At 37.2% G+C, this 72,089-nt stretch overlaps 4 protein-coding genes across 4 annotated transcripts; 1 reads left to right on the top strand and 3 right to left on the bottom strand.

Annotated features, from left to right (window-relative positions):
* Positions 1-19,663: 19,663 nt before the first annotated feature.
* LOC149019180 (polygalacturonase-like) lies at positions 19,664-21,366 on the bottom strand. The gene is made up of 4 exons (XM_089154493.1): positions 20,848-21,366; positions 20,443-20,732; positions 20,096-20,324; positions 19,664-19,995 (listed from the first exon to the last, which is right to left on the bottom strand). Exons 1-4 carry the CDS (start codon positions 21,301-21,303, stop codon positions 19,774-19,776), a joined length of 1,197 nt encoding a protein of 398 aa, XP_089010619.1. The 5' UTR covers positions 21,304-21,366; the 3' UTR covers positions 19,664-19,773.
* A 12,303-nt stretch (positions 21,367-33,669) lies between these two features.
* Positions 33,670-35,457, bottom strand: LOC149019179 (polygalacturonase-like). Its single transcript, XM_089154492.1, has 4 exons — positions 34,945-35,457; positions 34,536-34,825; positions 34,197-34,425; positions 33,670-34,099 (listed from the first exon to the last, which is right to left on the bottom strand). Exons 1-4 carry the CDS (start codon positions 35,398-35,400, stop codon positions 33,878-33,880), a joined length of 1,197 nt encoding a protein of 398 aa, XP_089010618.1. The 5' UTR covers positions 35,401-35,457; the 3' UTR covers positions 33,670-33,877.
* Positions 35,458-38,959: 3,502 nt separating this feature from the next.
* Positions 38,960-57,774, bottom strand: LOC149019178 (squamosa promoter-binding-like protein 7). Its single transcript, XM_089153233.1, has 10 exons — positions 56,938-57,774; positions 55,986-56,143; positions 55,468-55,691; positions 55,271-55,345; positions 55,056-55,163; positions 52,569-52,686; positions 45,515-45,650; positions 41,947-42,100; positions 40,621-41,193; positions 38,960-39,995 (listed from the first exon to the last, which is right to left on the bottom strand). The coding sequence occupies exons 1-10, from the start codon at positions 57,495-57,497 to the stop codon at positions 39,681-39,683; spliced, it is 2,421 nt and encodes an 806-aa protein (XP_089009359.1). The 5' UTR covers positions 57,498-57,774; the 3' UTR covers positions 38,960-39,680.
* A 10,147-nt stretch (positions 57,775-67,921) lies between these two features.
* On the top strand, positions 67,922-69,072 carry LOC149019177 (histone H2AX). The gene is made up of 2 exons (XM_089154491.1): positions 67,922-68,193; positions 68,311-69,072. Exons 1-2 carry the CDS (start codon positions 67,996-67,998, stop codon positions 68,530-68,532), a joined length of 420 nt encoding a protein of 139 aa, XP_089010617.1. The 5' UTR covers positions 67,922-67,995; the 3' UTR covers positions 68,533-69,072.
* Positions 69,073-72,089: the final 3,017 nt, after the last annotated feature.

Here is a 72,089-nt window from a genome sequence, read left to right as displayed (position 1 = left end):
TCCCATCTGGTATTTTTCTGATGGTGGTTTCTCTTTATTCTTACAGGTTGTCAGGTGTTTATTGATTGAGCCATTTCCAGAATCAGCTTTGAATGCACAGGCTAGCAAGATGTTACTTGAAAATTATGAAGAGTATGCTAGGATTGCCAGGTGAGTGGTTCCAACTTCTTTTGTTTGATGACATGTGATGATGTGTTTGGATTTATTATCTTTCGAATATGAGTTGATACAATATCCTTAATTCTGTGCCCTTGTAGATTATAAGTTGTTATATGTTTGAGGTTTCAATGACTATTTGTTGCCTCTTCAATTTTCAAAGAGAAATTTATGATTTATTTGCTTTCGGGGTGACCTTGACAAATTAGAGATTCTTGGATTAACTCTCACCAATCAGTGAAGAGGCTAGACAGTGGGATATCAGCAGAGCTGAAGATTAGACACTGACCAAAGGCATATCTGTCTTCGAGGTCTAGAGCTTTAGGAACAATAAGAACCTGTGCTAACCAGAATAGTTTGACAATAAACCACTTGCATTTTGTTTGTTACTTACTTAACAATCTTCACTTACCGCTCCTCGCCCAAGCACCTAGAACAAGACATTCTCGTTGTGTCGGTGGTGTATTTACATCAGTGATAATCATGCAACATGCACAAATGCATTTTGGATGCATTTCGGTTTTTTTCTGTCTTTACACATTAATGTTTGTAGTTATTGCTGTAAATGACTTCTTTTTATAGAATGCATGTTTTATTTATCCATCGGGTGCATCTGATGGATCACCATATAATAGGTTTTTTTTTCTAATATGGATGGATTTTAGGTGTTTCTGGTTTAGGTATACGGGGGTGGTTGTTCACGAGACTTCATTTCATTAAATCAGTACTTTTGACAAATACTGATGCTTGACTGATGTTTTCCTTTGCATCAGAGTCTTAAGAACCTTCTTTTTCCTTTAATTTGACATTTATTTCTTGAAACCATATATGGATAATCCCCCTATCAATCGTCATCTCAACTGATCCATCTTTTGTACTTCTGTGTTTATAAAATAGAGATTGGAAGACACAAATAAATGTAAGATTAGAACCTAAATAGGTCTAATCCCATTCAGCATGAAATAAACATCTCCCGGAACAAGACAGCGGTTGGTGTGATCTGAAAAATGGTAACCTTTGAAATTCTATTGGTATGGTATTTATATATATATATATATATATATATATATAAAGAACACTCATGGTTTTATGTGTTATAATCTGCATCGTATTCTTCTTTATAATTGTAAACTATCAATTAATATTCATTAAGGAATCATTTAGGATTCCTTTTAAGTTTATTAATGTATTTAAATTTTAGTCTGTGCATGAATATCGACTATATTTCACATGAATTTTGCAGACATTACCCAGAAAGGAGGGAAAGTGGAATTCTGACGTGATGAAGTCTCTTGTGAGACATAATCAATTGAAGCAAACGTTCCAACAATTGGGTCAGTGAAGTCATCGACAAACTCAAACCAAAGTCCATAATCTTCAAAGGCGAATTGTGGATTTCATTCAGGAACAGGCATTTGTCAGGCTTCAAGTCACGGTGAATAATATTGTCTTTGGTGTAGTGAACATTAAGGTATCAGCAATTTGCTGAACCACAACTTCTATATATGATGCTCTGGACATCCAATTCTTTTTATTTGTCATATCAACCTTTCATATGACATTACGATCCGATGAAACAAATAATTGAAACATGACATTCATATTGAAACATTGTTTATTCCCTTGAAATTTGTATAAAACAATGATAGACCATACACGTTATTGTAATTCTTCGTTTGGAAATTTCAGTGTGCATAACAGTGATTGGTTGGTCAATTATGGGATGTTTTTTAGTTTTTATTTGGGGTTTCCAATACAAAAAGTCTTCACGTAAAGAGTTGGTATGTACAGTTGTTATTCTAATTTACCAAAAAATTATGAAGATATGAAGGTTTTGTATGTATGATTGCGATTACGTTTAGGCAAACTTGGTAAAATTGAATGGTTCCGTTTCGAACCTATTTTAAAGGGAATGATTCCGTTTCATCAGACTGATCAGATAGTGGAATCGCCCATCACCGTTATGAAGGTACTATCAAGTATATTGCTACTTCTATTGTCTGTTTCTCAAGTCTGGTGTGTCATACCAGGAGTTGGTGGATTTCAGGTTGCCACATTACATTCAATACTTTACCAAATCGTTTTACAGCTAATGTAGTAGAGAACTTTGTCTCAGTAAACAAATGTTGGTATGATTTAATTATTCTTTTAGAAGCACGTATTTGCTTTTGAAATTATTTATTTTGAGTAGGTTGGATGTTGTTTCTTATATTTTTGGAAGTTTGAATTAGGTTGACGGGCTGGAGGTCTGAGACAGATCAATGCTGCTTGATCTGTGTATAATGGGAATAACCGGGATGACCATATTTTTGTGATAGCATGAGCGCACAAGCAAGCTGATCAGGTTGAACTTGTATGAGAGTCTGGTCAGTAGGTTTGAAACTTTCCTTCATATGACTGTAGAATATTCTATATTTTGTACCGTTTGTGAAAAATTCCCATTCCTCGGTACTTTAGGTCATCAGTATAGTTCAATTCATATCAACTTCGGAAATATTAATCAATAGAAGTTGGATTTAATTCAATCATAACCGTTCCGTTCATTCTGTACTTTTGACTCTTTTGGTTCAGTTCAACTGCAAAATTAATTGCTGCAAAATTGCTAATCTTCGTCATCAAGTTTTTTATCAATCCTTTAACCTTTCGTATTATTTCCAGAAATCATTAATTTTTGAAACAAGTATTGGAATTCGGATTGTCAGGTTGTCATCAATTTAACCAATTAACGCCGATCTTGCACATAATGCCTCTTGTGGTCAGCCGCCCCAAATGTTTTGTAATCATCCAAATTCTGAGGTCAGCCGTCCCAAATCAAATCACCTCATTAATGCACCTGTCCAGCCTTCGTTGACGTTATCTTCTTCTCCATCGTTTGATCAATAAATATTATTTGCTTCCCATCGCACGATTGTAATGATCTCCTTAATCGTTTTTATTTTATCCACGTGTCTGGTCGCAATGTTTCCAAATCCACCGATAAACCCCAAGCGTCGATTACGAACAGTTATAGCCGTCGATCTGAAGCATCGCATATTTCCCTCCAGTTTTCAAGAGTCTTTTCAGTATGTCACCTCATCTTCATATTGTATTTATTTACTCCCTGTCATCCGCTTCGGCACATAACCCTGCAGTTTTGGTCTTCATACTCAAACTGCAAACTGCATTCCTCTGCAACTCCATTATCATAATTCCTGAACCTTCGTTGCTGCATTTCTTGTTCTTCTTCATGGATCCCTCTATGAATTCATCAGGCCCCAGCACCTCCGAACAAGTGAATGCGCCTTCACATGTTAATGTTGATAGTCCTGCTCCGTATGCTGTGGACGAAGAAATAACTCCATATGTTCCGTTGGACACCACCAAAGCAAAGATGGACCCGGACTTTGCTGGACCAGAATGGTATCCAACTACGGTCAAAGAATCTCACCTTTCGTCTTACCGTCAAGATTTCCATTTTCCTTCTAATGCCAAGTTATGGGTTCCTGAACATTCTGTGCGTCCATATAATGCTTGCCCCGGCGTTATTGCCGTTTACCTCCATCACCTTGATTCTGGATTTAGAGTTCCTGTGATTCCGATTGTCCAGTCTTTACTTGACTACTACCGCGTCTGCCCTTCTCAACTTACTCCCAACAGTTGGAAGTTGGTTTACTGTTTCTTTGCCTTCATCCGTCAAATGGCCCGCACCCCATCTATCGAACTTTTTAGAAATTTTCACAGACTCAAAGTTTCCCGTGAGCGTGGTTATCTCCATTTTGCTCGAAGAAATAGTATTGCTGCTGAGTTGGGTGACACAACCAAAATCTTCACAGAGCACTCTATTCCTCATGACAACAAGAAATGGAGAGAAAGGTATTTTTTTTGTTCCATCCCCATTCCCAATTACCGCTCTCGATGGTGTTTCCATACAAAGGAATCCCTTCGTCCTTTGAACCAGCGTCCTACGCTCGGTGCATATGATCGGGAAACATGGAGCCTCATCCCGTCTGGAATACCCATTGATGCAACAGAACGAAGACCGATGCTTTGGATTGGCAACTCACAACCTCTTACCAAGTACATAAGATAGGGTTTTTCGTGTTCTTCTTCTAAATTTTTTTTAATACTATAAATTTTGCTGCAGTTGTTCACAACTTGTTTCTTTTCTGAGGACTGATGTTTATCAAATTCCTAACATTTATGAACTCCGAAAGGTTGCTTGAGAAGAAGAAAAGCGTGATTCCAAACCGGGACCCGTGAGCGTCAACCTGTGAAGTCGGGTAAGAAAAGAAAACATTCTCATTGTTCGTCAACCCACCAAGAGAAAGGTTGGTAAGAAGAGTGCTGACAGAAAATGTCCATCTGGTCAGCAAAAGGTAGAATAGGTACAAGAAGAAATTGTACAAGAAAATGCTGATGAAGAAATGCCCGATATTGAGATTGTGAAAGTGATGTCAAGTAAAAACCCTCCTGTTCGAACAAGAACCTCAAGAACCTCCAGAAGCCTCAGATGTAAAGTGAACTCACCAGGTCCCTCTTCAGGCCACAAGGTATCAGCTTCAAAGAAAAGAAAGGAAGAAAAGTCAACCCCTCCTGCTGGAAGACCTGACAGTGTAGGTGAAGAGACTCCTCCTCCCATGTCACCCATCCTACCTGATGATGTTTCTGTTCTCCCAAATGTCCTGGTTGAGAATGAATATCAAGGTAAGGAAGTACCTGATTATTCCATTCAAAATTTGAAGAATATGGCAGAAGAAATTCTTGCTAATGCTGCAGGTGATGTTATTGAAGAAATGGCTGATCTGGTGTTTGATGATAACACTTCTGTTCCCGCTCCTCCCCCTGAATTTGTTTATGAAGAGAATATCCGTAAGGATATTCCTGAAAATGAAAATGTTGTTGCTGATGATGACCATGTTTTAGTTACTGGTCGCCCTATACATGATCCTGCCCCTGTTTTGGCTCCCCCTATACATGATGATGATTTGCCTGCCCCTGTTTTTGCTCCCCCTATACATGATCCTGATTTGCCTGCCCCTGTTTTTGCTCCGCCTATAAATGATCCTGCTTTGCCTGCCCCTGTTTTGGCTCCCCCTATACATGATCCTGCTTTGCCTGCCCCTCATTTGGCTCCCCCTATACATGATCCTGCTTTGGCTGCCCCTGTTTTTGACAATATTGGTGAAGAGAATGCACAGATTGCTCTGCCAAATGAAGATTTTGTTCATCCTGCTCCCCCTGAATTTGATATGCCAGTTGATCCTCTTAATGGACCTGATGATGAAGATAACATTGCGGCTGAAGTTGTTGACATGCAAGTAGATTCGAATGACGCCGCTGAAGATGTTAATCCTGATTATGTGGTTGAAGATGTGAACCCACACCCAATTGGCCCTGGCCAATTAGAAGAAGATGCCCAAAGTGTTGCTGACTCTGGTGACCATTTTCAGCCTGTTTGGGATTTGAAAGAAAATCATAGTGCCAATTGGAAATGGGAAGTTGCCCGTGAATGGGGGACCAAGGGTAGAATACCCCGTGACAAAAGAGAGACTGCTGCCATGTCTGCTGATGGGCTTTACACACATGCATGGGGGTAAAAAGTTAACTATTATCGTTATTGTTAAGATAAATTTACTTTCATTATCCATTGTTTGCTAAGTCTTTATCACTTTTGCTGCAGATGCTTTGGTGCTGCTTTCAATGCTTTTGCTGAGGTCTTGGAAAGACAGAAATCTATGTCTTTGGAAAATGACAATTTGATAAAACGTAATTTTGAATTGAATGATCAGGTACGAGAGCTCAAGAATTGTTTCAAATCGTCATAAAGGAAATTTGAGTCTGCTCAGTTGAGAGAGAAAGGATTTATGTTCTGAGATATATATTTTGGAAGATGATTTTAAAATTTCTTCTGATACAACCACTGTTTTTTGCAGGAAGAAGTTTCAGGTTTAAAGGATTCGTTAATGAAATATAAGGAAGACTTCTTGCAGATTGAGATGCTGAAGAATAATGCATTGGAGAGGGCCAGACTTGCCACTTATGAAAGAGATGAAATTCAGGCTAAGTTGGCAAGGGCAATTGCTTGGTCCCAAGGTTTTGAAAGAGAAATAGCAGAATGGAAAATCAAATTAGAAGAAGTGGAGAAATTGAATTTGAACTTTGAAAGAAGAAATGAATTGTTGCAACAAGCATTTGATTCTCTTTCGAAGGAGAAAGAAGATCTGGAAATCCAGAAAGACAATTTGACTTTGGGTCTGAGTCAGATGTCCTTGGAGAAGGACAATATGAGTACTTCTTACAATGAAGTGTGTATGGAATTAAAAAAATTATCTGTTGCCTGGAAAGAAAGTGTAAAAGAGAGGACTTCCATGGTTGCGAAGTTTGAGGAAGAGAAAAAAGAAGCAGAAGTGCAATTTGAACTTGAGAAGAAAAAAATGAAGGATGATCATGAACTTCTCCTAAGTTCTGTTACCTCTGCAGTTGAAGAAGCAGGAGACAACCCAACTTTCCTGAGGTTCTGCAAGACTGTAGTGAAAGTCTGTTCTGATAATATTTTTTCGCAGATACTCAGGATCTGTCCAAACATTGATTTTAAATCGCTTCCTCCAGAGTTTGTTCCATCTCGTAAGTTCTTTCATCTCAATAATTTGAAGCATCCTGACTCTGAGGATTCTGCAGATGATAATGGAGAAAGTGAAGAACACAATGAAGATAATGATTCTGAAGAGGAAGAAACCGAATGTTCAAGTAAGGATGGTGATTGTAGCGATCAATCAGCATCCAAGAAAGATGATATCCACACTCCTGCGGACCCAAAACTTTGATGTTTAACTTTGAATAGAAACATTGAAAGTCCTTTGTTAAATTTTTTGTTTTAGAAAAAAGTCAGTTTCACTATTTTTCTGATATATTAATATATCTTGCCCCTTAGTTCCTTTTTCTATATCAATTTATCTATTGTCATTTGTAATATAACATCCTTTTTGTGTTTTAATGGTTGGTTGAGTAGCATCCACCATTATTATGACCTTCTTAGCTGTTGGCCGACCCAAAGACTGCTTTATATAATGGAATTAAACCGATAATCTTAGATTTAGACCGGAGTGAATCACGTTGAACCGAGGTTGGGGTATTTTATTGACAAAGTTGGCCCCATGCTGATCAGGTTCAACTTATCTGAGAGTATGGTCAGGAGGTTTTTTCCTCGGAACTAATAGGTCATTCCAGAATGTTGTGCACGTCATCGTCTTTTAAATTTCGTTTTTGTTAAGAAAATATTTTCCCCACATATCAGACTTTTTAATATATCCTCCACCTCGCAGGGTTTTACTTGATGAACGCCCTGTAATTTCCATAATTAATTATATTTTAAATACTGAAACCTCAGACTTAATCGTTTTAATTAAGTCAATTTCCCAAAAAAAAAAAAATTAAAAAAAAATCCTTATAATTAAGTCGAAAAATTGGTGATGGGGTGACCCATCACTTATTTGCATTTATGAATTTAAACAGTAAATTTATCGGGAGTCGATCCGTGCATCGTAACCCTAACCATAGATTACTGTGCTCAGCCCACAAATCTCTGTAAGATCAGCCAAATCTTAGTATGTCAGACATTTTGGTTCTCTCTCTTCAATTTTACTTTTCGTCTTCTTTGACGTTTTCCTCCTTTGCGCGATCCATTTGATCATAAATTAAAATTTTTGCCAACATGCGGTTATCATATCTCTCTTCTTTCGTTTGATATCATCCACGTGTCCGGAGGTAATGCTTTTAAATCAACTGATTGACTCCATGCGTTGAGTACGAATACATATATCCATTGATCTGAAACGCCTTTATACTTCCCTCCAAATTTTCAAGAACCCACCTCCTCTTTCGCCTTACGTCGTCCTTCTATTTATTCATCCGCTGTGATCTGCTCTCGCTCATTTGAAAACATATTGTAATCATCCGCCATTTTCATTGCTCTTACTGCTTACAGTCTTCGAATCTTTACTCCTCTCTTTTATCGAAAGACATGGATTCTGCAAGTAATCCTTCAGCACCCAGTACTTCAAACCGACCCGATACTCCTTCTACCGCCGATCAAACGGAGGAAACCCTAAATATTTTGTCGTCCGATCTAGTCCCCTTAGACGGAAACCCGCTCTTTATGCTCATTATGAAGATATAGTTCCTTACACACCTGTAGACATGTCTGTAGAGAAGAAAGATCCAAGATATGCTGGTCCGGAGTGGTATCCAAGTAAGCTTAAAAAATCGCACCTGTCTTCGTACTTGGAAGATTATCTCTTTCCCTCCGATGCTAAGGTATGGGTTCCTGAACCCTCTGAACGTCCATATGATGCAGAGCCCGGAGTTATTGCTGTTTACCCGGACCATCTTGAGTCCGGTTTTAGAGTTCCTTTGCTTCCCATAGTTCGATCCACGCTTGACTACTACCATGTCTGTCCTTGTCAACTGACTCCAAACAGTTGGAGATTGGTTTACACTTTTTTTGCTTTTATTCGTAGAATGGGGCGTCTCCCTTCTATAGAACTGTTCAGAAACTATCATACTCTGAAAGTTTCCCGTGAGAGAGGTTACATACACTTTAGCGAGAAGAACTTGTATTGCGAGTGAGTTGGGTCCGAAACCCGTATTTTTACTGATTCCTCCATCCCTCGTGACAACAAACAATGGAGAGAAAAGTATTTTTTTTCGTGCCATTCCCACTCCTAACTATCGTTCCCGTTGGTGTTTGCACTCTCCGAGTTCTCTTCTTCCCTTGAATAAGCGTCCCGAACTAAATGAGTATGACCAAGAGACTTGGGGTTTAATTCCCTGTGGAGAACCAGTTGATGCGGGGAGATCTAAGAACCGATGCAGTGTCCGGCCAGCCATGGGCTTCTTCCAGGTATACAATTAAATTGTTTGATAAATTGTGGGTTTTTTTTAATATAAATTAATATTTGTTTTGCACTTTTACATTTGGTTTTTCATTAGGAACTGATGTATACGAAGTTCCCAATGTTTCGAACTCCGAAAGGCTGTTTCTAAGAAAACAAATCTGAAAAGAAACCTCAATCCAAGTCAAGGAAGTCGGGGAAGAAAAGAAAGCAGGATGTTAAGAAAACTTCAAAGAAGAAAAGCAAATTGCCCAAAAAAGATGTTGCTAAAGAGGAAATTCCATCCGATCGGCGGGAGCAGGATCGGTAGAAAGAAATGAAGATGGCGATAATTCTGATATTGTGTTTGTCAAAGTTGTCCCTACTGAAACTCCGATTCAAATAGCGAGGACCTTGAGAAGTCGACTTCGCTCCATGGGTCCTTCATTTGCTGAAGAGTTACATACTGCCAAAAAAGGCAAGAGAAAAATATCCTCTGTTTGTCCCCCAATTGAAGTATCCCCCGAGACAAGTACCCATTGAGAAAGAAAGTTCAATGGAAAAAGTTGTTGAAGAAGCCATTGATCCTGAAAATTCTTCTCGCGGATGAGGCGTTTACTCGCCCCCATGTCACCTCATCTTCCCCATGATATTACTGTTGCCCCTCGTGAAAATACAGTTGAAGCCGAAAAACCAGGTGAGGACTTTTCTACTTACTTTATTGATCACATGAAGAGAATGGCTCACGAAATTGGTACACATGCTGCAGGTAATATCATTGATCAAATGTCTGATCAATTGTTTGGTGACAATAGTTCTGTTCCCCATCATGAAGATGAAAATGAACAAAATATCCCGATGGATGTTCCCGACAATGATACGGAACTTGGTGATCATCCGGGTGTTCCAAATTTAATTTTTACTGTCCTCGTTATTGAAAATGTTATTCCGAGATATCAATGTTGTGCCCGATGTTGTTGAAGAGATTGTCCCAAATGTCCCCGGTAAAGATTCTGAAGATGCTGCTCCCCCTTTTTTAGTTATGCCAGTTGATCCTCCCAATGGTCAACAGGAGCAGGTAAATATTGCGGCTGAAGTTGTTGACTTACAAGTTCCTTCTAGTGATGCCGTTGTTGATGTTAACCCCCATGAAGTAATTGAACCCGCCAATCCTCTTCCGATTGGTACGGGCGGTTAGATGATGCCCACACCGATGGTGATTCGGGGGATGACTTTAACCCGCTTTGGAAATTGAAGGAAAATCACACCGCTAACTCGGAACTGGGAAGTAGCACGTGAATGGGGAACAAAAGGCGAATTCCTCGAGATAAAAGAGAGACATCCAAAGATGACTGATCCCCGTTCGTACTCACATGCCCGGGGTAAGGAATGAATTTCCATTTCTCTTATTCAAAGTTCATTGATTCAAGAGAAAGGGTTTTTTTTTCATCTTTTATTATCTAGTTTTTGTTAACTGCTCATCACTTTGGATGCGAGATGTTTTGGTGCTGCCTTTAATGCCTTTTCTCAAGTGTTGGAAAGAGAGAAGGTTCTTTCTTTTGAAAATGACAGTCTCATAAAGCGGCGGTTTGAATTGATTGATGAGGTAGAAGAACCGAGAAAAAGGTTGAAATCATCGAAAGAAATTTAGAGGCTGCTCATTTCAGAAATGGAACTATGTTCCGATATAGATGGTTTACATAGTGATTATGAAATGTGTTCTGATCTATGCACCGATCTGCAGGAAGAAGTGTCAAACAATCCCGCAACATCATTTGCCTCCAGATACACCCAACCTTACAGGTTCCATCTCACATCAACATATAAAAGAAGTCAAAATCTGAAGCGAGAACGACCAGAAGCCTCTAGATCAAGTTCACTTTCTATTGCTAGCCCGGGTGTAGTAACATCTGAAGAACCCCATCTTGCAGCCCAATTTGCCAAAGCACTCACAGCTTGATTGATTTTCCTATAACAATGGGAAATTTTCCAAGGACGACTAGTAATAAAAAGATCAACACCTCTCCACATAAGAAACACCAGGGAATCTTCCTTTGTTAAATCAAGACCACAACAACCACTGAATCACATTCAATCCATACGTCATGGTATATCTTACTTTACTGCCAACTCTATACCCTGCATTAATGCCTCCATTTTAGCTTCAAAATTAGTTTTAATACCCAAAAAAGAGCTGAAATTACAAAAGAACAATTGATGACTCAACTCTAACCAAACCACCTACACCAGCCATACCAGGATTGCCCAAAGAACTGCCATCAACATTTAGCTTAACCCACCCTACTGAAGAAGATACCCAAAAAATTTCTTGAGGAGGAGTAGGGCTCTTAACATAAATTTTTAGACCCATCGCCCGCACTTGAGCAAACACTGCTGGAGAGACCTTTTTGCTACCAATTACATAATCATGATGATTGATATCAAAGAAGATTTGACATAATACCCAATCTTTAGAAGTAATCACCTCCTCATATCAATACTTATTATGAGCAAACCACAGATAATACAAAAGCAAGAAGCATCCATGAAACCACATAATACCTAAAGGCAAAGACTTTGCCTGCTATCCCCACCATTTATAACTGTCTTGAAGAGTAGAGGTAGTCATCCAACTCATACCGAACCATGCACACAAAGACTCCCAACAGCTGTGAGCAAAAGAGTAATGAATAAAAATATGAGTAATATCTTCAAAAGCCCCTAGACACATACCACAACGTGAAGCCAAGGAGATTCATTTGGACATTACAATTGCATCGGGAGCTTCCCTGAAAGACCCGCCAACAAAAAATTTGCTATCTAGGCAATAATTTCAAATTTCAAATCTTCTTTGCCCAATCCACAACCGCACCCTTTTACCTATGCATTTCCCAAGCTGATTTATTGAGAACTCTCCTTGAACAGTACCAGTCCAATGACAAATATCCTTGTGAAAACCAGTAGGCATATGGATAAGAGTTACTAAGTCTAGAACTTCTTTTAATCGGGAGGAGTACACCCCCATAAAACACCATTGCCGATCAAGAAAGTAGTCCACCACTTTAAGTTTCAACTTTTTTGCCAAAATAAGAGGAACCTCTAACCGAGCAAAGAACAAGAAAGTCTCCTAAAACCTTTCAAAATGTTATTTTTTTCCATCACCCACTATCCATCTCTCATGAGCAGCAACAAAATGCCAAACCTTTTTCAGCCCAAAAAGAATCGAAGAGCGAAGCCTAAAATTCAGCAAATTATCCTTATCATCAAGTAACTTTCCTCTCAAAAATCTTGAAAAGAAAGAGTTACTTTGCTTTATTTGCCAAGCCAACCTACAGAGATAAGTAAAATTGACATCTCGCAAACGACAAAGACCCAACCCGCCTTCGCACATCTGAGCACAAACAGACTCCCATTTGATAGTGATTTTCTTTACCGACTTTATATTACAGTCCAGATAAAATTATGTATCCATGCTTCAGCTTGCTTTATAATATTTCCGGCCACTAGTACACTGAAAAATTATGAATTGGCATGCTAGAGACGACAGAGCAAACAAGTTCTACTCTTCTTGCCATAGAAAGAAGCTTCCCTTTCCAACCAAGAAGGCGACTTTTGATTTTATCAAGCACCGGCAGCAGCCTAGAGCTGAGACACTTTTTCTTTTGAAGATATCAACACCAAGCAAGACACTTTGTAGGGAAAGAAATTGTTGGGACCTCAGAGAAACTCGAAATTTTTTGCCTCCTAGGAAGAGCAACTTGGCCAAGAAAGAGTTTACTTTTGTCGAAGTTTATATGTTGACCTAAGTAGTCTTGATATTTCCCCAAAAAATCCACTAATCTCCTTACATATCTCAAAGAAGCAATTGCAAAAATGAAAATATCATCAACATATAACAAAAAGAAGGCACTTCTTAAAAACCCCTGGGACCAGGCAAAGCCTTAAGATGCCCTGACCTCATTATCAAGCAAAAACCTCTACACAACACTTCTTTTGCTAAAAGAAAGAGAAGAGGGGAGATAGGATCACCTTGACGCAGCCCCCTCTCAACACCAAAACAACCTACAGGTCCCCCATTCAATATAATAGAAATTCTTGAAGAAAATAACATCTTATGAATCCATCCAACCCAAATGTCAGAAAAGCCAAATTTATACATGACAGCAAATAGAAAATCTAAGGATAAAGTATCATAAGCTTTATGAATATCAAATTTAAGACCCAAATCACCTCCTCTAACAGATAAAAACAATATATTGGTAAGCTCCGAAGCAACAAAAATACTTTCTGAAATAAACTTACCCTTCTGAAATCAATTTGGGAAGAAGAAGATTAAGACAAGAAGCCATACATTTGGACACCAGTTTACAAAAAAAATTGCTCATGCAGATTGGCCGAAATTTATCCAAAGAAATACCATTCGCCTCTTCTGGAATCACAGTAACGAAACTATTATTGACCCCTTTAGGGAGTTTCCCACACAGAAAAAATGTTGAAACATCAGCTCCAAAATAACGAGAAATAATGTCTTAGTATTTTCTAAAAAAAACAACTTGGAAAGCCATCAAGGCCAGGAGCACTATTGGGATCAAGATTCCACACCACCCTTTTGATTTCCTCCTCAAAAGGTAGCACCTCTAGAGACCTACAATCATCTTCAATTAATAGCTTAGGAATCACTTCCAACAAATCCAGATGAGGACTGGAAGTACCCTGCTTTATGAAAACTCTCAAAAAAAGATACAACATAATTATGTTGCTCATCCTTCCCATATGTCCAACAGCGATCCTCCTTTTAAGAGCTTTGAAAAGAATTTTTACCTCTACGAATTTTAACAAACAAGTGAAAAAGTTTAAAATTTCTATCACCGTCTTTTAACCAACGTACCTTGGCCTTTTGTGAGAGCAAAGAGTCTTGCCATTTAACAGCCTACAAGAACCTAACTTTCTTTCCTATCTCCTTATCAAGAAGAATATCATTCATCCCATGATCATTTATTTGTTTCTAAATTGATTCCAACTCCTCCACACTGTTTAACCCCAAAAAGCGCCAAACAAGGTTTAAGCATGCTCTTTTGAGATTTTAATTTATGAGCCAACACGAAATGGGATCACCCACTACATGCTTCCTCCAAGCCACCCTCACCACCTCAAGATACTTTTATTACTTAACCTCGATAGTTGCATCTTTTAAGAAAACTCCTTCTTAAGATTTAAGTTTCTTCTTAATAATTTGAGAATTGCAAGGGATGAGGTAGTGACTCCACATTAATTTGGGAGGGAGGTAACAGTGAATTTTCCTTTTATTCCTTATTTTGATCCGATTGCAATCACTAATCAGTTCAAATTTTAATTCAACCCATAAGGGACAATTTTTCATCACCCATCGCTGAGGAGATATCCCTTCAAGGTGAAACATGAAGTCAAACGAACTGGATAAAAACTTTATAATTTTTGGTAATGGCTATACCATAAACTTGAAATGGAAGAAATAGTACCAACCCGTCTTGTCTCTTCCATTGCAAATCTAATTTCTTTTTTATTTAATTATACAAAATGGTAAAAGATTGCTTCTAGAAGCTGCTAACTTACTGAAGACATGACAAAGAATACAATTTCCCAGGTTTAACATAAATTTATTTTGGTCCCATAGAGAAAGAATTGAATTTACAAAGAAACGACTAGCGAAGAATATATATATATATTTTTTTTTAATTTACAATAACCCAAATTTACCAACCTGATTTGCAGTTGTGAGCCGATATATCAATCTGTTTAGACAGGATTTGGATGAATATTAGTGTGACTATTACTGAGAATTGATGCATTTAAATATAAGAATGGGAGATTGACATTCTCTACAGGAAAAATAACTTACTTAAATAAAAAAATTACGTTGACTAACTGTAACAAATCTACTTAGAATAAAAATTTGTTAAAAAATATTATCATGAATAATGTACCTAAAAAACAAGATGTATACAGATATAATTATATTAAAATAATTAACTTCCTAATATTGTAAATCTGCAAAAAATAACGATAAACTGCCTAATATTGAAGATTTGCCAACTAATAACAGTAAACTTTCTAATATTGAAGATATACAGAATAATATTAAATAATATAAATTTTGTTATTTGGGTTTTGAATGAAGAGTGTAATCCATCCACAAGACAATAGCAGAGCTCAAACAAATCGGAAAACATTTCAGTTTGAAAACACAGACCACATGAAAGAAGACTCCACACCCATAACCAGCAAACAACCTTCCAATGTCGAGAGGCATTGGTCCCTTAAATCAATAATACAAGAGGAACATGTCATTAGGTGATAGTGCTTGGAGTGATAAAACAGTTTGAATGACCTTAGTAACAAAAATTAACCTTGGAAAAGTAGATAGCAAGCCACCCAGTGATGCAGAACAAGGCTGCCAATCTCATTGCATGTTTCCATGAGCAAAGATAGTTTTAGTGAAAATGGAGAACAACAGCTTTAGGGCCATGTTATAGTCCCAGACATACTTGGCCCAGCTGGATTGGGTCGGGTCCGGTCTTGGACCACTTGCGGCACCAGGTCAATTTTATCCTCATCAGGAGACTAACGTGGCGGATGGCCCACGTGCTCAGCGGGAGCATCCAGACGAGATCTATGCCTATCACGACCTTAGATCTCCTCGAGCCAAGGAACAGCAGGATGTCTGATGGACCTTGCTCGCCGAAACTCGAGACGGCTGAAGGGACCTCTATCTCACTCTCTGATCGAGAAGTCACTGTAAATGGCATGAATCCGGTTTATAAGGGGGAGGAGGCCCGAAGCAGGGTAAGCCCAGACACTCCGGCTCTCTCTCATTTAAGTGTTGAGGTGGCTTCCTGTCCTCAGAGGTGGCCCACTTTCACCATGTTTTGGTCTCAGGAGTTGGAGCTGGATCTGGAGCGAACCAAGGAGCCAAGATGATATTTCTTGCACCAACAGGCCATTATTAGACATACCAGCTTTAGTGAAAAGATAGTATTAGTCACTTGTAACTCCACCAATCATCCCAACTGTCAATTTGGATAGTCCGAACATTCAGGACTATAAATTGACCATCAGAAGAAGTTCAGTTGCAACCTTGAAGAAACATAACTGAAGCTTAAAGGCACCTATTTGTGCAGGAAGATGCATGAAAAGGAGTGATAAGTACTTACAGGAAGAGAGAACAATGTTGCTGAATACCTTGCAACATAACTATACAGTCACATATATGGATTGGATTGAATTTTACTAGCATTTCTTTTCCTACTTGTTTGCATAATACAGCAACAAAGAAAGGAAAATGATAGCCCTTGTTCTGCATGAGTTTTGAGCCTTTAATGATTCTCTGAATGAACTCCAAACTGATTTTTACCAAAAAACTACTGTACCGAAGAGAGCCTTATAAAAGTCGTGATGATTAATAGTTTCATGTGGTACTTATTGAAGAGCTTCTAATTCTCCAAGTTCATGCACTCAAACTCCAAGGCCCAAAAGACAAACACTTAGAAACCAGTGAACCCAAGATAGACACAAATTAGGATCTTTTCTAATAACAGATTGAGTAGGAGCAGCCCACCTACAAAACCTAAAGTTTAATGATTCTCTAAATGAACTCCAAACTGATTTTTACCAAAAAACTACTGTACCGAAGAGAGCCTTATAAAAGTCGTGATGATTAATAGTTTCTTGTGGTACTTATTGAAGAGCTTCTAATTCTCCAAGTTCATGCACTCAAACTCCAAGGCCCAAAAGACAAACACTTAGAAACCAGTGAACCTAAGATAGACACAAATTAGGATCTTTTTTGATAATAGATTGAGTAGGAGCAGCCCACCTACAAAACCTAAAGTTTAAGCTGCTTAACAATAAGGCAAAAATAGCAGTAGACTTTGGGCGAAAAAAAAAGAAAAGGGTAAATTACACGGCACCCCCTATAAACGGGTAAAACTCTTGACCACCCACTATTACCTCCTAAATTACGCGGCACCCACACTTAAAATCTCAAGTTACCCATAGTTATATTTTCAGTTAAGTGTAGGTGTAAAATGACCAAAATGTCCTTAGTTATATTTAAACCATTAAAAATGACCAAAATGTCCTTAGTTATATTTAAACCAAAATGTCCTAGTTCTATCACAGCCAACCCTTAGGTGAGTGAAGGGAGAACCATCTTCTACCTATACCTCACCGGACCACCACGGCCGGAAACTGTCCCTGCAGGAAAATCCTCCCTCTCTCTCTCTCTCACAGCTTCTCTCCAACCTCTCATCATCACTTCTCAACATCCTTCTCTGTTCCTTATTATTATCTAAGCTTGCTTTCTTTTGTTACAATTACAGGCTCTTGGTACTTGCGTTAAAGAGAATGGCCAAGGCTGCAAAGAAGAGATTCCTCTTAAAGAAGGAGGAAATGCTGAAGAAGCAGGAGAAGTGAACTACAATGAAAAATAGTTACTGGAAGAAGCTCCAATGTATGGAGATGTGTTGGAAGAAATTTTCAATCGCCTCAACCTACTAGATATGGTGGCAGCTTCTCGTGTATCCAAGTCTTGGCTTGGTGTTGTCTCCGCCTCTCTCCATGTATCTCGATCCCCGTGTCAAGCCCTGGTTCATCGCCTATGTCCTCCACCACCGCAACCATTCTATCTCCTTTGCTTTTGCCTTCAACCTTGCTTCTCGCGTCTAGCACCTGTGATTTGGTCGATCACCCACTTGCGGTGGAGATGTACAATACCAGATCCCGGGAAATGGGAGGCGTGTGAGCCCATGCTAGCTAGTCCTATAAGAAATACAACATAGCAATCAATTTACTTAATATTGAACTCAAGAACCTAACTAGTCATGTTCTTAGTTCAATCATGCAGAAGACAGGATAAGGTACTTACCTACAACCATGGATACTTGTTTATGGAAGTCGTTTGCAGTTCCTCTCCAAGAAGGTTGTCGTCTACGATGTTGAAGAAATCCAGTTCTTCCAATTTTTTCCTTAGCAACTGAATGATGGAGAGACAGAGAAGTTTTCTTGCTAACAAACCGGGGCCCAGAATTCACAGAAAACTGCTGTAAAGTTTTCTTCTCACGAATCAGAGTTCTAATGAACCTCGTTGAAATGGTGTTCCCATCAAACACCTCCAAGTAACCGCCAAACAGTTTTCAAGGCGGTTACCTTGAACTAAGTTGTAATTATCAAGAATGTTTGGACCACATCATAATTATGAGAAGTTAAAATCCTTAATATTTATTTATTTATTTAAATAAATGAAATCTAGCAAGTCCTCGCTCAAGGACTCCACCACTAGCACTTGGCTCTCCTCCGCTACCACCAACAATAAGCTCTACCTACTGGAGAAGTGATCCCATATGATCATCATCTTCAATACTGAGACTAAAACCTAGGAACCCACTTTCAATCTCGTCTTGAGCACAAACCCACCTATTCTTGTAGTTCACTCAATCATCCGGTTCATTCCGAGAAAATGGAGAGCCGAGAGAGGTGTAACTCGGAGAGGGGAATCGAAAATTTCACTTCGAGAAGCTGGAGAGCAAAGAGGCATGGTGGTTGGAGACGACAAAGAGCAGCAAAGATGCTAAAGGTTTGCAGATAAATTTGGGGTATTTCAGTAATTTCGCATAAGGGAGTGTAATTTCGTGGATTGATAAATTTACACACTTAGGGTATTAATGTAATTTACTAAACCCAAAATGGCGGTAATATCGTCATTTTCATACTCATAGGGTATTTAGGTAATTTATAAATTAAATTTTAAATGGTTTAAATATAACTAAAGGCATTTTGGTCATTTTACACCTACAGTTAACTAAAAATGTAATTGTGGGTAACTTGTAATTTTGAGTGTGGGGTGCCGCATAATTTAGGAGGTAATAGCGGGTGGTCAAAAGTTTTACTCCCTTTATAGCAGTTCATGTAATTTACTCAAAAGAAAACAAAAGCAATAGACTAAAATGCAATGAGAGAATAAATTTTGTGTTATTACCAAAAAAAAAAGAGAATAAATTTTGTGAAACCTATGTAGTGAAACTATCATATACTATATTCTACCCAAAAAAAACTACAATATACAAGTACAAACTCTCATTTTGGTTACTTTTTCACGCCATAAAAATACATTTACTTAATAAGATCTTTTAAGAAAATGTTCATGTCCCACCGGGGCGTGCTATTTGAATTTCATCCAGAAAAGATCTTTTAAGAAAACTCTCTTAAGATTTACATTTCTTTTCCACAATTTGAAAATTTGCAAGGGATGAAGTAGTGACTCCACATGAATTTGGAAGGGAGGTAACAGTGAATTTTCCTTTTTATTCCTAATTTTGATCAGATTGCAGTCACTAATCAGTTCAAACCCTAATTAAACCCATAAGGGCAATTTTTCATCACCCATCGCTGACCAGATATTCCTTCAAGGTGAAACATGAAGTCAAACAACCTAGATAAAAACTTTATATTTTTTGGTAATGGCTAGACCATAAACTTGAAATGGAAGAAATAGTACCAACCAGTCTTGTCTCTTCCATTGCTAATCGAATTTTTTTTTTTATTTAATTATATAAAATGGTACAAGATTGCTTCTTGAAGTTGCTAACTTACTGAAGACATGACAAAGAATACAATTTCCCTGGTTTAACATAAATTCTGGTTCCATAGAGAAAGAATTGAATTTACAAAGAAACGACTAAAAATATATTTTTTTTTTTAATTTGCAAGAACTATATATTATATATGTCAATTCTTATCTAAGACAACTTGGTGGGTTGACTACACCAACAGCGTTACCATGTATAATCTTGCAAAATGATTGTGCAGCTTGATCATTGTATGTGAGCTTTATATTTTGCAAACCAATTCCTTTGCATGGTGTGGTTGCACTGCAGTTGAAGAACACGGCCACTGGAGTTGCAGATGTCCCAACTATGTTTGTGTATGTGACTCCACTTATTTGTATTCCTGAGTTCTGTAGAATTAATAAATATTAATACAAGTAAGTATTGATGATCAGCCAACTACTTCTTTTTAAAAATATAGTAATATTGTTGTATTTTTATATTACTTACCTGATTAGGACAACCTGTGCTGTGAGGGCAATAGTTTTGATCAATAACAATTGGGTTTTGGACGTTTTTCATCACAATTTGCTTAAAAATCACTCCTTTCACAAATCCATTGCTAGGCCTTCCCCAGGCTTTGATCCTTACTCCATTTTGAGTTCCATTGAACACTACACTCTTCACGATCACATTTTCCACTGTTTCTTCTTCTTGTCCTGAACCCAAACTTCCAATGCTGCAGCATATTACATACTCCTTTACATTAGTATACGTACATAAACAAATGTATTGCCAACATTAAAATAAGTTAAGAAATTTAATTAATTATCAATAATTTATTAATTTATCCTCACCTTATACCATGTCCGGGGCCACATGAAATACGTTGGATTGTCATATTACGTGTGCCCGGTCCAATAGAAATGCAATCATCTCCGGTTTTGATACCGGTATTGAATACACGAACATTTGTTGATTCTTGAACATGTATACCATCTGTGTTTGGACTATCACCCGGGGCAATGATGCTCACTCCTTGTATTAATACATTTTCAGATGAATATACGACCATGTGAAAGAGTTTTGCATTGATCGATTTCACGTTTTGTACTAATATGTTTTTCGAGCTATAGAAAGAAAGTGACTGCAAAAGCAAAATCCAAATGCAACTATGTCAAAAATGATACAATGATGAATCACTTTCAACTAATTGTGAAATCTTTATTTTAACTAAAGCACGAGGGGACATAAATACATACCGCTGCACCAGTGGGACAATTCTTATTCCCAGAAGCCTTGCATGCCCACAAGCTGGTGCCTCTGCCATCAAGATATCCATTTCCAATGATGGACACCCCGTCCACAGCGTAGAACATAATCCAATTTTGAGAACTAGCCATTTTCTTGTAGTCAGGAGCAACCAGGGTTCCATCTATACGAAATGTAATCTTCGAGTTCTTGCATGGTCCTTGGAACTCAATTGGACTGAGCAAGAACCGGCCCTTACGGGGTATGTTTATGGTTGAAGCCTCTGATGATTCACAAGCAGTTGCCCAAGCTGATAATAGAGCCTTGTTCACATCTGTTTTGCCATCACCTATTGCCCCAGAATCAGTGATGACATTGATATCAACAGCAGTTGTCAATGGTAATAATAAAAGGATAGCAGGGATTATGAGCAATGGAAGTAGAAGGGAGAATCCAAATCTTGCCATGTTAGACTTGAAGCTTCTCTGTGAGATTTGAGTAGATTTGGAACTAGCTAAGAACTTGGAAGGGTTTGTTTGGATAATTTTTGTTTGGTTAGTGGAAGTTTCCTTGGGTTCCATTTTATAGTGGGGGCAAACTGTAGTTGTTAGGGACTTTGCAAGGGTGGCTAGAAGAGGAAGCAAAACAGCGCCCAAATGGATAAGAAAGAAAGTTTGTTGTTAGGGTTATATTCCATGTATTTGAATTGTGGAAGGATTTCTAAAGGCACCGCCGTTAACTTGAAGAAGAAATTTTGAGCTGAAATACATCCATTCCAAACAATTCTTTAAACGCAAGTAACAGTGTAACCCCAGTATTCTGTGTTATAAGGTTCTAACTGTCATTTACGATAGATTTCATCCCCCAAAATTGTTAAAAGTTGACTCCAAATAAAAGATTCCATGGCAGAAAACGGCCACTCGTATGCTTTGGGTGTACGAATGTTTCAGAAAACGGCCACCCGAATGCTTTCGAGTTGTGCCTGAGTAATTTTGACAATAACCCAAGATTTACCAACCTGATTTTCAGCTGTGAACGCCGATATATCAATCTGTTAAGACTAGATTTTGATGAATATTGGTGTGACTATTATTGATAATTGATGCATATAGATATCAGAACAGAAGCTTGACGTTCTCCCAAGAAAAATAACCTACTTAGAATAGAAAATTATGTTGACAAAAAAATCTACCTAAATAGAAAATTATAATAAATAATCTACCTAAAATACAAGATATATAGATACACTTATATTAAAATAATTGCCTAATATTGAAGATCTGCAAAATAACGGATTGCATCGCTTCTTGGTCATTTTCATAGGCAACTTCATTACCATCTCCCTCGATTAAATTGATTCGATTTTCTATCTTTTTAATAGGACAAGAAAATAACAAATGACCCATATCCCCACATCGATAATACACATTAGAATTTTCTTTACCCTTATTTTGGTCTTTGATCATGGGTTTTGGTTTTTCATTACTTCTAGGCCTTGAATAGTCATTTGCAATAATTTTATCTCTTAGTAGTATTGGGAGCCCTTTCAAACTGTCTAGGGGCCTGTTTGGTTACTTGAGTCTCGTAGATTTCAAAAATTTAGAGATTTCAAATCTCTGAGACTTCAAATCTCTAGAGTCATGGTTCAGTAAAATTAACTGTTTGGTTAGTTTGAATTTTTTGAATGAAATTTCTAGATTTATCCTAAAAAAATATTTATTGAATTATGGTTCAAATCTTTAACGCTTTGATAGTATGAGTGAAATCTCTGGATTTCACCTCATACCCATAAATCTACAGATTCACGTTTTTAGTGTAAAAATGTGAATCTCTAGATTTCATGAATCTAAGGATTCACACAACCGAACAGGTAAAAATCTCTCATTTGAGAATCCAGAGATTTGAAATCTCTGGATTCGCTTAACCAAACAGGCCCTAGAACAATTTCTCTTCAATTTTTCTTCCGCTTTGATGGCCAATTGCGAACTTCATAAAGGGTGTTCAAATGGTATAAAGCAATCTCATCTTGAATAGAAAGCTTTAAACCCCTAACATATCTAGCCACCAATTGGTTATCGTTTTCGTGTAAATTAAGACGACATAAATATTTAAAAAAATTCTTCGGTATAGTCATTCACAATTTGATCATTTTATTGCCGAAGACAGTGGAATTTTTTATATAAAGTTTGAGAGAAATCAAGAGGGAGAAATTTTTCATCTAATCTTTCTATCATATCCTCCCGATTGTTAATTAGGCGAAGTCCTCTCCTTTCTGGACTTTGTTGAAATTGTCGCCACCAAATCAAAGCATGACCTTTAAGTTTTGTGGCTATAAAATCAACATTTTTCTCTTCCAATAATTCTTTCCATTTAAAAAAAGTGTCAATAAAAACAATCCAATCAACATAGAGTTCAGGATCGAGTTTAAAATCAAATCATTATGCTTTTATCGGATTGCTCCATGGCTCGTGCTAATCGCTTATTTGCCCAAAGTCTTTATGGATGCGCTTGTTGGAATTGAATATATGTAGAACTTGAAGAACCATCACGATCCTCACTTCGGCACTTCCCCTGAATGTGAAAAGTATGGTCCACATCTATTGTAGAAGTAGTTTGATAAGTGTTAGAAGCTATTGTAGGAAGTCAGGGCAAAACCACTTCCATCATTTTTTGGAGGTTTTGATTTGCTTTGTTCAATTGATTCACCTCATCTTGTAATGCAATTTCTTGCATTGTTGACATACGAACATTCGCCCTTCTTGGCATGATGCTTCTAAATCGAACCTTGCTTTTACGCCAATTGATGCAGTCAATGGATCCAATATTAAAAGATAACGCAAATGATGATCTTCACTGTTAACCTTGAATGATAATACAAGGAAATAGAAAAACTTGAGGACTTTCTCAACCCAAGGTGGAGAGTCACTAGATTGAGGATTCACTCAACTCTTTAACACAAGTGTGTGCAAATAAAATTTATGTTCCAAAGTATTCTTGAGAGAGAGAGGTATGGTTGCAGCAAGGTTGACAGTAGCAGCTGCATGGAGGTTTTGTTGCATGAAAGGCTGTAAAGCATGAAATAATGAAAATGTAAATTTCTCAAAGAAACTTGCGGATCTAAATCTGGCATAAACGTACACAATCCAAATTCCTGCCGCGGCATTCTGGTATCATTTCTGATTGATAAAGCTGGTGGCATATCATTCGTATGAAATATCTTGTGATAAATTCCATTAGTTTCATCATTTATGGTTGGAAACAGGTTCTTACAGGGTCAATGCCCAAAGAAATTCAACACATGAAGTCCTTGTTAAATGATTATTCCTGCGACAGACCATTGGGTAGTCTTTTTCAGGATTTCAAACCTTGGCGTGGCATTAGTTCAATGCATTAAAAACACCAAAATAAAGAAATTAAATGAATCAAACACTTTATTGACCCAATCTAGTACTCATAGACTAAATTGAGCCTCATTAGATACATAACACACTCTTTTAAAAATGGGAAAAAAGCATGGTTCGACGGAATCGACCGCTGACACATTTCATCATCAACATAAAAAAAGCCATCAAGTATTAAGTTTCTTGAGGAAGATTGCGCAAGGAGAGAAGGAGGCTGGATCTTCTACATCCAGCTTCTTCTATATAACGGTAAATCAAGAATGCAGGAAGGCATTAACTTCTACACCTACAAAAGAAGAATTATTCTTAACTTCATTCAATTTTCCTTCTCTGGAAGGGTTCATGTGGTATGGAATCCGATTTACTTTTTGAATGTGGCTTCCCATCCCTAGAGGCGGCCCACTCTCATTTGTTTACTTACTCACGGTGTAAACTGGTCTAGCGAGTAAGGTGGTTAAACTAGAAAGTGGAGATTCTGTGACAACAGGCATCTATCTATCTTACATCTTATTTCTATTTAGAAGAATAGAAAATTCCATAAAATCCATGGAAAGTGAGGTTAAAATTATAAATATACATTCTTTTTTGAAAATCTATTTTATCTTTTTTCTCACCCTCAAACCCTAAAAAGATCTCAATACCAAAAACGAGCTTATTCTGCAATATTTGAATTAGGGTATATTTTGTGGATTTTTATTTGCGATTGTCAATGGTCGGGATTTGGCCAAATAAATCGGACAATTGTAATAGAAAATGCAAGGGTATATGTGTAAATATAAAATTTTATTTTTACATTTAAAGGTTTAAGAAAAAGCATAAGAACTGTTCGATGATGGATGTTGTAGCTTGCAAGGAGGAGTTTCTGCAAATAGCTCTTACAGAATTAACTTGAAACCCACCAGATCGTGTTCAAGCACGTCGTGTGTTTACCACAGCAGTTTGACATAACAAACATTCGCTAACCCTTCCCCCTGGTAGTCTTTTTCGGAATTCAAACATTAGGGTGATATTAATTTTAATATTTAGTCTTTTTCAGAATTCAAACATTAGGGTGACATTAATTTTAATATTAAATGTTATATATATATATATATATATATATATATATATATATATATATATATATATATATATATATATATATATTTAAGAATGTTACGTACTTATCAATGCATCAAAAATACGAAACTAAATAATAAATGAGAAGGAGGTAGCTAAACGTTTCTAAATATCTACCATCAGATTTTGTAAACTAAATCTAAATCGTGGAACAATATTTTTAAATTTTCTCTTTATTTATGGGTTAGTTTTGTTAACTTTGGTTGTCATTTAAATGACATTAAATAAATAAAAAATAAAAACAACAGAGAGTTTAACGTTAAACTTCTACCACCGTCTCTTTGGAAAATATCAATGAATTTGTCGTTTTGGTTATTGAGTTTCTTCCATGTTTCCTGCGAAATCGTTGTGATGACTTCTAATATTTCTCCGTTCGCTGAATTTTACCGGTTCAAACTATTTGTTGTACTTCTACCACCGTCTCTTTGGAAAATATCAATGAATCTTGGGTTAATCATCAATGAATTTGTCGTTTTGGTTATTGAGTTTCTTCCATGTTTCCTGCGAAATCAGTCATCAAATTATTTTACTGGTTCAAACTATTTGTTGTGGAGGATTCAGTTTTCTTCTCTTCTAAAAAGCGATGATCTCTTCTGTTAACATCGGGTAGGGGTTGGTTTTTAAAATGTATGAAATCAAGAGAGAACTTCAACTCAAGCTTTCAAAACCCCATTAAATATGTTCAAACCAAATTAAAAACCTGAAACATGCCATCACCAAAGAACCCTAGAAAACCTCCTTTCCATGGGGGCGGAGGTTACTCGACTTTATCCAATTAGTTATAAAAAATAATAAATAAATAAAGATTTGGCCTGGTGAAATTACTCATAAGTAGTGGGAAAAATCTTAAACTTTAACGAACAGTTCAAACTTAATTCTATAGATTTAACGATAAGATCTCAACGAGAGCATAATTCTATAGATTTAACGATAAGATCTCAACGAGAGCAAAATCAATCTACACATCCGTTCAGCCACTAATGATTTTTTGTCACACATATTACATGGGCCCTTATAAGACTCATTTGAGGTCCCACTTCTAAATTATTTTATTCTATTAAATAATAGACCCACATATATTTTGTGGGGCCCACACATATTTGAAAAAAAAGGATAAATTATTAATAATGAAAAAAATTTCAACCAAATATAGGTAAAATTAAAGCAACAATATAGAAAAAATATATATACAAATGACTTCAACCCTAAAAAGTTAAATGCAAGTAGAAATTTTCTTTGATAAGAGATGTAGACAAATTTTTAGGTAAGATAGCAATGGCAATTAGTTACTTAGTAACTATAGACATTTTATTCACAATACAAAATCAAATAACAAAATTTGCAGAAGAAATAAAGAAACATATAACATAAAATTAAATAAAAAGAATAACAAAAATAGGAGAAAAAGAGAAACGATAAATAAATTAAGAAAGAGAAATGGTACCAAATTGTGGAGTAGATTTTTTTTTCCGCTTAAAGAAGGGAGAGAGAATAAATAGAAAGAAACGAGGAGAGAGGAGAGAGGAGATAAAAGAGAATAAATAAGAGAGGAGAGAGGAGATAAAAGAGAATTAATAGGGATTGAAGAATTAGTTTCTTATTATAAATGACATTTTGATTTTTGAATACCTAATAAGATGTTTTTTCAAAAATTTCCTATAGCACGTTTATAAACAGAAGAGAATAAATAGGAAGAAAAGATGAGAGAGAAAAGTAGGGAGAATAAATAGGGATTGAGGAATTAGTTTTAATTAAGAATGACATTTGTAACCATTATTTTACTTTTAAAAATGATTATCAATATTTGGGGGAGTAAATAGGGACATTTCACATATGGGAAGAGAAAAAAGTGAAAAAATCAAGGGAATTATGGGCATTTGTATAAAAATTTAAAAAATCCGAGGGGGCCATGGCCCCCCTCGGCTCCTCCATAGGTCCGCCCCTGTGTTCAGCTACAATTTAGTAATAATAAATTTAATCAAGCACTTTATGGACGGATTCACATTCTGTGCAAATTTGTTTTTTTTTTTTTTTTTTTGTCTGGGGTTCATCTAAGCCAACTTGCGCGCACCTCGATTAAGGGAGCTTTGTAAGGGACGAATCCAGTCCATGACTTCTCCATTGAGAAGTCTGTAATTTCTTTTCCAACAATTCCCTCATAAAATTGTGTCATGTGGCATTAAGTAATCCAAGGGTTTATCTTTGTTTAGCAACCAAACGGTTGTAAAACGCCATTTGAATTCTTTCAAATTTTGCAAACTCGAATTCCAAATTTTTGACCGGATCTCGATATCTATTGTACTATTCCTAACGGATTGAGTTAGAACCCAATTAGAAAGTGAATCTAACGGATCCTCATTCACAAACTTAAGCCTCAAGGGAATGATCATCTAAACAAAACCCTAAACTTAAGCCTCAAGGGAAGAGGAGAGACGAGATGTTTGTTGTAGATCCTTACAAATCCATATTACAAAAGGGAACAATCATCCACAAGGTAACGATCATCGATCCTTAGCCTTAACCTCTCATCTTCCTTCTCCTCTAGGTATCCACCAATGGCTTCTTCAGCAAACCCATCTATCCAAGATCCTATGCCTATCACCTTGAAACTCACCTCTGATAATTTTCTTCTTTGGAAAACCCAATTATTTCCCATTCTCCGTAGCCAGGAACTTGTTGGATTTATTCAAGGTAGCACCGTCTGTCCACCAGAAACCATCATTCCACCAGAATCCACCGATGCAATACCTAATCCTGCTCACGCTGAATGGAGTCGCAAAGATCAACTTGTCATGAGTTTGATCATATCTAGCCTCTCTCCAGAAATTCTCCCTTATGTGGTTGGTCTAGATTCGGCTGCTGAATTGTGGGATGCTCTCCAGACAGCCTTCGGTACTCTCTCTTATGCAAGTGTTCTAAAGTTGCATATGCGACTTCAAGATACATCCAAGGAAGGAAAATCACTTTTAGAATACCTTCGTGAAGTCAAAATTATTTGTGATCAACTTGTGGCTGCCGGAAAACCAGTTGGAGATACTGAACTCAATGCTATTGTTTTCCGAAATCTGGGAAAAGATTATCAAGATATTGTTGCTGCATTAGCCTCAAAAAATGAACCACAAAGTTTCCTATCTCTTAGTCGTGCCTTACTCATTCATGAACTCAAGTTAAAGACAGTCAGATTCTTTTCCCGGCAAACCTTACTCACTCTCAACATCAACCACAGCATCCACCAACAGTTAAAGAATGTTGCCGGCTTATTTGCAGATTCAACATGGTTTGGGCATGGGTTCCGTCGGGATTGGAGTAGGGTTTGGGATTGAGCTTGGGATTGGGCTTGGGCTTGGGTTTGTGGTCTTTTGCGTAGCCGCCTCTAAGTGCCAAGGTGCGAAATATCGTCCGGTTCCCCCGGTTTGCTACCCAACAAACCAATATCATCCGGTTTCGATTTACTACAGCCATGAGATAGATTCTCCTCTTAATTACATTTAGCCCATTACCATCTGAATCTTAAATAATTTGGATATAATTGGAAAGATTGTCCATTGATTCTAAAGATTTTAAAAGGAAAAATCAATAGGATGGTGGATGTTTCAATTTCAGTCTTAGAAGAAGAATATCCTCTGATTCAGCAATTTCTTTTTTCTGCTGCCGGCGGCTATCGTCTCCAGATCCCATGGCTCAACACCCTACAGTTGAAAATTACCGTATCATCCATGTATTCTGAATTGTGGGATTTAGGGTCTTTATGGTATCTCTTTTATTTGTTTGGCATTGTTACATCAAGAAATTCCCTGTGTGTCCCAAACGGGAAATCTGAACCAGTTTCAAAGCATTCGGTTCAAGATGATTGGTTAACATTCCTAATGACGGTAAACTTCCTAATATTGAATAATATCAGATAATATAAATTTTGTTACTTAGGTTTTGAATGAAGAGTGTAATCCATCCACGAGACAATAGCAGTGCTGAAACAAATCGGGAAACATTTCGGTTTGAAAACACAGACCACTTGAGAGAAGACAACACATCCATTACCAGCAATCAGCCATCCAATGTTGCATGAGAGGCATTGGTCCTTTAAATCAATAATACAAAAGGAAAATGTCACTAGGTGATGGTGCTTGGAGTGATAAAACAGTTTGAATGACCTTAGTAACAAAAATTAACATTGGAAAAGTAGATAGCAAGCCATCCAGTGATGCAGAACAAGGCTGCCAATCTCATTGCATGTTTCCATGAGCAAAGATAGCTTTAGTGAGAATGAAGAACACCAGCTTTAGGGTCACTAATAGACCTTCATTTACTGTTCATATCCCCTTTCCCCCCAATGCAGTCTACAATGAGTCATTTGTAACTGCACCAATCATCCCAACTGTCACTATGGATCCGAACATTCAGTAATGCAAATTGACCATCAGAAGAAGTTCAGTTGCAGCCTTGAAGAAACATAACTGAACCTTAGAGGGACCTATTTGTGCAGGAAGATGCATGAAAAGTAAGTATTTACAGGATGAGAGAACAATGTTTGTTGAATACCTCACAACAGAACTATACATGGTCACATACATTTCTTTGTTTGCACAATATAGCAACAAAGAAAGGAAAATGATGGCCCTTGTTCTGCATGAGTTTTGAGCCTTTCATGATTCTCTGAATGAACTCCAAATTGAATTTTACCAAAAAATAACTATACCAAAGAGAGCTTATAAAAGTCGTGATGATTAGCAATTTCCTGTGGTACTTATTGAAGAGCTTCTAATTCTCCAAGTACATGCACTCAAACTGCAAGGCCCAAAAATACACAAAGACACTCAAAAACCACTGAACCTAAGATAGACACAAGTTAGAATTTTTTTTTTTTTTTTTTTTTTTTTTTTGATGGCAGATTGAGTAGGAGCAGCCGACCTGCAAAACCTGGAGTTTAAGCTGCTTAACAATAAGACAAAAATCTTATTCAACACTCAAGTAGCAGTAGACTTCGGGCCAAAAAAAAGAAAACAAAAGCAGTTGACAAGAATGCAGTGAGAGTATTAGTTTTCTAAAACCTATGTAGTAAAACTATCATATACTATATTCTAAGCAAAAAAAAAATACCATATACAAGTACAAACTCACATTTTGGTTACTCTTTCACAGCATCAAAATACTTGTACTTAACCTCAAGAGTTGCATCTTTTAAGAAAACTCCTCTTAAGATTTACGTTTCTTCTTAATAATTTGAAAATTGCAAGGGATGAAGTAGTGACTCCGCATTAATTTGGGAGGGAGGTAACAGTGAGTTTTCCTTTTATTCCTAATTTTGATCCGATTGTAGTCACTAATCAATTTAAATTTTAACTCCTCCATCTGGCCAAGGAACACCACCGTGGCTCGAGTGGCAGGAGACATTGAAGCAGTTAACAAGGAGTTATTCGATACCTCTGATGCCCCCCCCCCCCATCTATTTCATTTCCCATTTCTCTTTCTGATCACTCATTAGTGTCTATTCTTTCTTCAATGGGCAGTTTTTCCACTAAATTAGCAACCCAAACCATGTTAAGATGAAGGTTCCCAACTCAGTGAATGAACTTTTGAAGTGGTGGGGAGTCTGTTGGAAACTTCCTATCCATCTGAAATTCAATGTATTCTTTTGGCGCTTACTGAATGCAGGTTTATCCCTTTGAGATACTTTATCCCGATGGACACTACAACATGAGGTATGTTTTCTTACCAAAAAAAGAAAAGTGAAAGTAAGGAGATAATAGTAATTTTGGCAAATATTGGTTTTGATCAAAGATTTCATTATTGCCAAAGGGGTGGTTAATTTTTTACTAAAGTAAAAATGTACTTAACATACCATCGAAGAATTATTCAGTCGGAAATGGCCAATACTTCTTGGTGAAGAGGTCATGGGAACGACACTCCCTATGATATATGTAATAGACCCCACCCCATAATATAAAGCTAATAATTCTACCCAAAAAAATAAAAAGTTATACTACTATATACAAGTACAGACTCACATTTTGGTTACTGTTTCACAATATCACAATAATTTTACTTTTTTTCGCTAAAAGGGTCATTTGTATTAAAAAGCGAAAAAACTCATACAAAAAACAAAAGGAGCCAACCATCAATCCCGCAACATCAGTTGCCCCTAAATACACCCAACCTCATAGGTTCCATTTCACATCAACATATAAAAGAAGTCAAAATCTGAAGCGCGGACGACCAGAAGCCTCTAGATCAAGTTCACTCAGTATCGCTGCTAGCCAGGGTGTATTAACATTTGAAGAACCCCGTCTCGCAGCCCAATTTGCCAAGTAGTCAGCCTGATTGATTTTTCTATAACAATGGGAAATTTTCCAAGGATGACTAGCAATAAAAAGATCAACACCTCTCCAGCGCTGCAAGAAACACCAGGGAATCTTCCTTTCTGAATCAAGACCACTACAGCCACTGAATCACATTCAATCCATACGCGTGGTATATCTAACTTTACTGCCCACTCTATAGCCTACATCAATGCCTCCATTTAAGCTTCAAAATTAGTTTTAATACCTAAAAAAGAGTTGAAATTAAAAAGAACAATTGATGACTCATCTCTAAACAAAACACCCACACCAGCCATACCAGAACTGCCCAGAGAACTGCCATCGGCATTTAGCATAACCCACCATGTTGAAAGAGATACCCAAAAAATTTCTTGAGGAGGAGTAGGGCTCTTAACAGAAATTTTCAGACCCATCGCCAGCGCTTGAGCGAACACTGCTGGAGATGCCTTTCTGCTACCAATTACATAATCATGATGACTGAGATCAAAGAAGATATGATATAATACCCAATTTTTAGAAGTAAGCACTCCTCATATCGATACTTATTACGAGCAAACCACAGATAATACAAAAGCAGGAAGCATCCATGAAACCACATAATAAGACTTTGCCTGTTGTCCCCACCATTTATAATTGTCTTAAAGAGTAGAGGTAGCTTAGAACTCATACCAAACCATCCACACAAAGACTCCCAACAGCTACGAGCAAAAGAGCACTGAATAAAAATATGAGTAATATCTTCAAAAGCCCCTAGACACATACCACAACGTGAAGCCAAGGAGATTCCTTTGGACATTACAATTGCATCAATCGGGAGCTTCCCCTGAAAGACCCACCAACAAAAAATCTGCTGCCTAGACAATAATTTCAAATTCCAAATCTTCTTCGCCCAATCCAAAACCGCCCCATTTTTCCTATGCATATCACAGGCTGATTTTATTGAGAACTCCCTTGAATAGTACCAATCCAGTGACAAATATCCTCGTGAACACCAGTAGGGAGATGGATAAGAATTACTAACTTCAGAACTTCTTTTAATCGAGGGGATTGGACCCTCATTAAACACTACTGCCAATCAAGAAAGTAGTCCACCACTTTAAGTTTCAATTTTTTTGCCAAAATAAGAGGAACCTCAAACTGAGCACAACCAGTAAAGTCTCCTAACCAGCAATCCTTTCAAAATGTTATTTTTTTCCCATCACCCACTATCCATCTCTCATGAGTAGCAACAAAATGCCAAACCTTTTTTAGCTCAAAAAGAATCGAAGAGTGAAGACTAGAATGCCGCAAATTACCTACAGTTAACTGAAAATGTAATTGTGGGTAACTTGTAATTTTGAGTGTGGGGTGCCGCATAATTTAGGAGGTAATAGCGGGTGATCAAAAGTTTTACTCCCTTTATAGCGGTTCGTGTAATTTACTCAAAAGAAAACAAAAGCAGTAGACTAAAATGCAGTGAGAGAATAAATTTTGTGAAACCTATGTAGTGAAAATATCATATACTATATTCTACCCAAAAAAAACTACAATATACAAGTACAAACTCTCATTTTGGTTACTCTTTCACACCATAAAAATACATTTACTTAATAAGATCTTTTAAGAAAATGTTCGTGTCCCACCGGGCGTGCTATTTGAATTTCATCCAAAAAAGATCTTTTAAGAAAACTCTCTCTTAAGATTTACATTTCTTTTCCACAATTTTAAAAATTGCAAGGGATGAAGTAGTGACTCCACATGAATTTGGAAGGGAGGTAACAGTGAATTTTCCTTTTTATTCCTAATTTTGATCAGATTGCAGTCACTAATCAGTTCAAACCCTAATTAAACCCATAATGGCAATTTTTCATCACCCATCGCTGAGCAGATATTCCTTCAAGGTGAAACATGAAGTCAAACAACCTAGATAAAAACTTTATATTTTTTGGTAATGGCTAGACCATAAACTTGAAATGGAAGAAATAGTACCAACCAGTCTTGTCTCTTCCATGGCTAATCGATTTTATTTTTTTATTTAATTATATAAAATGGTACAAGATTGCTTCTTGAAGTTACTAACTTGCTGAAGACATGACAAAGAATACAATTTCCCTGGTTTAACATAAATTCTGGTTCCATAGAGAAAGAATTGAATTTACAAAGAAACGACTAAAAATTTTTATTTTTTTTAATTTACAAGAACTATATATTATATATGTCAATTCTTATCTAAGACAACTTGGTGGGTTGACTACACCAGCAGCGTTACCATGTATATTCTTGCAAAATGATTGTGCAGCTTGATCATTGTATGTGAGCTTTATATTTTGCAAACCAATTCCTTTGCATGGTGTGGTTGCACTGCAGTTGAAGAACACGGCCACTGGAGTTGCAGATGTCCCAACTATGTTTGTGTATGTGACTCCACTTATTTGTATTCCTGAGTTCTGTAGAATAAATATTAATACAAGTAAGTATTGATGATCAGCCCAACTACTTCTTTTAAAAAATATAGTAATATAGTTGTATTTATATATTACTCACCTGATTAGGACAACCTGTGCTGTGAGGGCAATAGTTTTGATCAATAACAATTGGGTTTTGGACGTTTTTCATCACAATTTGCTTAAAAATCACTCCTTTCACAAATCCATTGCTAGGCCTTCCCCAGGCTTTGATCCTTACTCCATTTTGAGTTCCATTGAACACTACACTCTTCACGATCACATTTTGCACTGTTTCTTCTTCTTTTCCTGAACCCAAACTTCCAATGCTGCAGCATATTACATACTCCTTTATATTAGTATACATAAACAAATGTATTGCCAACATTAAAATAAGTTAAGAAATTTAATTATCAAAAATTCATTAATTTATCCTCACCTTATACCATGTCCGGGGCCACATGAAATACGTTGGATTGTCATATTTCGTGTGCCCGATCCAATAGAAATGCAATCATCTCCGGTTTTGATACCGGTATTGAATACACGAACATTTGTTGATTCTTGAACATGTATACCATCTGTGTTTGGACTATCACCTGGAGCAATGATGCTCACTCCTTGTATTAATACATTTTCAGATGAATATACAACCATGTGAAAGAGTTTCGCATTGATCGATTTCACGTTTTGTACTAATATGTTTTTCGAGCTATAGAAAGAAAGTGACTGCAAAAGCAAAATCCAAATGCAACTATGTCAAAAATGATACAATGATGAATCACTTTCAACTAATTCTGAAAGCTGTATTTTAACTAAAGCATGCACCAGGGGACATATGTACATACCGCTGCACCGGTGGGACAATTCTTATTCCCGGAAGCCTTGCATGCCCACAAGCTGGTGCCTCTGCCATCAAGATATCCATTTCCAATGATGGACACCCCGTCCACAGCGTAGAACATAATCCAATTTTGAGAACTAGCCATTTTCTTGTAATCAGGAGCAACCAGGGTTCCATCTATACGAAATGTAATCTTCGAGTTCTTGCATGGTCCTTGGAACTCAATTGGACTAAGCAAGAACCGGCCCTTACGGGGTATGTTTATGGTTGAAGCCTCTGATGATTCACAAGCAGTTGCCCAAGCTGATAATAGAGCCTTGTTCACATCTGTTTTGCCATCACCTATTGCCCCAGAATCAGTGATGACGTTGATATCAACAGCATTTGTCAATGGTAAGAATAAAAGGATAGCAGGGATTATGAGCAATAGAAGAAGAAGGGAGAATCCAAATCTTGCCATGTTAGACTTGAAGCTTCTCTGTGAGATTAATTGAGTAGATTTGGAACTAAGAACTTAGAAGGGTTTGTTTGAATGTATTTGGTAAGTGGAAGTTGGGTTCAATTTTTATAGTGGGAGCAAACTGTTGTTGTTGGGGACTTGGCAAGGGTGGCTAGAAGAGGAAGCAAAACAGCGCCCAAATGGATTAGAAAGAAAGTCTGTTGTTAGGGTTATATTCCATGTATTTGAACTCTGGAAGGATTTCTAAAGGCACCGCCGTTAACTTGAAGAAGAAATTTTGTGCTGAAATACATTCATTCCAAACAAATCTTTAAACGCAAGTAACAGTGTAACCCTAGTATTCTGTTTTATTGATTCTAATTATCATTTGTAAAATATATATCTGCTCTAAAATTGTTAATAAAGTTGACTCCCAATAAAGAATTCCTTGGCAAAAAACTGCTGTACGAATGCTTCAGAAAACGATTACTCGTTTGTCAGTTTTAGATCTTAAAAACTATTGGAGTTTATTGAGTACTGATTGAGTTTGTTTAATAAAAAATAGTATTTGATTTTTATAATTGATTTATCTTTGAATTAGTTTTTTTATTTGCACAGCCCAAGTGTATTGGACTTCTTTGTTATCTCTATGATTCTACTCCTTTGAGTTTCTTTCACTTCGTTCAATTTAAACATCCGAATTTTTTACACAATTTCTTCGTAAAGTTATGCTTCCACCACAAGTGATGAATAACAGCATCAAAAACCAATTTGCGGAGTACATGAAGAGTTGTATTCTCCATGTCAACTACCTGAACTTCCTTAAACAAACTGAAATGTGAATGGGTCCTCTGCATCTGTTTCATCCTCTACTTCTTGGTTATGTGGATACAGATCCTTTACTTGGTTATGTACGTTCAACATGTCTGGCTCTGCCACCTCAATAATGTGCCAGTTTATCAATGAGCCTCTTGAAAACTGGATCAGCATAATATAGGTGACGCGCACAAAACTATAAGATATAAAGTAAAGTACGTAGTTCCACTAGGTGGTTATCAGAGCTATGCTCACCCACTTTCCATCATGCCATGAATGAATCCAAAAGAAAAAATCTCACGAAGTTGAGGAGTCAGGTCCGTCTTTAGAGGAGTGGCAACCTCGTTACCTCTAATGAGGGCCAAGTGGGATGGGTGTGTGTGCGGGCGCACAGGCCAGGGGTGGCGGGGGGGGGGGGGTGCACGGCCAGGGTGTGGTGGGTTAGGGACCGTGTGCAAGGCCAAGGGAGCTAGTTGCTCGTGGTGTGTGCGCGTGGGTGCACCTGTGCAAGGCTATGGTGTTCTCACAGACTTCTCGTCAAGCGTCTATGTATGAGGTGCTAGTTGCTTGGGATTTTGCTTGGGAGCAGTTCGTGAATGCAGGGCACTGTGTGAGTTCGTTTGTGACTGTAGGCCATGAATGACCCAGCCCCAGCGAGTGCAACTATAGGCCACGACCAGCTCAGTGGGAATGTGTATAAGTGTGAGTGCGCGCGTGTTTCAGTTCGGACAAAATCAAAGAGGAAGGCTATGAATTACCTTCTTTGCTTCGATGCAGATGAGTACAGGTGAGTGAGCACAATGGGCAACATGGCTTTGATGCAGGGGTAGACTAAAGTTAGTGAGGTGAGCGAGCTTGCTCGCACGGGTTGGGTTGGATATTAGGGTGGTCTGAAGAATGAAAATAGGATCACAAATAAAAGAGTAATCTAGACATTTTATCAACGTCAGGGATATTTTTGGAAATGAGGTTCATCCGGGCCAGCTTGCGCGCACCATAACGTTAGGGATATTTCGATCATATTGAAAAAATTGAATTCCAAGCATAGTACAACATATCGCCGAACAAATTTCGGCAGTTCGGCAGTAACCGAACGAACCCGAAATGGGCAGAAAATCGCCCAAGACCTATGTATCGTGAGAATCTTTATTTTTTGCGATATTTTGGCAATTTCTCACTATTTTTATGTGATTTCTCTCTCGATTCTATTACGAAATCTTCAATATCAATGGACAATCTTACCAATTCTATCCTAATGATTCAAGTCTCAAAAGACAATGTGTCAAATGTGGTTAGAGAGGAAAATCTACATAGAATAATTTCTTGAAATAATTCAAATTATGAAGACATTTTATGGCAAAATCTTTGAGATCAATGAGCTTACCGATTATATTTCAGTGATTTACGCCTCAAAAGTTAACGTGTCAAATGTGGTTAGAGAATAATATATACATGAAAGAATTTATGGAAACAATTTAAATTATGAAGGGATTCTGTAAGGGCCTGTTTGGTTACGTGAGTCTGGAGATTTCAAATATCTAGAGATTTCAAATATATAGATTTCAAATCTATGTAATCATAATTTATAAAATTAAATGTTTGGTTGTGTAATGAAATTTGTGGATTCATCCTAAAAATTTATTTGATCGACATGATTTTTGTGAATGTGCAAATGAGCTTTTTTGAAATCTCTGAATTTCACCCCTTACCCATAAATCTACAGATTCACATTTTTAGTGTAAAAAAGTGAATCTCTAGATTTCATGAATCTAGAGATTTTTACAACCAAGCAACATGTTAAATGTGACTATGAAAGAAAATCTACATGGACGAATTTATATAAAATAATTCAAATTTACCAAATATTTGCATCAAATTAGGGTAAACACCAAGTTTGAGCCCAAAATGACCAAAAATACCCCCTAAATGAGGGGTCGAAATCTGTTTGAACAAATGCCAAATCTCACCGAAACTTTGGCGAACTTTCGTTCCTTGATTCCAAGTATTTCCAACCGTCAATTGGAAACAGTTCTCAACGGTGACTTAACACATTGCATCTATTTTAAAATTTTGCACAGTTGGAGAGGTGTCCTGAGATTAATTGCAAAACGAAGGGAGTGTATAGAAAACTTTATTTTAAGCAAATTGCATTGGCACTCCAAAATGGAAGCCTTAAAACAGTGACAGTCTAACTCTCCATTTTATGCTTGAAAAACAAAGACACCTCAAAATTAGATTTTCATTTTACACATTATGAAACTTTATCATGTCCATTTCTCATCAGCCATTTCCCTCTGGATGAAGTACACTAGACATATGTCTACCAATCACTCCAAAGGTTGAGGTAATATTTTATATTTACAAAATAGAAAAAAAATTATTTTAATTTAATCTGAACCTTTGATGTGAGTGTGCCTAATGAACATGTGTCATTTACCTAGAAGGAAATGAATAGTACATTTATTTGTCAAAAATGAACCAGATAAAATTCAAACACATTATTCCAATTAATCATTGAAAATGGCTAAACCACTATTTATTCTTTTTCCTTCATAGTTTGATAGAGATTTTTTAAATTGAAAGAAAATAACATTAATTTAACAATTTTCTATAACAAATTGGACTAATATATTCAATAAAAATCAATTTTTAGGGCATCTGCTTTTCAAATATAAAATAGGGTGTAGTGCTTTAAGGCCTCTATTTTGGATGTCGGTATAATTTGCTCTTATTTTTATAAATAATAGATGGCTCTCACAAGATAATAAAATAATAATAATAATATTCATAAATTAATTAATTTAAATTATAATAAAGAAAGAAAGAAAGAAAAGGAAGAAGATATCTCAAAAACTGAATTGGTGTAATTTCCCCCTCCTGATTCTTCCACCATAGCCTCGTTTGTAAACACTGAAAGTACCTGACGGCAACATGATTTCATCTATCTCCGTTGCACAATAAAACCTCAACTTTCTATTACACAATTAAACCTCCACCACCAGCCAGGGAAAAATCCAACAAGGAATCAGCTTTTGGATTAGCTACAGGTTAGGTTTCCATAACTGGGTTCATACAGACTCTTATCATGACTTCATGGCTGCAGAACCATCTACTCTTTACAAAGTTCATGCCTAAATAGAACCACGGAGCAGGATCAACAGTATGCCCTTGGTCATAGATAAACCAAAATTCACCTATGTTACAGAGCGAAAATAAATAAAATGGGGAATCTATTCCCTGTTGCACATTTCTTTACCACTGAACTAATCAATGCTCTACAACCAGAAGGCTATTTTAACTGCAGATGGTGAACCAGAGGGAATCACACAAACTCATCAAGAGACGCAGCAGCTGGTGTTGTCAGCAAGTTGTTACAACCTGCTCATTGTTACCAGAATCACATCGGCAGAAATTTACATGGCAACACACAATCAACCAGGTAAAATGACATACTCTGGGACATACTCTGGGCCAACTGAGAGATTCTATGGCTCATGGTTACTAAATACACATCGACGAATAGAAATAGCAATTTCCCCAACCTTTTGGGGGTGAAGGAGGACACTGCATATCCCAAAACACATGACAACAGCTGCAACAAAGAGCACAAGAGACCGTGGTCTCATAAATGTTGTTGGAGAGATGAATACACCTGGCTTCCGCATCCGTAGATTCATTTGATGTGCTTGACACTTCAATTTCCTATGAACATCTCCATTTACAAGTGGCTCAAATAAAGTGCTTTCTCCAAAATCTGTAGCCGTAGTTGTTTCCAAATTTTCTTCTCTCTTTTCCAAATCCTGGGAAGCCCAAGAACAAAGTTTAGAGAGATTCTAATGCAACCAAAATAACATTTCTGAAATCAATGTAATGAACATCTATGTACCTTCACCCAAATAGAGAAAAGATATAGAGGTATGAGACCAAACTAAAATTTGGCAGAACGCCTTCAAAAAAGAGATCAAGCGCTGACAGTACTTAGATTCTCTCCTCTTTTTTCTCAGGGGTGGCTAATGCGGAAGTCCTTGAATTTCGACAAGGCAAAATCTAACAGACGGTTTCCATACCCACCAGAATGAAGCAGGAAAAGTACAAAAGCAAAAGCCAAAGAAATCTTGCCTTGACTTCAACCCAATGTCTACCATGCTTAAAGTGGCATTGTTTGGATATACCTAAGGAAACCTTGTTAACACAGCCAATGTTAGGTTTCCTTGCAGACCCAACTTCCACACCACCCGCGATCCCCCAACAAAAAATTAAAAATAAATAAACAAATAATTATCAATCCTTCTAAAATAATTTTTGTTGTCTTTCTGTTTTCATAATAAATCCCTCCATCAGGCACCACAGATATTTCAAAAAGATTCTTATTGGAAAAAAGGGGGAAAGAGAGAGGGAGAGAAGAAGAAGAAGAAAAATTGGTACCTGATTACTATTTGGAAATATAGAGAAGTTGCAATCTCCCTTATAGCTTTGATCAGATGCATTCTTTCTCGAGTTTCCCAGACGCACTACTTCTGAATTCCCGGCATGATGACAATTTTTCTGGACAGCTTCTCTAGCATGATTCAGAGACTTACGAAATTGTCTCATATTAGCATCATCAATTCCATCAATGCTATCCAAGAACTCCATATGGATCGGAATTTTTTGAGATTTTACAATTTTCTCCAAAATAGTAAATAACTCATTCTCAATGAGAAAATCTAACAAACGATTTAACCTTTGAATGTTTGTACTGGTCAAAAACCCCTGAAATTTTTCTAACTTTGGCTCCTTCAACAACCATCCAATATCTAAAACAAGTTCAGACATGGCTGCTTGCTTTAAAGCAAACAGCTCGCACGACTCAGATAAAACATCCATAACTTCAACCTGATGTCTCTTTGAACAGAGAGATTCTTCAAACCTCTGCTGCACTATCTGCATTTCAGAACATGTTTCAGCGTCTCCAAAGAGGAGCGGAACGAAGTTGGACAAACCCGATTCATTTTCAACCTACAGAAGTAATAAACAACCATTTAGGGTGATTCTATACATCAATTCATGATTTATGCAATAATAATCAACATTTCAGACCTTGTCCATCTCAGTTACTAGCGTCAGACATGAAAAATACATACATATGTCTATGCATACATATAACACAAAGGACCAAAAGATGGCATTCAAACTGCAAGGGAAAGAAGTAGAAGTTACATATATATGTTTTTCAATGGATAAACCTTCCAATAATAAACAAATTAAACTGAATTAGGAAACAACAGAAACGAAGGAAACCCTCATTTTGATACTTGGCAGTTTATATATCAAGAAACTAAGAACAGAAAAAAATGAGAGCCAAGGACATGAAAATGCCCTGGGAGAACCAGTCGAGCAATAACATAAGATGTGACTGTATATTGCCAACAAATAAGTGCTAATCTTCTTTACATTAGAAAAAATATCAACAAAGAAGAATCCCAGAACGTAGGATCCATTTCCAATAATGAACATACACCGGTGACCAGCCAAAGAACATAGTTATGGTTGATAATGTCCAAATTGTGAAGGGGTGATAAAGAACAGATAAGAGTTGCATCCAAACAGAAATTTCGAGTACTATTTTGTGATAACCCATAATTTAAGAACAAAAGAGTTGAATCATACAGAACTCAATACTTAGCAAAAAAATGTTCCAAGAGAACAACAACAACAATAAGCCTTGTCCCAACTAAATGGGGTCGGCTAAAATGTTCCAAGAGAACACACCTCAATAAATGCAGGGCCAAATTGAGCTGGCTCTGTGTGAGGGATATATATCTTGAACATTTGATGGTCACAACTGTAAGCTTCGCTCTTCCCATCTGGAATTGCAACGCAGCAATCATGTTCAAGGTAGTTGCCAGCAAAAGACACCAAAAGACTGCAAGAGCAACCAAATATAGCTTTGGTGAAGAGAAGATATCCCAAAAGAAGACACGGTATCTCCATAAAAAAAACAATGATTTTTGAGTACTGCGTTCCTAAAAAATGTTTGGTACAGTAGCCTTCACAATTATGAATATTTTTGTCAAATTGAAATAAAATTAAATTCAATTAGCATTACAGGATGGATAAGCACCAATCCAAGGGCCTCAAGTGAAGGAACAAGTAGCCTCCAGACAAGCAAGCACTACTGACGTTAGCTCATCGAGAAACCAAAGGCTCTTCAATAATGCTACTAAAACAATTTGTAAGCATTCCCCAGCAACTGGTTTCAGCTACTTGAAAATATTTTTCAACTCAGAGCCTACCCCATTGTCCTAAACTAAAAGAAAATATAACACCACTTAGAGAATACTCTGGAACAAGCTTTTTGCACCCCAGCGATGACTATTTAGTACAAGGCCTGCCAAAATAGGATGAACAAAGTACTGATTCTATGTCACAGACCCCCACTTAAAATATAACTGAATAATGTAAGATAACATTATTTGCTAAGAACTTAAGGTTCCTTGCACCAAGTAATCTCAAGAAAAAGAAGAAAAAGTCTGCCTAAAAAATAAAAATTAGACATCAATCAACAATAAACTTTACAAAAAAGTTGTATAAACAGGGTTACTGGGAATGGATTTGTAAGAGAGCATCCATGATATCCTCAAGGATTCTAACCTGAAACCCTACTTGCAAGCCTGAGGACCCGTGGATCCAACAAAAGGAACTTGTGGGGCATCCAATTAGAGACCACTAGATTAGCATATGAATCCATGGATTTGGATGGTGGAGATTAAGGTTCTACCGCCATGTTCGAATTCGGAAGAAGATTGGACTCAAACCCGAACAGATTGGAAGGTGGATTACCAGCTTCCAGGAGTGGAAGGCGGATTACCAGCTTCCAGGAGTGGAAGTTGGGTGATATACCCAAGTCCAGGTATGAGCCTTAGGCCTCCCCCCATAGCTTGTACTCATGTCTCTAGCAAGACAATGACAGGGGCTGTTGGCCACCATCCTGCCGCCATAGGTACTTGGTTGGTCAGCACAGTATGGGAAATCCAAGGTTTTTATGAGCTTAAACCGCTATTTAATAGCTTTAAACCCAGATTTCGGGATCATTTTATTGTTAGACGCCCAAGGGTTATAGAGTGAGTCAAAGGGAGCTTTTCAAAGAGAAAAACATCGGTGTTTGAGGCAGAAAGCTTGGACCTTCACAAAATCTTCAATTTTGATGGTAAAAATATCAATCTCTTCAATTCTCTTCTGTTCTTCCTTAATTTTGAGGAGATTGATGTGATAAATTTATGGTGGAAAGTTATACTTGATTGGAGAACCTTTGTTTTCCATCAACTCTAATCAAATCTAGCATGAGAGATGAGATCCACATCTTTCCCAACTGCAAAACATTCCAAAATAGGATCATCTTCTTCTAGATTGATTAGATCTTTAGATCTAGATTGTCCTTTTTATTGTTGTTGTTTGTGAGTGTTTGGACGTGCATCAAAGCCAAAATACATGCCTAAGATTAGCCTAGAACCCCCTGAGGTTTGATCAAAGTGTGAATTTCGGATCTAGGCTTCTGTTCGCGACCCTAAGCGGTCAAGGTCGATTGAGCCAAACAGCCCTGACCGAGCACCTGCTTTGTTGTCTGGTGGTCTTGTGTTTGATTTAGCCAGAATGAAACCTAAACCTAATTCTAACCATACCAACATGATTCTAGGAATTCCAATGAGTTGTTAGAGCAATTGATTGTGAAGTTTGGATAAATTTCAAGGGTTTTGGACGATCATTCAGGTGAGGGAACAATATGCAAATAGGTCTACTACTCATCCCTTACATATGGTTTCTATTTGTGTCTATGATGTACTACGAAGCTTGTATATGTTGTTTAGGATATGCATGCATTAGGTGCATCATAGGAATATGATTAACATGTTTATTTAATTCCTTCTTTATTATATGACAAAAGGCATGTCGAGCTAGGAGTTGACATATTGCATCCATATTTATAAATATATCAAGGGTTGTGGTTTAGACCGTCGCCTTGGTACTTCTTGCATACAATAGATGTGTGTGTGCATATATATGACTATTTAGATGCATGCTTAGGGACCTTTTCACATGTTGCTACCCTTTCAGCGAAGACATTGAGCATAATGACCCATGATAGCGGTAGGTGACTGGTAGGTGTCCAAAAGACAATTGAGAGCTGTAAGAAGACATGGTACTACTAGTGTATCATTCATAGTAGAGTTGCAAATGGTATGGGTTGAGCCCGTGGGGTGCCTAAAAGATGATTGAGAGCAATGAGGGGACATAAAGTGCTACTAATGTATTATATGTGGATGACCATAAGGGTATGGGTTGTTCATCCAAAAGACGGATAGGAGTCGTGAGGATCGACATCCCTAGATTGGGAGGGATACCGAACCAACAAGAGCAATGTGGCTTGAGGAAAGGTATCTTGACCATAAGTGGCATGACACGTAGATAAACCTTTGCATTGCTAGGTATTTCCATTAACACGTGCCAATCTCAAACCAATGGTCCTCATGTGATCATGATGGACCTACTACTCATACCCTAGTTGTGATAAAAAAAAAAAAAAAGTGGTGACTTACCCTTAGACCCCCACAATCATGGGCGCCCAAAAGACAATTTGAAGACATGAGGGGCCAGTGTGAGTGTGAACCTACCCAGAGGAGATTGGTGATGATCTCGATGCGTGTTCACCTAGATAGAAACCAACATGGTTAGCATAGTAGACAACATCTTAGGTCATCATCTCATGTGCATTCTTCATTTCATATATGTGGATTGTTACCTCGCAAGTTCTTTAGAACTCACCCACTTTTGGGGCGTTTATTTTTAGACATGTATGCAGGTTATGATGGATACGCTAAGCAAGAGATCCCTACTCTTATGGAGACTTATGAGGTGCCTCCTATGGAGGCATATGAACCACATAACGGATTGTGTGCTTGCATCGAGTGCTCATATAGAGCGTAGTTTGCCTAGGATTTCCTTTCTTTGTTGGGGTTTGAGATAACATTTTGTGACAGTTTAATTATTAAATTTTGAAACAAAGGATGTAATTAAATATTAACAAGCATTTCCATCCCGTTCTTGTGATGGTTCCCATTCTTTATTTATTATACATGACATTTGTTCCTTTTTGCTCATGATTATTATATTATATTGATTGTTTCGATTGTAGCATCATGACAGTTGATCTTGTGACTATGGATCACACCCGCAAGCAGTTGGGTTAGTCCATTACCGTCAAGTAGGGTGTGACAGCATCAATTGCAATAAATTCACCAAATGAATTTAATGCATCAACAACAAAGAGACAGGAACATACCGAAATTTAGGCTGGTTTAAATTACTACCACACACAACAAACTCCATAGGCTTGCCAGTTTCCAAACAGATAGGATTAACATGGTGAAGTTTTGGGGCCTGCACCTCCACTTTGACATTCATCAATGACGTTCCATCTGCACTCAGTAAATCAATCCATCAGCAATGAAAAAGTAGATTATTTTAAATTAAGGCACACAAAAACAAGAAGAAATCAGCCTCTTCACAACTTCATGGGGTTTGCCACATGTTTCCAAACAAAAAACAGAAAGCATAGTGAAATAAAAATATATACAAAAAGACAAATGAGAGATGGGGAGAAGAAAATGGTAAGAATAAGAGGAGCAACACACAGCCCAACAAAATAGAAAAATCTCAGCAACATCGTGTCTATTACATGGATCCTTGCCCTCCAAAAGGCTCAATCCAAGGAGCTTGAAATAAGACCTAGACTAACTAAGTCCTTCCTAACAACTTCACCCATAGTCTTTTAGGCCTGCTTCTACCTGTTTTAACTCCTTCAATTTGGATCATACCACTTCTCTTTATTGGGTCCTCTATGGACCTCCATTGAACATGGCCATTTCATCCCAGCCAACTAATTCATCATTTATCAAGGAAACTCCAAAGTCTACTCTAAAGCTTATTCTTTACTTCATCCTTCCTAGTTTTTCTGCACATTCAACTTCATATCCTCACCTTTGCAACACAAAGCTTCTCAAAACGGCACCTCTTAACCGCCCAACACTCTGCCCCATATGCTGGGGGACAGCATCCCTTTAGAACTTCGACCAAACAACACTCCGGAAGCACCTCACTACTTCATCGAGCTCACTTCAATTCTATGTGAAATATCATCCTCTATGTCACCTTCCTTATTTATGATTGACCCCAAATACCTGAAACAATCATTACCCTATATCTCTTAAACCCCAAATTGCAGAATGTTAACATTCATCATAGCATAACTAAAAGAACATGTCATATACTCTGTCTTTGGCCTGCTAACCTTACAACCTCTTGCTATTAAGGTTGATCTTCATAGCTCTAATTTAAGATTAATCCCTGCTATTACCTCATCCAACAAAACAACATTATCCCCAAAAAGCATAAACCACGGGGGCTTTTGTCTTGGACTTTTTGGTTAGGTCATCCATAATTAGTGCAAAAAGACAAGGCCTCAGTCTCCCACATATCTAATGCTAGTCACCAGACCATTGTGAATATATTTATTTTGTATCAAGATATTAACTTGTCAACCCTCTCTTTCAAGGCATATAAACCAGAAATCCCATTTTTCAGATAACTAAACAACTAGGAACAAGAGGAATAAGCTATGATACTTTTACATTCTTCTACAACTTGAGCCCCTCTCCCACCCCACCTCTAAACCCCAAAAGAAAGGAAAATTAAGGAGGGTAAGTTGGAGAAGAGAACGAGTTAAAATGAACAGTTTTGCAGGTTGATTAAAGCTGTTGGCATGGGTTGCTAGCATTGGAGTCTGGAGAAACACGGAAAGGGAAGAACGGCAATTGCAATGAGGTCCAGGGAGAAGTTGAGGGGAAGAGAGGAAGGAGAGGGAATAAAGACAGGCAACAACTTCACTTTTTGTTGAAACAAACTAAATTTCATTTTTAAAATCCATATATTGAGGGTGGGCCTTGGTGGAACAATAAATATAGCTCCATTGTCAACATGGATTGTCAAGGCACCAAGGCATCCAAAGCAATGGAGGTGACTAAAGGCTTAGGCAATAAGGTGTCCCTCAGCATTGTCTAGGCAATCAAGGCACCCCAGTGTATTTTTTTATTCCCCCTCTTTCCTAACATTATTTAGTAAGCTACAATATATACCTGATATCATCAATATTAAGCCATATCAAGTCATCAAAAATCAGCATAGGACTACTACATAGCAGAAATGAACAAGCAAGCCTGAAGTTTTAAATGGACAAAAAAATACATTTGGTTTATGTTGTTCTTGGTATTGGTCATTGTCTTGGCATACTAGTCCCACATTTGGTTTATGTTGTTTCCTAGAAACCAAAATCATGTAATCAGGACTACGAGAAAGAAAACGAATAAGAATGGACAGAACAGTAGAGAAAGTAACACCCCAAATCAAGGAGAACATCGCCACCAATCTGAGAGGTTTGACTGATCAAATGATTTTAATTTTACATGAGACCTTGTAATATTGTATTGGGCAGATCACAATAAACAGAACAGTAGAGAAAGTGACACCCCAAATCAAGGAGAACGTCGCCACCAATCTGAGAGGTTTGACTGATCAAATGATTCTACTCTTACATGAGACCTTGTAATATTGTATTGGGTAGATCACAATAAACAGCTTTCCAACAAATCCAGAATTGCTTATAGTTGATTTATATAGAAGGATCTACCTTCCGGTCAAACCTTATTTGACACATGCGGACAGCATCATAGTAAACTTGGATGAGAATACAGATATTTAAACATATGACTATTTTACAACAGTTCTGCTTTTGAAATGTTTATTAATATTTAGATTTATAGGATATTTAGATTTGAGAACAACTCTCCAACAGTAGAAAGTCAAAATTTTTGACTGATAGGGATAGAATCCAATTGACTTCTAATCCTTTGGAATTTGACAATACCACAAAGGCTGCTGTCGTCTAGGACCCTAGAAATATGCTTGGATACCTAGCAACACCTGGATATTTAAGATATCAAGTCGTACCTAAAGTTTAGTCTCGCTCTTTCATTGATTCCTAACCATTTCCTAATATAAGTTGTACAACAAAATGTTGGAGATGTGACCTATCATGATTAGTAAACAGTAACTGCTAGAGTTTAGCTGTAATATGGCTTTAGGTGGGAAGGGTCCAACTACAAGCCAATAAGTAGGGTCTCATATGAACTAGTAACTTACCCAAAAGAAAATCTACGAATTAGTTTGTTTGGCTAGCTCAAGAATTGGTGTTTAGGTCAACTTAGGGTAGGGTTGGTAGGACATACAGTATGATGGTAGGGACATAAAGTGAGGTTATGTTGAGCTAAGGAGCTCTATGACTAAATGTTAATTAAAAAACTTTATGGTGGAAAGTGTGCTGGAAATTGCAGCAATTTAGGGTTAGGTTTCTGGTGGCTGAAATTAGACTGTCAATTTACATCAACTAGCATATGCCTACACTAGTGCTGGACCTGCTGGTGTAGGGATGTACGGAAGAATCCCAACATATGGTTGGAATTAGACAGCCGATTTTCATCACATCTAAATGCAGACCAGGGAATGGCCTGCTATAGTGGTCTTTCACATAAGAGGAATTAGAAGAATAGAAAGAAGAATGGGGAAGGAAATTGCATGATAGAAAGGAGTGCTCACACAAACACACTAGTGACAGTCACTCACAAACACAACTCAACTCAATCTATTCAATCTGTCTAATGATGGGGTTACGTCAAATATATAAAAAACTAGACTCCTAAACAAATACTAACTCTTGGAGTAGGACACTAACTCAAACTACGAAACTAAAATTAATTAGAAACCAAATATCCTAGGGAGCTAACTGCTAAAATAAACAGAACAAATGAAGATCATCATTATTTACCCAAATAATATTTCCCACATGGATGTCCAGCATAAGCAGATGGGTCTGGGTTGGTTCAAGAATGTATTTCTACATCAACTCTCCTGGTGTTTGAAAAACTCACCACAAGTCCTATACAACAATAACAATAATAAGCCTTGTCACAACTAAATGGGGTCAGCTACATGGATTCTTGCCTTCCAATCAATTCTGTTCAAGGCCAAGCTAGATACAAGGCCTAAGCTATGCATATCCTTTCTCACCACTTCTCTTAAGGTTATCTTAGGTCTACCCCTAGCTCTTCTAGTTCCTTCAATCTAGATTATATCACTTTTCCATACAAGGGCATTTATAGGTCTCCGTTGAACGTGGTCGTGCCACCTCAAACGGCTTTCTCAAAGCTTATTACTTATGGGAGCAACTCCCAAACCAACTCTAATATGATCATTCATTATCTTATCCATCCTAGTTTTGCCACTCATCCATCTTAGCATCCTCATTTCTGTTACACTGAGTTTATCTTATATAATTCTTTTTAACAGCCCAACACTCTACACCATACATCATAGCTGGTCGAACAACGGTCCTATAAAATTTTCCTTTAAACTTTAATGGAATATGCCGATCACACAAGACCCCGGACGCACCTCTCCACTTCATCCACCATTTTTTAATTCTTTGGGAAACATCATCCTCTAAATCACCTCTTTTACTTATGATTGAACCTAGGTACCTAAACCAATCACTCTGAGAAATCTCATTATCGTCAAGTATCACCACCTCATCGTCTGCCCAATCATAACTAAAGTTACAAACTAGATATTCTGTCTTCGTTCTACTTAGTTTAAAGCCTTTTGATTCCAAAGCGACTCTCCATGATTCTAATTTGGTATTAATCCCCACTTGAGTCTCATCAATCAACACAATATCATCAACAAAAAGCATACACCAGGAGGCCTCATCTTGAATGTCTTTGGTCAATTCATCCATGACAAGTGCAAATAGATATGAGCTTAAAATTGATCCTTGATGGAGCCCAATTGTAATTGGAAATTCATTACTTTGTCCCCCCACTGTTGTTACACTAGTCACCAAACCATCATACATATCCTTAACTCTATCTACATATTTACTTGCAACACTTCTTTTCTCTAGTACTTGCCAAATTAACGCTCTAGAGACTCCATCATAAGCTTTTTCTAGGTCAATAAATACCATATGAAGGTCTTTCCTCTCTATACCTTTCAATAAGTCTCCTAATTAGATAAATAACCTCCATTGTAGATCTTCCCGGCATAAATTCAAATTGGTTCTCCGTAATTGTAATTAAGTGTCTCAAACGGATTTCAAGTATTTTCTCCCATAATTTCATAGTATGGATCATCAATTTAATGCCCCTATAGTTATTACAGCTTTGAATATTTCCTTTATTTTTGTAAATTGGAACCACAACACTTCTCCATTCATCTGGCATTTACCCTGTGCTCATAATCTTATTAAACAACTTAGTCAACCAAAATAGTCCATGGGTTCTATATAATGAGAAACTCCATACCATATGATTCGCATCCACAAATACTAACTTTGATGAGGTGGTGATCGAACACATCTCAGCGTCAATTGGCTTAAGATCGTTAGCAAATGACATCTCTTCAAAGGAAATTTATTGATGGGGCTTCACAACCGATTTCAAACCATTGATTAGTTCTTCAATCTCAATGTTGAATGCACCATGTAAATCATTGATCATTTCCATCAGCTTCAATATGTCATTCATCTTCTAATGATTTTAGCACGCTTAACAACGCATCATCAAAATTGTTGTGAATATTGGCAAGCTCCCTAACCCATTGTCAAGTTAAAAAGCTCTACTTGCATTTTATTGAACCTATCCAGAACCGAAAGGAATAAATCCTCTATCCCCATGTGGTAGGTTATGATAACACTGGCATAATAGTAATCAAAATGAATGCTTTGAAGGGGTGGCAACATCGTGATTAAATGAAAATCTATAAGTAAATGGCAAAATGTAAAAAAACACAAGGAAGAATGTAACCTAAAACAGGGTTAAACTTGGAAAAAAGAGAACTAAAATAGATCAAGAATTAAAGGAAACATTAATTCTGAAATTTAAAAAGGAATCGTGGGATTGAAATAACTAGAATAGAGAAGGAAAGGAAAGACTAGGAGTCGTGGATGGGTGAGGTTACCATTGGGGCTTGGGATTCTTTTCTTTCTTCCTTTTTTTTCTTTGGTTTTGTTTCTCTTACTCAAACCAGCAAACAATGGCTGCTTGTGATGGAGAAACAAATCAGCAATCCATGGGTTTTTCTGACCAGGTATTATCTCCGCTATGCTTTTCTTCTTCTATCTCTTCTGCCTTTTTTTTTTCTGGGATTGTGCCTATTGATCTTCTCTTCTTCTGCTGTTTCTTTCATTTTTTTTTTTCTCTTTCTTTGCTCTTTAAATTTTCTGCTTCGGCTATTTCCCATGATCTCTTCTTTCTTTTTCATTTTTTGGGGCTGTATGTCTCTCACTATGTCTTCTTCCCTCTCTCTTTTTCTTTTTGTTTGTTCCTTGATCTCTTGCTCTTTATTCTTTTTGGTTCTGTCAAATCACAGGAGCAGGTGAGGCTCTGGATTTTTCTTTTATTTTCTTTTTATTTTTATTTTTTTGGTTGGTTGGGGGGGGGGGGGGGGGATTGCTGTATAGCAGAGCACAATTAGTGGGGAGGGAATAGAGAAGGAAGAAAGTATAGAGGTAGGGATTTTTGCTGTGATACCAAATAATGAGACCTGAGAATTGCCTGCTATAGTGGTGGGCTTTCACAAGAGGGAAATTATAAGAATTAGGAAGGGAATCTCATAATAGAAAGGGGCGACGGGAAAAGAGTCCTCACATGCATACACTAGCCAGACAGGCTCTCACAAACCCAATTCATTCTATTCAATCTGTCTAACTGTTGGGAATTACATCATATCATATATATAGAAAATTCAGACTCCTAAACTAAGACTTAAATCTTTGACTAGGACACTAACTCAAACTAGGAATCCAAATATCCCAGGAATCTAACTGCTAAAGCAGATGGAATAAACTAAAGAAAGACATTATTTCCCCAGATAATATATAATATATATTCCCTAAAACTCAACATCTTGGTTCGGAAACCCAGTTGGGTTTGGGTTGGCCAAAGGCCATGTTTCTCCATCACATATCCTCTGTGTAAAATCATCTTTGGAAAAGCTATGTAATATGTAATGAATAATAATAAAAGTAACACGAAAAAGCATCACATCAATTTCACCCTCATATCAACTCAAAACATAAATAAAGCGGTTAAAGGCCCAACCTCTCATGGGGAGGTCTTGGGTTCACACCCATTCGGTGGCATTAATATTCTCATTCCCATCCCAGTATATAAGAAGCTCTTAATCCAACAAAAAAAAAACTCAAAACATAAAGAATTTCAACAAACCTTTTAGAACCTCAAAAACCATGTTGTTTAGATGAAGAAGAACTGTGCCTCTTCCTGATAACAAACTTTCACGTGCACTAAAAAGATTACACACGTAAGAAGCAGCATCTTCTGATAACTGCTCAATGCAACAGAATATATTTGTAAGCTAAAGCTAATTAAGATGAATGGACAATATGACTATATGAGCATTGGATGTAAAGCAAGAATAAAATAGCATTTACATTATCCTTCTAAAACTGAATAAGGAAGCAAAAAGGCTATGAGATGATGATGATTTTTAACAAACTTCCAGTGGTATTTCGAGCATCATAAATAAAGATTAAAAAAATACCATATGTTAAAAACTGAGAGGTGTTGTAAACCCCCCCCCCCCAAAAAAAAAAAAAGAAGGAAAGCGAGAGGGTGTGATCATAGTAGCCAGGGCACCTAGGTGAACCAAGCCTTTGGAGAGTCAATACATAGGGAAACCCAATTAAGCAAGCAACCTGTACAAGGTGCCCACCTAGGCAACCAAGCTACCCAGGTTGACCAAAGTGCCTAGAGACCAAGGTGCCACCTAAGTAACGCCTTGCCAACTAAAGGTGTGATAATGTCCAATGATTAAGGCTGATCACTGCCCAGCTATATAGCCACTGCAATAGCATGGAGGCCATGCTCTTTTCCCCACGGATTAATGATAAGATGCACTTAACCAGCATATAAGCAACCCAAACCCTCCCCCCCCCCCCCACACACACAAAGGATTAATACTAAGGATAAGACGCAGTTGTCTACATGGGACCAACCCCTGCCCCCATGCATTTCATTCTCCGGTAGGGGTAGGAGAATGCGTCCGTGACCTAATAAAAAGGGATCGACAACACTAAGCAAAACAGCAAAACCAACTTAGATAAGTTGCTCTGCCTGACCCACCATAACAGTTTACATATTTTATGTTAATGCTTTTTATGCCATTCCTTTAAAGAGGCAAGAAAATAGGAGGATATCCAAGTATAAATGACAAACTCAGCTTAGCCATGATTGTCAACAGCAAAGTCGACTTGAAGAATCCCATGAGGTGTTGTTTAACAGAGTCGGGATTTGAATCCTGTAACTATTCCCTAAAACATCTTGAAAATTTTTTTAAATTATTATTATTATTATTATAAAAAAATCTGATTTGAAATGAGGAATAATTTTACATGCAATTGCATTCATAACCCTGAACTGAAAACCATATAAATGAAGTTCAGAAGCTCATATGATACCAACAATGTGATATCATCTTACATGAACATCCCCCTAAAGAATAAAAACCAGAAACTACTAAAAAAACCTTTCATACTGTACGAAATCCCCTAAATTAACCTCCATCCGAAGCTTCAAAGTGGGAGGAAATAGAGGTAAAGAAAGGGAATCCCTCATAAGTATTTTTGTAGGAGAGAACTGAGCTTTAGGGTTTTCCAGACGGAACTCCCCAATTTCAGCTCAGAGCAACTCAAAGCAGCAAAAGTGGATCTTTAAAATCCCAAGATAAGCACTGAAAGGGCTAAAGAAAAGGCTAGAAGAATCAGAAAGGCGGAAACAAAAGCTGGAACCAAAAAAAATGAGTATTCTAACCGAGTTCAAATAGTTTTCAACTTCAACCCTGCCATTATTAAGAAAGGCATAAATCATCAGAGTTGCCAACATGTGACTGATTCAAACAATTCCGGCCAGAATGTGCCTCATGAGGTGATTTTGAAGAATGAATAGGACAATCTAGAAAAGGGTTCATCACTTCATCCATGAAATAAATTAGACCTAGAAATGAGATACCTTCTAGAAGGATTCATCTGAATATAAAAAGAAGTTAGATCACCTCATCGTCCTCAGATGAAACAAGAGGACTCCTCATATAACAGTTGGAATACCAAAAAATACACCTGAAACCCATCAAACCTGCAAATTAATCAATTGACCACTGAAGCCACAACATTCTAGAACGTTAGACCTAATGGAGAGTCAAGCATGCATACACGAGAGCATAGCAGAATGGAGCTGGTATCACCAGTTTCAGTCACCTACAAGGGACTGAACAAATTTCAAGCTTGATTAACTTGAGAAACAGAGAGAGAGAGAGAGAGAGAGAGAGAGAGAGAGAGACTCATATAAGAGGAGAGAAGCAACCAAAATGATCGAGAAGGATAGGAGGCAAGCAGAAAAAAGAAGAAAAGTAAGTCAAAGACTTAACTTCCATTGAATCACAACAAGAAGTTTTTACTACTTTATAGGATGTTAGGAGAAACCATAAGTCAACCAGCTGGAATCAGTGAAGTCAGCTCGGCAGAAATTAATGTTGGTCGAAGTGCTGCCATGCACCCATAGGCAATCTATAGGTAAAAATATCAGTGATCTATAAAAACCCAACATAGGTAGAAAGGTGCAGTAACCAATGTTTAGGCTCCAATTATCCATTAAAAGATTTATAAATGACACAAGACAACCCAGAATTTAAATCATCACCTTCTCCCACATAAATTGTGGCATAGAAATGAAGGTGGTTAAGATGGTGCATCCTGGACGGATATACCCCTCCAATTCTACTGGCATGCTGGCCAACCACTGGAATATCTGCAAATAGCGACAGTATCATGTGTTAACCATTTTCTTAATCTCAAAATGAAAAAAGTGCATTCTCCTGTAAATACTAAACTGCAATTATAATCCATTAGAAATACTTGGTGCCGAAGTCGTCTTGGGAATTCTGCAGGATTCCAATCATAAAGCTTGAAAGATATTCGACCTGTTGGACACTACAACCACATAATGAATCATTATCTCATAGTTAACAAAGCAATACAAGAAATGGCATAGAATTATTCAAGTCTAACATACCAAGCCTAAGGATGGAAACAACTAGTAGTTTAATACCTACCATAGATGAATAAGAGCTCTTGATGTCACAAATAGGTGAAGAAATAGCACATTTGGAACTGTCTTTCCCTCCATCCATATGCATTTCACCAGAAACCACATTTGAGACACCGCTATCACTCTGGATATTTTGCGAACCAGGAGCTGAGCTAGGTGGAGAAACGTGTCCATCTCCAGCATCCAAGGATACCTTGCTGCCCAGCTGGTTGCTCAAGCATAAACTATCTGTGTCGAGAACATAACCAAAACCAGTGTTATGAAACAAAATGCTCACCCACTCAACATGTCTTGAAAAATGCTAACCACACCCCAAGAAGCATAAGCAGCGTAGATACATCCCAAGACAAAAGTTTCTCAAATGCCCAATCTATACAGCAACTCAAACTGAATATCACTCGAGAGAAATGTATCACAAGTTTATCAGAGAAATTTTTTTAATTAAATTAATGCAGCCCAACCATTATTTGCTCCTTAGAGTGAGATGATCAAATGTGTTGGAATCTGTTTGAGCTGATATACCTTTATCTCCTTCTCCATCAGCACTAACATCTTCAGCAGGCAGGTCCTCTTGAGGTTCCTTTTCGACTGCACCTTTTCTGCGCCGCCTCTTGTTATGGCGCTCTAGTTTTCTCCTACAACTGCGTTTACCTTCATCAAAGTCTGACAATACATGAAACCTGGCACCCAGGGACCAACATCAGTAAAATTTAAATAGGAAGCACATTTCCTCCATCTCTCACAATGAAACAAGCAAACCAAAAGTCATTATGCCATCTTAATGCTCAAAATCTCTAGTAAATATATTAAAAAAAAATGAATTGAATATTTCAACCTAGAGATACCCACTTCCTCTTCCTCGATAAAAATTTGAGTAATGTCACTCTGAATAAACCAAAGGACGAGATAGATATAGAGTAGGATCGCCAAAATCACACACCAATCTGTTCAGCGGTGTGGCCTTCAATGAAGAACTCTCGACCAACCAAGACAAGTTATCAGATAAGCAAGGGACATAGCACCAATGACTGGAAAAGTAAAGCCAGGGTACCAGCTCCTAATTTCAGAGCACCAACACACAATTCAGCTAAGATAGCTAGTCTTTTCTATTCTGACCTTTTCACAATTGCAAAAGTCAAGCTTTTACTGTGGAAACCATGAAGGAAAAAGCATTTCCAACCCTGAACGAATCATGAATATACTGTCCTACATGTATAATATCTTGTGGCACAGTAGTTTGAAATTACAGAGAAATTATCAGTAACATCGACCAGCAGCTCAGTAGGCTAAAATTTAACTAGAAGGAATCCCATTTCGTTTAAATTATGAACTAGATGACATTATCAACACGACTGTTGGCTTTCTGTCAGTTCAATGATTCACTAAATGCCTCCAAACATTCTTTGGGTTCTTAAAACACATCACATGATCGCAAACGAATAATTAACAAAAAACAAAGAGAAACTGGACGTACTTGCCACACTGCTGACAGTACCGCTTTGACAGGCCATCAAGAACAACAGAAGTGGCATTGGCGCAGCGAAGACAAACACGATGACGACGATGATAACCCTTGAGTTCACTAATATCTGCTTCGCAGCCAGGAACCTGACATCGGGCATTCCCCGCCGAGTAAGTTCTCGCACGCTTATTATTCCCCATAGAAGCTTCTTCATCCTCATCCTTCTCATCTTCCTCAGGACACGAGCATGGAATTCGACCAGCCAAAAAATTCGAACAGGTCAAACGAGGATCCCTCTTACGAATTCGATCATCAGAACGATCCGATTCACTATTTGACGGAGGCTCAGGGACAGATTCCAGAGATGGAGCGATCTGGTGCGTCTCTGAATCCCAAGAGACAAGAAGTTGATCATCGACAGTGAAATCCAGAAGGCTGCCCCATTCCCAAGCAGCAGTGACTTCATCGGTTACATGAGGGATCTCCATGGGAAACGAAAGTGGTGGTTGATGTTCTGCCATCGCCGCCTGTAACGGTGGTTGCGGTGGCTTGGACGAATGTGGAATTTCCATTATGAACAACCAAAACCTCTAACCTAAAAAGGTGGAAGGAGTGGTTGAAGAGATCGACAGCTCCTTCGACGGTTCACAACAGCTGGTGGGTGGAAAAGAGATATGGTGGAGGAGGAAGAAAGAGAGTTAGGTAGTGGCCGGTGAACCCAAACCTTGAAGAAGACGACTAATAAGAACAGAAGCCAGATTAGTCTGAAAATGACATCTTCCGAGAATCTGGATGTGTGATTAACAGGGTTCTTCTGTTCAATCATGAACACTTTCTTCTTCTTTTTCTTTTTTCTTTTTTCATAAACTGAGTTTACAATCATGGACACTTTTCTTTTTGGTAAAGAAAATCATGACCCATATTTTTCGGAATTACAAAATTACCCTTAAATGTAAAACTCCTGGTTGACCCGATCGGATGAGCTGGTTCTCAAAATTCAACCGAGTGATGCATCGTCCGTGGAGGGTAGACCACAAAAGTTTGCGCCTTTTAAATGGGCAGAATAATTTATTTATAATCGAATTTAAAGTCAACTATGGTGGATACTATAACTTTCTTTTTCCTTTTGGAAGGTAATTTTTTCCTTTTGGGGGTAGAAAGTAGAACCTACACTAGTTTATGATGAAAATAATTTTCGCTTTTGGAGAAAAAAAATGTCCCTATCCAACGGGTAATGATTAACACCATTTTTTTTTTTCAGATTAAAAAATAAATGCAGGCTATTAGTAGATAATCTTATTTATTTGTCCACCATCCATGTGTACTAAAGTCCATCTTATCGTTATTAATCTACAGATTGAATGAATATTGGTTTAGGTCAATTTTAATTAATGGATGATGTAGGGAAAAGAGTTATTGGAACTGTTGCTACAAAATTTGACTACTCCGAGTCGGTCAAGAAGCGTGTTGAACTAGAAATCTGCGAACATATAAACAACCATATGAGAGTAGACAGCCTTTATAGAGAGTAAGTCAACTCCAATAGTAAAGTCTTACTTTGAATAATACAGTTGCTCCCAAAGAGGAATAAATGCCTGAATAAATGAAGTTCTCTTTGATAAGCACAGGAGCTAATTATATTTTAACTTTGCTTAGCTTGGCTTAGCCTTACTTACCAAACAAGGGTCTTAAGAGACCCATTTTGTAGTTGGAGAAAATGAATTCTAGCCGTAGGATGGCCATATTCAATTCCTAACGAATCTCATCAAAGGGACCAAGGCGAAGGCAACTTGTTGACAAGCCTATTGGAAGCAATACCCATAAAGATTTTGGCAGGCTAGCTTATCTTATCTTCTGGTAAGCATCAATGCGTAGGTACGGTGCATTTAATGTTATAGTACAAGTACAATTGTAAAAGGGAGTTCTTCGTACATACTATAGATCTTGCCGATAATTGATAGTCCGTCAAGTGGCATGTCTGGAAAGTGTCAATGGTCAAGTCGCTAGTCTGGAAACTTGCTTCTGATAAGTAACTGTGGTAAGCTCGGAATGTGACTGTTCGCCCAATGCATAATTCAGAATACCAAGCCCAGAGAAGTGTCGTGGTAAGCCCCAGAATGTGATTGTTGCCAAGTGACTAATTCCAGATACCATATTTCGAGAAGTACTAGGGTCTGGTGGGCGATTAAGCCAAATCCAGTTGACTCTAGTCAATACAATTCGCATGGGTTCAGAAGTCTCAAATATGGGTTGGCATACCATAAACCAAATAGCAAGGCATTTCTATTATATACAACTCAATATAGGTAATTCTATTAATGTTAGCTTAAATGGGATATAATTGAGTTGACCGGATTCAATGATTCATTCAAGTTATAAAAATGTCTTATAATTCATTTGTTATTGAAATCAATCTCAAACAGAAATATAAGACCTACACACTTAGACAATAGTTTTTGACTCGTACGCGAAGACGATAACAGGAAGGAAAAAACAAAAAAATCAATAATTTATGACATTATTTAGCCAGCGATGAGTTTACTATTTTTTTTTATTTTTTATTTTTGCTAATACATTAATGGCATAAATATACTCTTGAAATTTTTTACTAGTTTTTTTTTCTCATTAATAGTCCATTTGACAATCAATTGAAGAACAACTTCTATGTCTCCTGTTTCAATAAATGAAAAAATTAGGAAAAACTTGTTGATAAACTATTTTGTTTCTAGTATTCTATTAAACACAAATTAAAATTTATGAAAAAAAATATTGTTTCAATAAACAATTTTAACATAATAACAATTTGTTATTGCATTTTTTTATCGAAGCAAAAGTTGAGTCTAGACTAGATTTAAGTTAATTAGTTGTGAGATAATAAATATTAATGGAATTTGCATCATAAACATAAGAACTCCTCTAAAACCCTAACGGTATTGTTTTTGGTTTTGAATGTAAGTTATAACAGATTCCCATCAAAGTGTTATGCTTTTAGAAATAGCCAAAATTGTCTATACTGTTTTTCAAAGCATAAATACTGTGGTAGCTTATTAAATGGATCCCAAATTTTCAAAACAAAATTTTACTCTACAAAATATGGTTACTCGAATGAGTTTCGTGGTCTTAATGCTCAATATTGGATTAGGTACTAATCATCTTGACTATCTTAGACGCATTTACCAATTTATTTTTGTTTGTATGTGTTCTTTTTTTTTTAGGGGTTAGAAATTAACCATTCATTTATCTCTAAATGAATGATATAACGTCCATCAATCACATCCATAAGTTGAAGTAAAATTCAAAAAATATAAAATTTTTATTTTACTTTAATTTGAACATTTGAATGTGATTTATAGACATATGTCATTCATTCAGATATAAATGAATGGTCCATTTCTTACTAGCTTACCCTGTTTCTTCATTCAATCAGTAAACTAATGAAGGGGAGCTAGTATAAAAAACCTTCAAAGTTTTACGCTTTTCCAATATCAAGTGTCCAATCCTGTCATTTATAGCAATTTCATTTTCTTTTTCTTTTTTTGGGTTTTGTTTTGTTGGTTAGAGTAGCTATCAAAAAGCATTGAACAAAAAACTATTGGATGAGATGGAAGTAGGTGTCTCTGATAAAGATTGCAATCCACCAAATTTTAGCCTAATGGACCCCACTACAATGAGCTGATCAGCTATTGACTTCTCGATGTTGTCACAATGTGCTCATGTAACAATGTGACAAAATAAGACAGCTAATTATTATAGTGATAAAAGTTGAACCAACTTCTCATAGTGTTATCATAATGTGTTCATAAGAACGAAGGTAACAAATACAAATAAATCTAAAAAAAAAAAAATAATTACGCATCTAATAAAATGGCATGAAAATCTTACTAATAGTTAAGAACACATCATTTAGCATCAGTTAACGTTCTAAAGTAAGGGCAAGTAATATGATTGTTAGGCTTTAAAGTTAAGAATACAAAAACATCTCAAACATGAATGACTAATGAGTAGGGAAGCATATTTTGATTACTCATTCAAGTATTTTATTCCACCATTCATGTTGAACAGTTGTTGTTGAAGAACAATTGATCATTCCATGCTGACTAACTGAATCTCGTATTGTTTTTCTTAGAAGGATTAATGCTTGTTGTAGAAGTATGCTAACCAGCTAACATAGACCCCTCATGTAATGGGGTTTTTTTTTTTTTAATTAATTAATGTGACCTCATGTTGTAGTTTTAATTCCCAACATTTCTTTAAATAAAGTTTGTATATGAAATGTTTATCTTGATCGAGACCTATATATTGAAGATGCATGACTTCACAACACAAAATGTTCAGGGTCCGTCGTCTTAAAGGTCAAATCCTCACTGTGACTTCATATGTGGTGTAGAATTATCCTTCTTCTCATCAGTAGGTAAAGAATTTGTACTTTTACTATTGAATGTTGTTTAGTCGGTAATGTCTAGCACCTCTTAGTAATTAGGGCATGGTTCGATTTTTCCTGTGATATATATAATAGTCTCTTCCCTCACAATATAAAGTTATCAATGCCCAAAAAAAAAAAACTATAATTTTTCTGCATCATAAAGATCAAACCATTAGAAGATTTATGAAATGCTATGCTTCATTGGCTTCCAATTAGGTGGTGGGGACATTCATATTATGAGTGTAATAGCCACAAAATTTCCTATGCCCCCCCCCCCCATCTCCATACTTTGCCCTGACCTTTGTCTAGGTTCTTTCAGTCCTCAAGTTAATTGCATAGTTGTAATTCGAATAACATAAACTATATGACTTAGTACTCCCCCATCAAGTTGACTTTTCATTTGCTCACCAATGTCATTAGCCTATATTGCCTTCATCCCGATACAAAAACTCAAGCAGAATTTATGTATTAATGGATTGTTGTAATTAAACCATATTTTATGTCGACAAAAATGATAACCAATACCTTTCAAAAAATTAGGTCATTTTTATGGAAAGCTGCCTATGATGCTCCTCCAACAGGTCAAGCTTTATTTAAAATGAATGGTTCTCCAACCCCTCTTTGCTTGGCATGTTAATCTTCCCCTAAATTTATAGTGTCATACCTCACCCGACAGTATCAGATCTGTCGCGACAACCCTTGGATGTGATCTGTAGCCACAATATCAGATTACACTATCAATAATAAATAAAGCACAAAATTCCACAATCAAGAGCAAGAAACAATCAATTCATCAATTGATAATAATAATGTTTAAAGTTTTAAAATGAATACTAAGTAGTATCTGAAAAGAGTATTTGAGCAGAAGCAAAGAAAATAGTTTAATTATGGTTTACAATTCTTTTATCCCAAACCATTCGAAAAGTCTAGCAACTCACTTAACTTGGCAAACAAAGGTATACATAATTGCAACCAATGCCACTCTGCCCTCATAAGTAATATCATGAGTCTCAAAAGGGCTGGACTTTGTAGGAATAGTCCATACAATTCTCCGTGGGCCTTCGAGTATTCTTTTGAGGGTTTATAGCTTGATTCTGTCGGCTCAAACTCTCATAGAGAAAGTTCCCTCATGACTTGCAAAGTAATTTGAAGAAAATAATAAAATTCACAATGAATGAGTTCTACATAACTTAAACTTAATAAGGTAACAATTCACATATATACCACATAAATACAATAATGTAAAGAATGCAATGACATGCTAAGCATGTAGCTAATAAACTAACCATGTTAGTCTCTATCTAAGCAGGCATTCATTAAGATGAATACCACCCCTCCTATAAGAAGGTCTCGTAACTCTGATTATTCACGGATGAGCTACCTCTATTGGGATCCCGAGTAAGGGGGTATAGTACACATCACCATTTTGGGGTTATAGATCCACACTCTCATCACAACCATTGGTATGAGTACTAACGCATGTCAAAGATTCTAAACCCAATGCAAAGTCATATCATAACACACTAAATGTGGTCCAGATACCCTTCTTCAGGCCTAGTGCCCATTTTAGTCCAGTATCATTCTCCACCTAGGAATGTCAATCCTCATGGACTGGCTACCTCTGTTAGAATGGCATTCCGAAACCATATGGTCATCCACATATGCTAGGGCGGATGCTTCTTATTTCTCCTCACGACACCCAAGCATTCTTTTGGACGCCCATGAGCCTAACCGTCAAAATATGTAACACTACCATTGCATGATAACAGTGGGTTTGTGTCTCCTCATGAACTGATTACCTTTTTTGGACGCCTACATGATCTAGCCACTGCTATCATGTATCATCTGGCTTCAATTCCATTGCTGAAAGGGTAGTAGCATGTAATGAGTAACCTAACTATGCATTTAGACTTCCTAAACATGTAGGATAACAACTAAGGAATATGTAAGAAGCACCAAAGACAATGGTCTAGACCACATTCCCTGATATTCAAAGCTAGGGATACCAATGTAGGCATTCCCCAAGTCAAAACTACACAACATTTATATCACATCATATATTAAAGTGAAGCACAATGACTATTATTTATGATTCACATAAAGTAAATGATTATGCATAAACAGTAAATACAACATACCAATGTATTATAGACATGCTTATAACATTAAAGAAGTCAGCACATCAAATAATTTAGCATAATATGTACTTGTTTCCTTACCTGTCTTAATGGATAAAATCTAATAAACAACGCAATTCCTCACAACCAATTGCTCTAGCAGATCCAGTAAGTCCTATGATCATGTTCAAGCAGTTATGATCAAGCTTAGGAAGCAAAACAAACATCGAAGCAGAACTGGAATAGGATCAATTGTTTTAAGCGATCGCCTGAAGCGACCTCCTATAGCAACCGCCTGATTGCACAAACAAGTCAACAAATATAACTCATGATCTCCCATTTTAAATAAATTTTGGGATGATCTTAGGCTTAGATTATGTTCTTGAATCCCCAAAATAATATTCCAAACTTAAAAAATGCCACAAACTAAAAAAAACTTGGATCCATAACTTAATAACTCCTTCTGAAAGCATCTGCCATTGAATATATATAAGATCTATTATCCTAGCATGATTTGAATGGGATCATTGATAAATAATAAATTTTCCAATCAAGTCCTCTTCCAGCAGAGGTTTTTGTAAGAAAATCACCCTCAAAAAAGAAGAAAAATAAAGGAATGAGTGAGTAGTTAGCTTACTTCTAAGATTCGGAAGTCATTGAAGTTCTGCAAGAATGGGTCTTCTCCTCTCCAACACGTACTCTCTAACCTTTCAGCAATCCCAATTCTACCTATACGGCCCAATCAACCGCTAGGGGGCAATTGCTTGGCCAATCAACCACTTCCCGCAACTGCCCCCAAGTACTTTTCAATACTTTGGTGCTTTGCTTTCTCAGTTGGTCCCAAACATTGGTACAAGCCTAAGCATCATTTAAAAGGCTCTTACTTTATTCATTGGCATCTCCCAACTTTGTCTTTCTTGAATTGGATATCCACTTACCCAAACCATCAAGTTTCTGGCTGGATTTTTTTCAGTTCTAAAAAGGTTGGTGCTTCACCCTCTCCACCTAGGTCCATGCGTTAGCAGGGAAGAGTAGAATGAGAAAATGGGATTCTACTTCTTGAATGATTGTTTTTGTTTTTAAGCCACCTTCAAAGAACTGACAGATTCCTATTTTCTTCAGGAACTCAGTTTTAAAAGCTTAGAAGCTCCCCATTTCTCTTTATATAATCAAAACACTCTTGTATAGAGCACTTGTTTTGGGAGTCTTTCTTCCCTTTTAAGAAGTCCAAGTTTTGGAACTTCAAGTTGACCATTGTCTTCACCATCTATATTTTGGTTTTGATGGGTCTTCTTGGAGCCACAATCGCCAGAGAAGATTTTGAAGGGATTGCACCATCACCAGCCATCGAAAGTGTTGGAGTGCTTTGTCAGCACCAACCACTGTTGCAACTATAGTTTCACTGGTGGCTTGGTTATTTTGAATTTTGCGCTTATGATTTTTTTGAGATTGTCTTTTCATATTATTTTGTAACGAGTTGTTTCTTTGAGTTTATGCACTTTGAATTTTTTGTAATCTTGATGATTATTTAACATTTTTTAACCATAATTGAAAAATATCTTTTAAGTGTAAACTTTATTTTTCATTTTAAAGACAAAGGATTTGGTTATGGAGTTCATAATGTATTGATGAACAATTTTGGAATTTTGTTGGGGGTTTATTACCCAATCAACCCATAACTGATTACAAAAGTTTTTGCACTAGCTTTATGTTATATTTGTTTACTTGCATTTAACACACAAACTCTAAAGGGTGAATGACCAGACAAAGAGGAAATACCCATAGCATTAAACACAGAAAAATATGTCCTACTATTTCCAAGATGTGTGAGCCATCTTTATATTTTGAAAGGTGGTCGTCAAAGTTCTCAATGTAGACGAATTTCATAGCTTGCTACTAGTCAAGTTCATGTTACTATATCTGGACTTGTGAAAGATGGTGCGGATTAGATTACCAATGGAGAAGTCTATTGTAGCTTGCTACTTGTTGAGCTATTATCTTAGAAACTTGTCCCTGTGGATTTAGATTTGCACTATTTTGATCAGCCTTTTCTATCTGCATTATGGACATAATGGGAAACTTATCATTTGTCTTGAATGAATGTAACTCACAAATTTGTACAATAAGTAGACATCTTAAAGTTTTTTTGGCATTTTGCACAGATAAAAACATGTTATCTGTAACAAAACCAGAGACAAAATTGAGGACAATTAACCAAGAAAAACAAAAATAAAATTCAAAATCTAAAAAGAGATTTGAGATTAAGTGTTGGTCATTTATCAATCTGGATAATCAAATGGTTTTTCAAGTTATTCAAATTAAATCCATTCACAGAATTAGGGTAACCAAACAGTTTTTCAGATAGATTCACTTGTCAGAATTAGGGTAGCCAAATGGTTTTTCAGACAAGTTCATTTTTTAGAATGAGGAGAACCAAACAGTTTATTTTACGAATATGATCCTACAGAACTTAATTCCACTGAATTGTGATTCTTTATAAACACGATTCTGATGTTGACTCCACATAATTGCGAAACCAAACACAACCTTAACCTATTTCATATTAGGCTTTCCCAATCTTCTCCTGTACAAGTTGGGCGTCATTACGCACATAATAATGTATTTGTTGAAGCCACTCAAATATTTTAATCTTCTTATACCCTGTCTCAATCTTCTTGATGACCAATTGCTCCATCTTTTTCCTTGGGACTTCTAGTTGTCGTCATAGTTGTTGCAAGGACTCGTTAAAACTCTTCATGTCTAAAGTATTATCGTCCACTAAATCATCAAATATTTTCTCTTTTCCTTTCTCTCCTCAACTAACGCATTAAACTTTAACAGCTACTCTTGCTGCTTTTCGTATTGAATACATGATTTATGTTGTGCAATCTTACTAGCATTCAACTTACTGAGATTCAAATCCTTGAGGTGGTGTTAACTCTAATACCAAATGTTAGGTAATTGATATGGTGGTAGCTCGATACCAAATGCTATGTACTTGACTGGTGTACCAAAAGCTCATGGCCGATTTGATTGCTAATGCTTCTACTACAAGGCTTCTTGAGCACCACAACCATAGGCAAGCAAAACACCACCCTTCCATCATGGTTTCTTCCAACAACTTTGTACCATGCTTTTTTCCCATTTGCTTGACTTGATCCATCTACATTAACTTTTATCCAACATTCTTCTATGCATTTCCATTTTATCCTTCTACCACTAGCTGCGATATCATTTGTGTTGTATTCGTATGTAAATTGTGTAGCATGTTTGATAACTTGTTTTGGTGACTTTGATTCCTCTTGAAAAATGCCATATGTATAGTTCATCCATATGAACAAAAGGAGATTGAGACGGAAGAACAAATTCACCCATATGGCTGGGTCTAGATTTTTGCTTGATCCAATAATGCAGTTCCAAATCAATATTCCAAAGTTATCGATCAACTGAATCCCTAACAGTTGTGCTCAAATACTAGTCATCTTGCATGTATAATAGCTTTATTTAGTACAATAAAAACAGAATTAGCAAGGGTGTCAATTTCGTACAGTATTAGTGTTCTATATCTTATAGCATATCAATATGGTAGCAATACATTTTATTCATTTCAAACTGTACGTAGTAACAAGTGATACATGTATGCCATGCCATTACCATATTTGTTGGCATGAAATAATACTAATATTTTGCACAACATACTTTATTTGTATCAATTTTGTCTATATGGTCTATACTATAAATCAAATAATACAAATATATCATACTACTACTATATTAAAATATTTGATACAATGTACTATGGTTTAAGCGACACAATTTCAACATGAATAAATGTTACACTCAATAATCATATAGGGTTTAATAGTAATTCTCATTGTATATGAGTTAGGTGAAAGAAACGTGATGAAAAGGTGATTCAGACTCATAAATTTAGCTTCATCCAATCTTATGGCGAAAGAAACGTGATGAAAATGTGATCCGAACTCATAAATTTAGCTTCATCAAATCTTGCGGTGAAAGAAACGTGATGAAAAGGTGATCCGGACTCATGAATTTAGCTCCACTTGATCTCGGGGTGACATAAACGTGATGGAAAGGTGATCCGGACTCATAAATTCCCCTTAAATACTTTACATTTACCAAAATAAAAAAAATTAAGTGCCTATCCGTGTGAGAGTTTAGTAGCCGTCTGATTTTCTTTTTTCTTTTTTGGGTAGAGTTAAGAACCGTCTGATACATCAGTTGTTTTAGAATCCAAAAACAACCGCGAAAAAGGGCGTTTCTGAAAATCGAATATTTTGGGGGGCCCTCTTCTTACCCCGCGAGAATTGCCACGTTGGCGATCCGCACCAACTCAAGCTAACCAATAAGCGTATAGAATCCTAGGAATCAGTCACCGACTCGACCCCTACTTAAACCCTCCGCCATTTCACTTCACGCTTAGTTCCATCTTCAACGCAGTGTCTCTTCTCGCGAGTGTACAGTTTAGGGTTAGGGTTTCTGAAATTTTGATAGATCGAAGAAGAGAAAATGAGTTCAGCGGGAACAACCAAGGGAGGGAGAGGGAAGGCCAAAGCGTCCAAATCGGTGTCAAGGTCGCACAAAGCAGGCCTGCAATTCCCCGTTGGAAGGATTGCTAGGTTTCTCAAGGCTGGTAAATATGCTGAGCGAGTTGGTGCTGGTGCTCCAGTGTATCTTTCCGCTGTTCTTGAGTATCTTGCAGCCGAGGTTAGATTGTAGTCTTCGATTTTGATTTTTCTTCTTGGTTTTGCCTTTGATCGCTACTTTAAAACTGGAAACCTGTAATGATGGGGTTTTTTATTTATTTTAAATTCCTTTGTGTAGGTTTTGGAATTGGCTGGAAATGCTGCTCGAGACAACAAAAAGAATCGAATTGTTCCGAGACACATTCAACTTGCGGTGAGAAACGATGAGGAATTGAGTAAGCTTCTGGGAACTGTTACCATTGCTAATGGAGGCGTTTTGCCGAACATTCACCAGAACCTTTTGCCTAAGAAGGTTGGGAAAGGAAAGGGTGAGATTGGATCTGCTTCTCAGGAGTTCTGAAGGGGTTTTGCGAACTGTTAGATCAGATGTGTAAAATAAGTACTCCATTATTCAATGTGTTCTTCCCCTTTTTTTTTCTTCAGTCATCCTTCCCTGACAGAAATACTCTTCTTCTATAGCAGAAAATATAATGGTTGAGCAATTTTCGGAAATGAAATAGTGGTTATTGCCGTGAATCCAATTGTTTTCATCGTGCATCTAAAACCCTAATTTTCACTCGCTGATCGGAACCCTAATCGATTATGAAATTTAAACCGACTTCAACTTCTTTAGGGTTTTATGGGTAATTAAACGATTCTTTGGCAATGGGATCGACTGTTATCATTTCGTCCATTGAATATCAAAATCTTCTCTTTCGATATCAAAATGTAAAACCTTGAAACTCGATTTGCGGAGGTTGTTGTGAATGTGAATCGCTGTCAATATGGGAATTCGAATATTTTATCCTACAGAATGATGGCGCCAATTTGAAAGAAGAACCGGTTCGTAGTTTTCGGGTTTTAAGATTTTGAAATTTCTTGCCGACTTGACCGATTTTAAATTGGAATTCTGACGCATATCCCAATCTTCAAATGGGTTTCTCATTGGTGCCTTTGTTGAGACCGTCCGATTCTCTGTTTTGTTTAAAGCGACCATCTGATTTCGCCTCCCATATTCGTTTTTGAAAAATGGAATTTTTATACGGGTTTCTTTGTGCGTTACATACTTACATGTGCGTCCGTGGGATGAGCAAATGTATGAACTGAGATTTGGGTTACTTTTCTATGATGCTTTCTTTTTTTTGGACAAGCCACGTGGAAGGTTATAAGGGTTCAAGACGGTTTCTGAAAAAGTCTTAGCAAAGCTAGCAAGAAAATCAACACAAATGTTAGATTCATGGACGAATACAACTCTGTGAAATCTCTGTTTGATCTTCTGAATATCATCAAAAATATCCTGCACCACCCAAGGAGTGCTTAGTGATTCCGTAACAATCTGAATGGCTATTTGGGAGTTCGATCGAATTTGTAGTTTCGACACACCATGACGATCGGCTTGAGTAAAGCCACACATAATTGCTTTTAATTCCATCTTTAGAACATTAGCTTCCTCTGACCTGCCTGCAGCAGCAAATATTACCTGGTCAGTTGAGTTTCTTCCAATTGGTCCATACCCACCTCGATTACCCCTTACAGAGCCATCACAATTTACTGCTATCCAGTCATTAGGAGGTTTTACCCAATGATATAGAGTGCTTTGTTTGTGTTTCATCTTCACTCTGATTCCCCATTTTTCAAAGAAACTCAGGTTATTATAGTTGTCTTCGATAAATTCTTGAGAATTAGTGAATCGTTACGAGTATTGGCAATGATAATGATATGCGCAAGAACAACCACTGTCGTAGAGTTATCTCCCTTGTGGATGCGATTATTTCTAGCATACCAAATGCGATAAATAGTTGATGTACATGCAAAGCATTTCACCTTGCTTTTGAGATTGGCACTTGGCCAGTGAGAGGAGATCCAATTTAATTCATCAGTCCATGTGTTCAATGGAGAACGATGGTATCCACAGAGTGCAAGCACCCCTTGCCAAATAAACTTGGTAAATGAACAATTGAAGTACAAATGGTCCATGGATTCAGCTGCTTGATGACAGAAAACACATGTTGGATCAACTTGGATTCCTCATGACAGCATGATGTCTTTAGTGGTTAGGCGTTTATGGTATGCAAGCCAAGAGATGAAGGCATAACGGGGGTGAGTACCATGATTCCAAACTAGCTTTGACTATGAGACTTCATCATTGCAACGACGAAAGGCATTCCAGGCGGACTTAATAGTAAATTCCCCATTCGCCACAGGGGTCCAGATGACCTTTTCTACTGCAAGACGAGGATGAAACCGAATAGATGAGATTTGATTCCAATAGTTAAAAATAGCAGTGTCAGTGATGTTTTCTCTCCAAATCCCAGGGCTTGAACATAATGATGCCACCTTTTCCGCAAGGTTTTGACCGAGTGTTTCTACAATGAGCTTGTCATTCCGACGAATAGGGCTATCCTATATCCAAGGATCATCCCACAAAAATGTGGAGGTCCCATCTTTCAACAAAATTTTAGAGTTGGAGAATACCTCTTTTCGAGCTTTAATAATGCATCGCAAAGTGTATGAGCATTGATTTGGTTGTTGTACGCCCCAAATCGATTGATTTGCCAGCCATCTATGATGAATATAAGAGGTCCAACATCGGGTACGATTAGTTGCTAAACTCCAAAAATGCTTCATAAGAAACGCATGGTTCCATTCACGCAAATTTTTTAGACCAAGGCTCCCCTCCTTTTTTGGTCTACACACCATCTCCCAAGCAACTTTATAGCTGCCAGATTCAAAGGCACCTTTCCACAAAAATTTAGCTAGGATGCTGTCTAGTTTCTGGATTATGCTAATTGGAATGTAAAAAGCACTAGCCCAGAAAAAAAAGATCCCCATTAAGACAGACCGTATCAGTGCCAATTTGCCCGCATATGATAGTACACGATTTCTCCAAGAATTGATGCGATTGTTCACCTTTTGAATGAGCAGATCATAATTCATATTGTTGGGCTTTGTTAATGTAATTGACACGCCTAGATACTTGAACGGGAAGGTACCAGTTGGAATATGCAAGGTATTTTCAAAGGTCTCCATAGTGGTGAGAGAGCAATTTCCATAGAGAATAGATGACTTCTCATGGTTAATGTAGAGACCAGTTTGAAGAGCAAGACCTTGGAGGGCATTACAGAGGTAAGCTGCATTTTTGCAAGTGGCAGCACCTAATACAAAAAGATCATCCGCAAAAGCTACTGTCGTGATTTGAGGGGCTTTGCAGTGAGGGTGATAATCAAAGTTACCCATGGTAGTAGCATAAGTGATATCATCAGTGAACACCTGCAGAATTATATTGAAAAGTAGTGGTGACATGTGACACCCTTGACGAAGACCTCTATTTGCCGTGAATTTTGGTGAATAGGCACCATTTACAAAGGCCACATACCCTGGGTTAATGTTGCACTGATATACCCAATTTATAAAAAGAGGTGGGAAATTAAGCTTACCAAGCAACTTGAGGAGGAAATCCCACTGGACCAAATCATAAGCCTTTCTGATATCGAGTTTTGCCGCGAATCTGGGTGTACCCATATTATTCTGATATCCATAGAGAAGTTCTTGAACTAGAAGAATATTATCAGAGATCTATCTTCCATCAATAAATGCGTTTTGACTAACGCCCACAAGTTTAGTGACCACCTTCTTTAGTCTGTTAGCTATGATTTTTGCAATAAACCGGTAGAGAAGAGGGAAGACTGTAATAGGTCTATATTCTGCAAATGAGTTATGTACGCTACCCTTGGGAACTAGACTGAGGCGAGAGAGCTTTACTTGGTCAGGCAGCCAAGGTCTTTGAAAATTCCCTAATCACACAACAGAGATCCTTGCCAATAATGTCCCAACTGCTTTTATAAAAACCTGTGCCGAATCCATCAGGACCTGGGGCACTGTTGTCATCCATGCCAAAAATTACAGACTTGATTTCTG

This window comes from Hakea prostrata, chromosome 4 (assembly GCF_041222555.1).
Source record: "Hakea prostrata isolate BN-2017 chromosome 4, UWA_Hpros_2, whole genome shotgun sequence".
Classification (NCBI taxonomy): domain Eukaryota; kingdom Viridiplantae; phylum Streptophyta; class Magnoliopsida; order Proteales; family Proteaceae; genus Hakea; species Hakea prostrata.
The sequence above is the reverse complement of the archived record's forward strand: the minus strand, read 5'-3'. Positions and strand labels throughout refer to the sequence as shown.

Excerpts from the sequence above, each read along its gene's own strand:
- LOC149019177 (XM_089154491.1), top strand. The coding sequence starts at position 67,996 with ATGAGTTCAGCGGGAACAACCAAGGGAGGGAGAGGGAAGGCCAAAGCG. Across the intron at positions 68,194-68,310 it reads TTGAGTATCTTGCAGCCGAG|GTTTTGGAATTGGCTGGAAA; the intron begins GTTAGATTGTAG and ends TCCTTTGTGTAG.
- LOC149019178 (XM_089153233.1), bottom strand. The coding sequence starts at position 57,497 with ATGGAAATTCCACATTCGTCCAAGCCACCGCAACCACCGTTACAGGCG. Across the intron at positions 56,144-56,937 it reads TACTGTCAGCAGTGTGGCAA|GTTTCATGTATTGTCAGACT; the intron begins GTACGTCCAGTT and ends CCTGGGTGCCAG. Across the intron at positions 42,101-45,514 it reads TTAAACCAGCCTAAATTTCG|TCTTTTGGTGTCTTTTGCTG; the intron begins GTATGTTCCTGT and ends TTGCTCTTGCAG.
- LOC149019179 (XM_089154492.1), bottom strand. The coding sequence starts at position 35,400 with ATGGCAAGATTTGGATTCTCCCTTCTTCTTCTATTGCTCATAATCCCT. Across the intron at positions 34,826-34,944 it reads ATTGTCCCACCGGTGCAGCG|TCACTTTCTTTCTATAGCTC; the intron begins GTATGTACATAT and ends TTGCTTTTGCAG. Across the intron at positions 34,426-34,535 it reads GGCCCCGGACATGGTATAAG|CATTGGAAGTTTGGGTTCAG; the intron begins GTGAGGATAAAT and ends AATATGCTGCAG.
- LOC149019180 (XM_089154493.1), bottom strand. The coding sequence starts at position 21,303 with ATGGCAAGATTTGGATTCTCCCTTCTACTTCCATTGCTCATAATCCCT. Across the intron at positions 20,733-20,847 it reads ATTGTCCCACTGGTGCAGCG|TCACTTTCTTTCTATAGCTC; the intron begins GTATGTATTTAT and ends TTGCTTTTGCAG. Across the intron at positions 20,325-20,442 it reads GGCCCCGGACATGGTATAAG|CATTGGAAGTTTGGGTTCAG; the intron begins GTGAGGATAAAT and ends AATATGCTGCAG.